The 72,089-nt window shown below is 34.7% G+C and overlaps 3 protein-coding genes across 3 annotated transcripts; 2 read left to right on the top strand and 1 right to left on the bottom strand.

Moving 5' to 3' along the window:
• The first annotated feature begins 13,504 nt into the window (after window positions 1–13,504).
• On the top strand, window positions 13,505–21,895 carry LOC123664005 (odorant receptor Or2-like). The gene is made up of 5 exons (XM_045598636.1): window positions 13,505–14,298; window positions 14,961–15,060; window positions 20,193–20,297; window positions 21,325–21,480; window positions 21,848–21,895. The coding sequence occupies exons 1-5, from the start codon at window positions 13,505–13,507 to the stop codon at window positions 21,893–21,895; spliced, it is 1,203 nt and encodes a 400-aa protein (XP_045454592.1).
• An 11,898-nt stretch (window positions 21,896–33,793) lies between these two features.
• Window positions 33,794–37,720, top strand: LOC123664084 (odorant receptor 46a-like). Its single transcript, XM_045598699.1, has 5 exons — window positions 33,794–34,596; window positions 34,684–34,783; window positions 35,712–35,816; window positions 36,315–36,470; window positions 37,453–37,720. The coding sequence occupies exons 1-5, from the start codon at window positions 33,794–33,796 to the stop codon at window positions 37,510–37,512; spliced, it is 1,224 nt and encodes a 407-aa protein (XP_045454655.1). The 3' UTR covers window positions 37,513–37,720.
• A 6,032-nt stretch (window positions 37,721–43,752) lies between these two features.
• On the bottom strand, window positions 43,753–51,418 carry LOC123664237. Its single transcript, XM_045598831.1, has 4 exons — window positions 50,625–51,418; window positions 50,452–50,551; window positions 46,723–46,827; window positions 43,753–43,761 (listed from the first exon to the last, which is right to left on the bottom strand). The coding sequence occupies exons 1-4, from the start codon at window positions 51,416–51,418 to the stop codon at window positions 43,753–43,755; spliced, it is 1,008 nt and encodes a 335-aa protein (XP_045454787.1).
• Between the last annotated feature and the right edge of the window lie 20,671 nt (window positions 51,419–72,089).

The raw sequence follows: 72,089 nt of genomic DNA, 5'->3' as shown, positions 1-72,089 counted from the left end.
TACTAATTATTACATTAAATGATAGGGGTAGGTGCAGTTAAATAATGTGATCCACATAAATTTAATTATAAACAAAATATTATCATAGTTTGATGCGATACGTCGATACAATATTATATATATTATACGATATTATAAGATCGTATTAAATATCGATATTTCGATATATCATAATTATCATGTTGGCCATCCCTAATGTATTAATTAAAAAGAAAACACTGAGCGTTTAAGTTGACTGTTTCAGCTTATATTATTATATTTGTATAAACTAAATGAATCCTTCACACAATAAATACAATAAAATCACAATAAACAGAAATACGACGTATGATTTGAACACTACAACTTTTAATCTTATTATTTATACTTACATAGTTTGATCCTAAAACGTGAAGAGTGGCGCTAGAGTGGTGTGTCTACGCGTTCTATTTTCACAGCCTCATAAATAATTATTGTGTTCTCTGAAAGGATAAATTCGTATTCCCAAAAGCGTTACAAACACGTCCCAAAATAGACAATTGTGACAAAATGGTATTTATCTTTCACATAATATAATTATGGTGTTTCCTAATTTTTTATTGGTAACCTAAAGTTTCTCTGACCAAAAGTTCGCGACACCAAACTTAGTTCTGTGTAAGTAATATTGTCGGTGACTTCGCCATTCCCTTAAGAAATGTTATTACTGTGTTTACTTTGTCACGGAATACCGAAGAAATGTTTTTTCATAAAACTGTAGATATTTGTTCATTTAGTCATATGAAAGTAATATGATAAATATATTTATCTACACTAATGTTGTAACATTCTACTTATGTTTCCAATACTTGACTTATAATTACTACTGTTATAGCGCAGACAACAAAACACTCAATTTAAGCAATTTCACATGATGGTATAATATCCACATCGTTATCGTAAAATCTTATTACAACATCGCGCGCATGCGCGCAGCTGCGCTGTCATTGGTTAGATTTTAATGGCGGCAAAATCACTGTGACATTAACTTACAATCTTTTGCCAGAAAAATCTAGAAAATTATATGAAAAAGAATATAATAACTTATTCCGACTCCGTCTACGAGCTCTACTGCTTGCCCCGCGACCGCTACAGCTGCTGGATCAATAATTAACATTAACTTTCAAAATTGTACCATCCAAAATTTGAACAATTATTATAAATAAACTATTGTCAGCTTTTACTCTTGTTGTTTGATTAATTGTATTAGTGAAGATAAAGTAGTGTATGCAACTGCATATAACACGGGTATTAAAACACTCGTTACTATTATGAAACTCGCTGCGCTCGTTTCATAAACTCACACTCGTGTTTTAATACCCTTCATTATATGACAGTTGCATAAATACTATTATTTATAATAATTGTTCAAATTTTGGATGGTACAATTTTGAAAGTTAATGTTAATTATTGATCCAGCAGCTGTAGCGGTCGCGGGGCAAGCAGTAGAGCTCGTAGACGGAGTCGGAATAAGTTATTATATTCTTTTTCATATAATTTTCTAGATTTTTCTGGCAAAAGATTGTAAGTTAATGTCACAGTGATTTTGCCGCCATTAAAATCTAACCAATGACAGCGCAGCTGCGCGCATGCGCGCGATTTTATAATAAGATTTTACGATATCGATGTGGATATTATACCATCATGTGAAATTGCTTAAATTGAGTGTTTTGTTGTCTGCGCTATAACAGTAGTAATTATAAGTCAAGTATTGGAAACATAAGTAGAATGTTACAACATTAGTGTAGATAAACTACTATTAGTTTACGGAAAATAGATTAGACGACGATATTAGTAACCGATGATCGCATATTTTATATATTAAAAGTATCAGAGCGCTAATCGTCCTTTTTGCATTATCGTAGAAAACGTAAAACGTAAAAAGTATTGTAACTCTTCACTAGAAATTTAACTGTCTAATTTCAACAAATGATTTTGATTTCAGTTAAATAAACGGGATTTTTTTTTGAGAAAAAATATGAAAATATGGTAGAAATTAATTTAATTAAAAACTTCTTAGAGACACATTTTTTAGGATTTATTATAAAACGATTTCGGGTTTTCTTTCAACAAAATCCGATATTATTCACATTTAAATTTCAACAGCAATTTGGAAATACACAAACTTTGTTTCTGATAAATTCCTTAAACTTCTCCTTTCGATATTAAAAAAGTTTTATGTACTCGAAAGATTTTTCTATCTCTTCAATACTACAATCTTCATCACAGATTCGAGTTGAAAACTTTACTCGTATCGATTACACTTTGAGATTTAGATATTATTTGCGAAATAAGTATCCTAAAAATTGAAATTCTGTTCAAAGTATACCACGCGATCAAAGTCGCAAGCAAAAGCTAGTATATTATAAATGCAAATGTGACGTTTACATCTTCCTGCTTAAACTATTACGTAGTGATGTAACAATAATATTACATTCTCTTGTATTATTACGATCTTGAAGGTATTAAGAAGAGATTTATTTATTTATTTTTTTATTAATATTAAGTCAATAAATTCAATGATTAAATATTTCAAAATTAAATAATATTATGCAAAATAATATTGGCTATATTTAGTCACGATAATTTTCTTATAAGTTAGTAAAAGAAGGGAGCGTGGGACGTAATTTCGTTTATAGATGTTAAAAGGAACTGTAAGAAGAAAAATCCGTTATCTCTTCCGTGCAGACAGACACCCTGTGCTTTATCGCCTTGTTACTTATACTCATAATGTCATGTATATGGGAACATGTACTGTATGCGATATAATTTGAGACCTAATATGTTTTACACGTTAAGAAAGCTAAATTTTCGACTTGATATAAATACCACATAAAAAAATAAGCAATTACTTATTTGACAGAGATCCCTAATAAAAGTTTTACCATCTAGAATCTAATCATGTGTATATTATTGAGATGACAGTTATTGAACATATAGCTTAAATAGGACAATAAGCCGTTGAGTTTCGTTTTATACTAAAATAATGTTTAATAAACACCTTACCGACCTAAATGTAAATTTGTACAACTACTAAGATGACATTCAATTTAAAACTTTTAACGTCATGGAATTTCAAGCTTATGCCTGATCTGGTTTGAACTATCTGTCAATATAGGATAATAGTATGTTACGTAAGAAAAGGTTCAACCTTTGAAGTAATTGCTACACATATAATTTATTACATAGTACTTAATTATTAAAATATATATACATATATTAAAATATTGTAAATATTTTTTTTTGTAATATAGTAGTCTGTTACTGTCTTAAAGTATGTTTAATATTTAATAGTAGTTGTGGTGTACAATAAAGTATTATATCAATATATAAAATAAAATAAATAATTATATTTTATTGTTTTTATATTTTATTATAAGGTAACACACATAAAAAAGTAAAATCGAATTGTGGGAATCCTCCTTACTGACCAAAATAACTAGGTAATGATGTGACTTTTGGTAATTTCTCTTCTAAAGCAGATCTTATTTCGATACGTTTTTGATATATAGACCTTTACTTTATTATGGTAGATATTGTATAATAATTATTGTTTTCGATATGAGACGAGACTCAAAGTCGTAACGGCGGTACTAAAAGAAGTTTTCTTAGATCGTTTCTCATAAAGTATAGTTCGACAAATTCGCTTACAACAAAAAGGAGAGACCAAACGCGTGAAAAATTGAAGAAGAATATCGAGATATTTGACTCCGCGTTGCCTGAAGCGAAATCTATAAACGTTTCTAATATTGTGAATATAAAGCGTATTTTTGATGATCAACTCGTTTAACATTTGAAATTATTTTTACTACCAAGATGGTTTTTTAACATCCATTGTCCAAATAAAGTATGAAACCAATATTTGTAACTATAATATGAGTAAATTAGTAATATCGGAAACCACACACTGTTTATTTATGAATAAATATAAAAACCATCAACTTTTTGATTTTATTTCAGGAAACTTAAGTTTTAGCCTAGTTATTACTTACATTTAACGATATATTTTTAAATTGTGTTAGTGTCATGAAAGATAACATATCACAATGTTACCTAAATATTTATAAAGGACTTTATTTCTTGATGGTAATATAAAGTGATATTTTAATACTATGAGAAGGAAAACAATAAAGTTATAGCATTTTTATTTTATTTAGAATTCCTTTCCAGCCATAAGCGCCCATTTAAATAGAAAAACAAGGTTCATTTTTCTTAATGACAAAATATTTTCCTCAGTCGTAAAAAAATAAACTGTAAAGTATTTTATAATTTTCCATCAAAAATATTTTAAGACGAATTTTTTGAAACAATTCAAGCTCTTTTTTATTTTATTATTTTTTACACTATTTTTCTATTTTTGAAGTGAAACTTCTTTAGAATTGCTGTGATTTGAAACTCAATGAAACGAAAAATGCTTCACGGTAAAGAAATAAACTCATCAATGTATACATTACTGCTCAAAGCGCGCGTAAGACTGAGTAAGCGACTCTTCAGACCTTCTCCAAAAGACCGTGATCATCGTCCATAGACGACATTTTGCACACACACACATTTTTTTTTGTTATAGAAAGAAAAATATTTTTAAATAATTTAGATTAACATTTGATCTTATGAAAAATTTTTCGCACATCAATTATTTTTCTGTGATATCACTTCGACATAATTCATCTATCTATCCACATTAAGAACTTGAAAATGAGAATAAATATTATTACTGTTAATATAGTTAATTGACACAGTAATAAAAAGTAAATAACTCCGCTTACTGTCCTTTTTTTTTCGAAATAGTTTTTCGTTTTGATGAAATACATAATTATAATGATATATAATCATATAATGAAATATTTATTTGTATTAGCGTAGCATCACTTCATAGAGAAGCAATCTTGTCCTCAATTTATTTCGAAATAATGATACGTCTCAAGCATTGAAACTATTTTCTCGATATAGGCTATTTTAAATATCTTGAATATTCTGGAATATTCTTACTGACCGTGGTTAAACTCAAATGAGGGATTTGTGGTATATATATGAATGTATAGTATGTACGTATGCAAGTACCAATTTTGACGAATTATACGATTGATACGATTACATTCCTTTTAGTTTTAAAAATAAGAAAATCAGAAGACAGAAACATCAGCCAGGGCCAGGAGTGGTTATTAGTTCAATAAAACTTACATTACTGCCTGATGTTAAGCGGCTAACGATAGTTATGGTAGTTGGAAGTATCAGAAACATTGTTAACCCTTTTTTTTACGTGCGGAAAATCCATCATGGAAACCCAACAGCGCGGGGGCGCCAGCGCCGCGGCCTCCTTCTGTGTCATCGCCTCTTCGCAGAACGAGACCGCCGCCTGCCACGATCTCTCACTGTTGAGCATGGCTTTTACGACGCTCGGCAGTGAGAGATCCCGTCCGAGGACCACCGAAAGCGCGCGCCGCTGCGAGTCCCACGCGGCGCACACCTACAGCATGTGAAGCGCCATATCGTCTTGTGCCCCACACTTGTGGCAGGTTGGGATCGCTTCCCGTCTCGCGATTTTGTTGCAGGTACTTACCGAAGCACCCGTGTCCGGAAAATACCTGCAACAAACGAAAGGTCAGCGGCCCGAACCGCCGCCTCACCCACTTCCGAAGGACCGGCCTGACCGCGTCCACCGTCTACTGCCCAGGGACCGGCGGGGCCAGGTCCTCCGTCCACCGCCGCAACAGGGTATCCTGCGCCAGCCTCTGCATGCGTGCGAGCTCTTCCCACGTAAAGCGCTTAGTCAACCCTACCTCCAATATCATCACAGCGAATCCCTAGAACATGTGACTAAATTATTTATTACACTATTAGAGGTTTATGTTGAATTCGTTAACACCAGCATCTAAAATGTCAATTTTTATTGGTTTTAAATAAACCATAAAAAAGATATAAAAAGAAAGATATAAATGTAATAAACATACTATACACTAGCTGACCCCGCAAACGTTGTTTTGCCATATATTTTATTAACCCCTTTAATCCCCCCCCCCCTTCCTTATAACTTAGAGGTATTAAAAACAGATGTTAACTGATTTTCAGATTTACCCCACACAAAATTCATAAAAATCGGTCTAGCCGTTTCGGAGGAGTATTGTAACTAACATTGTGACATGAGAATTTTATATATAAAATATAATATACATCGTACTAGATTTTGTAAAAGCCAAAGTTTGTAAAACCAAAACAGAGGAGAACTTTAATTTGTCACGGTTTCTGAGCTAGTAAAGTTTAGGTTATATTATAAGTTCGAAGAAGGGTGAACACTATTTTGACAAACTTGTCTTCCGTAGAACTTGTTTGTAATACTTTTTTCGGAGAAAATATATTTAGAAAAAAAAAAAAACAATATATTATTTGTTATTGTTTATTTGTTATGAGTTTGGAAAAATAGTTATATATAGTTTTAGTTTGAAGATCAGAAAAATAGGTATTTATATCACATTGTGTGTGTGTGAGTTTATTTAATTATAATATAAATTTATAAATGTTTAATGTGTTATTAATAATACTTTATAGATTGATGTTGTAGTTAGTTTTGTTAATAATGCGTCTTCTTTATCTGAAAATGTTTAACTACAAATGAATAACTAATAAGAAGTAATTGTTGTATTATCTCAAAATGGCAGTTCAAATGATACACTTAGAACATATTTAATACTCACAAATGCGCCAACTTCAATCTCAAAATATATTTATAACGGATTTCGAGTTCATGTTGAAGTTCATCAGTTCATTACAGCCTTTACAGTCCACTACTGGACATAGGCCTCCACAAGTTTACGCCAAAAATAACGTGAACTCATGTGTTTTGCCCATAGTCACCACGCTGGGCAGGCGGGTTGGTGACCGCAGGGCTGGCTTTGTCGCACCGAAGACGCTGCTGCCCGTCTTCGGCCTGTATATTTCAAAGCCAGCAGTTGGATGGTTATCCCGCCACCGGTCGGCTTTTTAAGTTCCAAGGTCGTAGCGGAACTGTGTTATCCCTTAGTCGCCTCTTACGACACCCACGGGAAGAGAGGGGGTGGCTATATTCTTTAGTACCGTAGCCACACAGTTGAAGTATTAACCAATATTATAATTTTTTTTATAATTAATTTTGTACTCATCAGTAAAGACTATCATCATATTTTTTTATGTATACCTTATACTTCTTGCGCATGCATATCTGCTATATCATGCCTACCGTGGAGCAGGGTGGTAAATTTAGGTAATGGAGCTCCTCGTTAAAGACAAAACAACCTTTTTTATCAATAGTAAGCACATAGAGTTGAATCAAAATTGACGGTATGGTGGATTGTTTTACTTTTTTGATGCTTGGTCTGTTTAATCATTTTGCTCCTTTAAAAACGAAAAAATTTACTAATTCCCCAACACCTTGGATCACAAATACGATTAAATCGATTATGCTGGATAGAGATTGTGCGTGCAAGCAAGCGAAAGAGTCAAATAGTGAACGTGATTGGTATACATATAAAATATATAGAAATTTAGTTACATCGATATCACGAAGCGAAAAAAATTACTATTTTAATCATAAAATAAATCAAAATAATCATAATTCTCGAAAAATGTGGAATGAGTTACGTAAAATACTTGGCTCATCGATACATAATTTGCTCCCAATACATCTTCGTGATCCAGATAAAATAAACAAAAATTTTGTTGAATCTATACCGTCACCTAAACATGGTCAATGCGATTGTACTGAAACGTTGCACAAAGGGGATAAAATAAAAACTGACGTGTCATTTAAATTTTCAGAAGTTTCTCCAGATGAAGTAATAAAAATTGTTAATTCAATAAGTTCGAATGCGTCAGGGGTGGATGGCATTAGCATAAAAATGATAAAACTTACATTGCCATACTCACTACATGCTATAACACATATTATGAATTCGTCTTTACGTAGAGCTGAATATCCACGTAAATGGAAAATAGCCTTAGTAAAACCATTGCCCAAAAAATCAAGTATTGAAACAATAAAAGACTTAAGACCCATAGGACTATTACCGGTTTTATTGAAAATATTAGAAAAAATAGTTCACGCCCAAATATCTAATTATTTTGAAAAAAATCAAATTATACCACTTCAACAGTCAGGTTTCCGTAAAATGCATAGCACCACAACTGCGCTTTTGCATATTGTAGGTGAACTTTTAGCATCTTCAAATGAAAATAATGCAAGTATATTAGTTCTGCTTGATTATAGTCGCGCCTTTGACTGTCTCAATCATGAAATCCTAATTAATAAATTAAAAATGTATGGTTGTGATGAAACTGTGAGTGTATGGTTTAAAAGCTATTTCTTGGGGAGGTTGCAGGTTGTAGAGTGCATGGATAATTGTGGTAAGTTGGTTAGGTCGAACCCGATTCCAGTGAATAGAGGTGTAGTGCAGGAATCTATTTTGGGTCCACTTCTATATTCTGTTTATACATCAGACTTGGTCAATTGTATTAAATATTCTTTCATACATATGTATGCAGATGATACGCAGATCCTAATGAAATTAAATGCAGGTTTTAATGTAGACTTGAGCAAAAACCTAAATGACTTAAATGAAGATTTGGCATCCATTAGTAAATGGTCTCATGAACATGACCTTATTTTGAACCCACAAAAATGTTCATTCACAGTTTTTGGTACAAAAAGACAGATCGATATAATCCATCGGATTAACCCCAGTATCATAGTGGATAACTGTGCTATTTCAGAAGTTCAAGTAGTAAAAAATCTTGGTGTTGAATTTGAAGGGTCTTTAAGATTTAGAGAGCATGTTTATAAAAAAATAGCCAATAGATACGCTTCGCTTAAAATGCTTTATAAGTTAAGACCATTTCTGAGTGCTGTTGTTAGAAAAAAACTTGTCCACGCGCTAATACTGTCCCACTTGGATTATTGTGATGTAGTTTATGGCCATGTCTTTTAAAACAAACTGGAGCGAAGATCCAAAAAGTACAAAATTCCTGTATGCGTTTTTGCCATAGTATTCCTCGTGGATCTAATATTACCCCTTTCCTAAGTAGTTTTAATGTACTCAATATGAAGCATAGACGTACTCTTAAATTGAACACTATCGTATTTGATCTGAGAAAGCACAAGAGGCCATCATACTTGGCACAGAAACTGAGGTGGCTAAAGCATCCGACACCGATAATTATCGGTCATCGCGTATCGCAAACCTTATTGTACCTCGTCCATGTTTAGTGGCGTTTAGAGGTAGTTTTCGCTTTGCAGCTTCCAAATATTGGAACGACATCCCACCTCCCATTAGATTTGCTGCAACTCGCTCGAAATTTCGTGACCTTACCAAGAGATGGCTCCTTGAGCAGCAAAAGTCAGAATCAAATTGGCAAAAAGTGAAGCTATCAATACATTGATATAGGCGACTATAGCATTTCATCAGACAGTTGATACGAAACGCTCACTGAGCTGGATTTGTAGTAACTATGACTTTATTATAAGCGTATAGTATGTCTCACGTGGCTCGCCATTTTACCTACTTGTACCTTCGGCAATGTACTTCATTTATTAGTCCTGGTTTTTATTTTTTTATTTTATTAAATACTATTTTCATTACTTTTTTCGTTACTTTATCTAGTTTTTAAATGTAAATCTAACGTCCTGTGCTGGCAGCATTTGTAAAGGTGCGGACTGAAAAACAGCAATAAGCTGAGTCTACGACCTTTTCACCAGCATTTTTTTATAAAATCTCTGTAAATTAGACTAAGAAATCTTTTGTTTTTTTTTATGCTTGGTGAATAAACGTCTTTATTATTATTATTATTATTATTATTATTATTATTATAAAACTCCAAATTTGTAAACTAGAATTTTTTAGACGTTACGGTATTAACGTCTTTGAAATCTAAGCTTTTGTTTTCTATTTTACGCTTTTATCCACTTTTAAACCAACTTCATTGACGATTCCATAGTAGCCGAAAGCATTTGAACGAAGTTGGAATGCTTGATGATACTTCATCAATGTCAAAACTTGCTGAATTATTTGAAAGAGGTGTTCGAGGTTTTGATGAGGATATTTTCTGTAACTGTAAGTGGTTATGGCAAATTTGTTCTTGTACTATATTTGTATATATTACTTATATACTCCATGTACCTACTGCATCTAATGTGCTCATCACGTGAATTCTTTCCGCAAACATGCAAACTGTGGAACGACCTTCCTCCTGAGTTTTTCCCTGAAAATTATAATTTGGGGGCTTTCAAACGTCGAGTGTACAGACATCTTTCCTAAGGGTCGGTAACGCACCCGCAACGCCTCTTATGCTGTAGATGTCCATGGCCGACCGTAACCATTTAATATCATATAGTTTCATTCGTTCGTTTGCCTCTATAGTGATAGGAGTATTATTATAAAAAACTTGTAATTTCCATAAATGTTTCATTATTTCTAATCATAATGGTGTTTTTTCGCAAAAGAAAAAAAAAACAACTTTAACTTTATCGATATACAAAGTTAGTAGACGAAAAAGTAGTGAATTAAATACGCGTTGTTAAGCATAACTAATAAAATTACGTTTCAGATATCGATCAAATTCGAATGGGACTACATGAGTCTACAATACAAGTATGAACTTTCTGTTAAATAAAGAATCGTCAATATCGGTAAACCCATACCATAATTTTAGCAATGAAAATAACCATGTTAATTTCAAGTCTCTAAAGATTTACAGAATTTACATATATTTTAATAAAATAAATCACAAAGTGTAATCGATACGAGTAAAAGTTTTCAACTCGAATCTGTGATGAAGATCGTAGTATTGAATAGAGAGAAAAATCTTTCGAGTACATAAAACTTTTTCAATATCGAAAGGAGAAGTTTAAGGGATTTATCAGAAAAAAAGTTTCTGTGTTTCCAAATTGCTATTAAAATTTAAATGTGAATAATATCGGACTTGGTTGAAAGAAAACCCGAAATCGTTTTATAATAAATCCTAAAAAATGTGTCCCTAAGAAGTTTTTAATTCAATTTCCTTCTACAATATTTTCATACTTTTTCTGAAAAAAAAAAAATTACGTCTCTTGTATTTAATTGAAATCAAATTCGTTTGTTGGAATTAGACGGTAAAATTTCTAGTGAAGAGTTATCACAATACTTATTACGTTTTCACGTTTTCTACGATAATGCAAAAAAAGGATTTTATTTCTGTACTGTTGTTTTTTTTTTACTACGTAAAAGTGTTTTTAATTATATGTATGCAAGAAGTAATAAATAAATAAAAATAAATAAATAAAAGGACGATTAGGATTAGGAAACACCGTAATTATATTATATGAAAGAACACACTTTCGTCACAATTGTCTACTTTGGATTTTTTTGTCTGGTTTGTAACGCTTTTGGAAATAAGAATTTATAATCCTTTCAGAGAACACAATAATTATTTATAGGCTATGAAAACAGAACGCCTAGACACACCACTCTGGCACCATTCTTCACGTTTTGGGATCAAACTATGTACGTATGTACGTATAAATAATAAGATTAAAAGTTGTAGTGTTTAAATCATAAGGCCTATTTCTGTTTAGTGTGAATTTATTGTATTTACTGTGGGAAGGATTCATATAGTTTATACAAATATAATAATATAGCTGTGCCCGCAGCTTCGCCCGCACACACTGATTTCAACGCGGGCGAAGCCGTGGGCACAGCTAGTTATATTATAATGATACTTTTTTTAGGGTGTCTGAAGGGCTGAGTTCGCTGTAGCTGTGTGTTACTTCCTATTAAAAAGGTATTAAAAATTAGTTTAAATAAATAAATATTCTATTTAAATACATTTTAAGAGTGTCTTTCTTAAAGACTAAAATCGCTGCAGAGATATACGTCCTATTAAAAGAGTATTGAGATTAATTGAAATAATTAATTATTTAAAATAATTAAGTAAATATTTTTACTTAAAACTATTGTCGTATTTGAATTTCATTAAACTTAGTTAATTATAAACAATAAAAATGTCATTCGAAAAGTGTGATGTTTCAAATTTCAAGCTTATCTCGAAATTAATTAACTCAAATTTCAAGCTTATCTCGAAATTAATTCCGCGGTACGATGATAATTCGATACTGTTTAATTTCTATATTAAAGAAGTTGAAAATATTTCGAATCTTTAAAGCAGAGTTCATCCAGCTATATTATGTTTGATTAAAAGTAGATTAAGTGGACTAGCCACAGACGCAATTGCGTATGAAGAATTTCTCACTTCATGGAAAGCCATTAATGCTGCCCTCATACAAAGTCGGCGGGAACCGTGTACGCTTCAGCCTGCAATATCCCACTACTGGGCTTAGGCTTCTTTCCCCATGTAGGAGAAGGATCAGAGCTTAATCGACCACGCTGCTCCAATGCGGGTTGGTGGATATATTCCCTACCATGAGTAAGGATCGCTATCAGGTGTACATGATAACCACCGGGACCGACGGCTTAACGTGCTTTTCGAGGCACAGCGAGGAGACCCAGAAGGACTGCACAAACACCCAGACCACGGCAAACTCCTATATGGCCAATACAAATGTTTGTCATGTGCGGGGATCGAACCCACAACCGGCACAATCCATGGCTCAATCCATCCGTTGCACCAACGCGGAGCCGCGTAACTAAATCCAATTAATGTAAGAATTAAGTCACACGTACAAAGACGTAATACACAGGCTGAAGATGGGCCGCTGAGTCTTCGGTGCGACAAAGCCAGCCCTGCGGTCACCAACCCGCCTGCCTAGCGTGGTGAGTATGGGCAAAACACACGAGTTCACGCCATTTTTAGCGCGAAGTTGTGGAGGCCTATGTCCAGCAGTGGACTGTATTAGGCTGAAATGATGTACAACAACGTATAATTTTCTGTAAGGGACAATTCACGTTGCTCATCATAAATGTATGATATTCATCGCAATGAATTTCCATGGCCAATACGTAAGGATATATATTTTTTTGTTTGATAGACATTGAGTGATAGTAGGTTTAACGTTACTAATGTAGTAATTTCATTTCCAGTAGAGACTGTTATTTCGTAACTAATAATATGTCACTTATATTTTAATAGATTTTTAAATTTTAGTTTCAAATATGTAATTTGAATTGTATTGTTGTGACAGCTGTCCGCCCAATGATTAAAATGTTTGATTACATGGTCCAGTTTTTATAACTAAACCTTTAATAAGAAAACAAAATTTCAGTACGTTTGTTTGTTTAAGTTGTTTGCATCTATGAATTTTGTCATATGATTTAATTATTTATCTGATTCCAATCTCTATTAAAAGACTAGTAACTGCTAAAATAAACGCTTATTTTTGGCAGTTAATTGTACTGTATGTTATAAAATATTACTATTAAACAATGTGCTTATCGAAAGTAAGGTGAAATGGAATATTATATTTTTATAGTCACTTAAAATATCGAAAAATGCCATTTTATCGTCGAACTTTGACATAACCACTTGAATCATGTTGTTTAAAATTTTTAAAAATTTAGAAGATCCGATTTATCCTTTACTCGGTCCAAACTTATGGGGTTTACGGAATTCGGGTTTGTGGCAACCAAATAAAGGATTTTCTAAAATTATCTATAACATACTTCATTTTTTCGTTGCCGTCTTTGTATTGACTCAATATATTGAACTTTGGCTTATAAGATCGAATCTTGACATGGCATTAAGAAATCTTTCTTATAGTATTATAATTACGATATGTGTCGTAAAAGCTGGAACTTTTATTTCATGGCAGAAGTATTGGAAGGAGGTGTTTGAAAATGTTACTCTGATAGAAAAAAAACAACAGGGAAAACATGACGATGAAACGAAAAAGATAATTGCTAAATATACTGAATATTCCAGAATCGTTACTTACCTTTATTGGTGCCTTGTCATTGCTACAATCTTTGCCATAGTATTAGCTCCATTGGTTATTTATTTATCGTCACATAAACTGAGAGAGGAAATCAGAAATGGTACAGCTGCGTACCCTGATATTTTGAGTTCTTGGGCACCATTTGACAAAACAAGAGGTTTTGGATATTGGGTCCTATTTGGAGTACACACATTTATATGTTCTTTTGGTGGTGGTATAGTCGCCAATTATGACACTAGCGCTGTTGTCTTGATGACATTTTTTGCTGGACAATTTGAGGTTCTAAAAAGTAACTGTGAAAAACTATTTGGAAACGGTCAAGAGTATATTAACTATGACGAGGTAATCAGAAGAATTCGTGATTGCCATGAACACCACGTACAACTTATAAAGTAAATATTTTTAAAGTTTTTAACAATTTATTTTTAAGCCTAGTTACCATGCTGTAACGCAAGAGTTCGGCTTACGAAGGAAGAATGCATAGAATACGGGAACAATGGAATCACGACTCATCAGTTTCATTGTTTTTCAATTAAATTATTATGACATACTTAACTGAGGTAGGGCAAATCAGGAAATTTCCTGCTCAAAATATGGAGCAGATCAACGGGGGTAGTATTTCGACCTTACAGAAGATCACAGCTTAATAAGACTGTTTTCAAGCAGTATTGTGTTCCTGTTGGTGAGTAAGGTGACCAGAGCTCCTGGGGGAAACTGGGGTGCCCAGAACCTGCTCATGGTCGGCAACGCGCTTTCGATGCTTCTGGTGTTGCAGACGTCTATAAGCTACGGTAATCGCTTACCATCAGGTGAGCCCTAAGCTTGTTTTGCCGATTTAATAAAATAAAAAAAATATAATTTTAAATCAGTCTTGTATCAACCATCTCATAGAATAGTTTTATTATTTAAATATTGTAATTTCATTTTATATTTTGAATAAATAACGATTGTAAATTTAAATAAAATTGTTTTTAAAAGGACTACCATTTGTCGCCATATCATAACTCTTTGTAAGCATTTTATTTTATAATTTAAAAAATCTGTTTTATTTTAGGTATTCGAAAATCTTAAATTCGCTTTTGTCACCAGTACTATTTTTATACATTATTAGTTCTTCGCTGATGATCTGCTCCAGTGCCATACAACTAACCAAGGTATTGTTTGTAGTACTTTAATATAATTATACATTTCTATTTTGCATAAAAATGAGGAGGTGTATATATATATATATATATATATATATATATATATATATATATACACCTCCTCATTTTTATGCAAAATAAAAAAAAAATAATAAAAAAAAAAAAAATATATATATATATGTATATTATATGTATATATATATATATATATATATATATATATATATATATATATATATATATATATATATATTCTACAACCATTACTCCTAAGACAACTTGTAATAGATGATTCTTTAGAATTATTTACTTGACAAATATCTAATTGCCATTCATATATATTTCGAATATATAATTCGAAATGTGACTTAATTTTTTTTTTCGTTATATAAATAATATACCGATAATAATGTAATTTATTTTTACAACTCTTGTCTCTATAAATTAAAAAATAAACTTGTATACAAGACTTTCTAAAAGTAGATTCTGCAGAGAAAAATCGCCAAGTAACTCTGAAGTTAATCATTTAAAACGACGGGTCCCAAGAACAAAATCTTATGGAAAAATAAGATGAAATCTGTTTTATTATTGATTCGTATTAAACATGCAAAAAGCTACATGGCAATATTTTTTATTTATTTATTGGTCTTTTAGTTTTCTAAATACTCAAGCGAACATCATCTTATCTACAATGTACTGCAGCGAACAAACATGTATTCACATATACGAGCTTGTTCTTTACACTCCGAAACCGTGCGTGCCGCGACCCATCGTCATTCACGTGTTTGTACTCGGCAAAGTCGGAAATTTTAGCAAGACATCGAGAATTCCTCGAGAACTCGGTTTAATATCGTAATATCAGGTTTCGTGATTAATAAGTGACTGTCACAATGTCTGGTGTATCTAGAAAGAGAGAATATTAAATTTAGCCCTTTTTTGGATAAAATTAGTGACGATCCAAACTACTTGTAGCAACGAGGACGAAGAAATCTCTAAACAAGGTAAGTAATAGATATTTTTTTTTTCATTAAGGTAATTAAAAAATAGTTACTGGTGTTACTTTATAACTCTAGAAAGTAATTTGCCAAAATTATGTAAAATGCGTATCTTTTGGTCGTTTGTTAATTTACAATGTTGTTCTACAGAAATCTATAACCCATTTAATCGTTCCTTAACAATCAACATATTTCATTTACCTATATTTTATAGACTCTAAAATACTTAATTGTAGTGTATTTAATTTTACCCCAGTAGTTTCACATAAGTTTTCGTTCGACAAAAATCAGTTTAAAGTCAGTCATCGCTTTAGCACATACGACCTTGTCGTATGAAATTGTACCCAAAAAATGTTGCTGTATCTAAATAAACGATTTTGTTTGTCGTATAAGTTTTAACATGCGAGCATGTTCTACTCAAAAGTATGTAATTTAACCTCTTTTTAAGAAAAAAATTATAACTAGAATATAAATCAATAGTTTTTAAATAGAATACCACACAAATTAAATACATTTTTATTTTCATTTTGACAGAATCTGCCGGTCAACGTAACACCAACATGTCTCTTTTGCCACCAACGGCTCAGAATATCGACGTCGATATGGCAAAAATTTGGCATGTTTTTGATGAAAAGGTTCACACAAACGTATTAGGCTATCAACATGAAGTTAATACCGATATTTTTCAGGCCAACTGCGAGCATCTTGATTCACCACCTCCTCATTTAGTACAAACCTCACATCCTGACGAAGTGCTTACACCATTAAATATAGAAGTAACCTCTAGTTTAATAACTCACCAGCTGTTTACATTAAAGAGTTTGAGAATTTGAAGATCCTAGAATTTCTGTGCCATATATAAATACACATATGGTTTTAGCTACTCCAATGCCTTCCCCCGTTAATATACACATAAAATGTAATGACCCTTTTTGTCCCGATCATACTAGTTGGGTTGATTCAATTCGATTGCTAAACATTAGTGCATCTAACTTAATACCAGAAATGATGCGAAAGCAAAGATCAAAGAAACGTTTGGTACATAAGCAAGACTGGTCTGACGTGAAAAGAAAAAGTTTGCTTGGAAAGAGCTATGTATCAAAGCGAGGTAAATTTGTTGGTGAAAAAATAATGGGAAAGCCCTGTAGTTGTAGGAATAAGTGTGTGGATAAAATAACAAAAGAACAAAGACTGGAATCCTTCAATAAAGAACCACGCGTCAATATCGCGAAATTGTAAATAAAAACTATAGAACAAGGAGCCAAAGAATTTCGTTTCTGGTCAGATAGTTTTGCTGGCCAAAATCGGAATATATTTGTCTTTTTTTCATATTTTTATGCAGCCAAAAAGTACAAGGCATCAATCACACATCGATTTCTTGAAAAGGGACATACGCAGAACAAGGGAGACAGTGTGCATGCCCTTATAGAGCGGTCCTCTTCTTCAAAAACTATTTACACTGTAGATGAATGGCGTTTACTTGTAAGATGGGTAAAAACAAAAGGAGAACCGTATGTAGTAAAAAATATGACACAAGAAAATTTTCATAATTTTAAGGTTCACATAAATGACAAATTGTGAAACAAGAATTTTAGATAACAGAAAATATTGTGGACTAAGATTAAGGAAGTTTTCGTTGATAAATCGGAACCGAATAAATTGTATTATAAGTGTGATTTAAACCAAAGAATATAGACACCCCTCTCTTCCCGTGGGTGTCGTAAGAGGCGACTAAGGGATAACAAGGTTCCAGTAGCACCTTGGAACTTAAGAAGCCGACCGATGGCGGGATACCCATCTAACCGCTGGCTTTTTGAAACATACAGGCCGTAGACAGGCAGCAGCGTCTTAGGTGCGACAAAGCCAGCCCTGCGGTCACCAACCTGCCTGTCCAGTGTGGTGACTATGGGCAACATACATGAGTTCACGTATTTTTGGCGCGAACTTGTGGAGCCCTATGTCCAGTAGTGGATTGCAATAGGCTGGAATGATAATGGAATGATGAAATCAAAGAAACTTATGAATGCTTCATTGTTTTCAGCGATACAAGAAACTCAGCTAATATTTTATCTGTATTAGAGTATGCTTATTCGTCACCTCTCAAGCTAACAAAAGCTAAATATAAAGATTTACTGAGCATGTGTGATTCTGGTGTCATAAATTCATTCAATGCAGTATTCTTTAAATCTTTACCATATTATAATTCTGATTGCAATGATGAAAGAAACGATATATATATATGACGATGAATCTTAACCATAATATTGATTTATGTAATAATGATAGAAAGTTTAAGACTTGTTGTTGCTGTGATTAAAAAACTAATATAAAATATAAAAACTAAGTAGAAAGTTTAGGACTTAATTAGTAATTGTAATTGAAACTGTGATTTTAAATAAGTATTCTCCTGAATGGACCAAGAAATAAGAGTAATTGTTTATTTTTTGTTAAAGTTTATTTTCTTTTATATTTTATCATGATTTATCTAGTAATAATGAGAGAATTTATAACACCTATTTGACGTTTGTTTTGTAACGAAGATCCCACTGTGCTACTTTTATATTATTAAAGCTTTGATTATTAAAAATAATTGTGTTTTCTTTAATATAAATGTGCACATACTATTATATTGTCGACTAAATTATCGGAGAAAAACATCATATGTTCACATGGGTTACTATTTTTTAATTCAATTTCCTAAAACAAAATCGTATATTTAGATAAGTGCTGGGTAGTTCCGAAGAACAAATACCTATAATATTATAAGAATTAATTTTAGCCTAAAATAAAAGTTAAAGTCTTTATAAACATGTAGAAATAAATAAACAAAGTTCCTCATTAGCTTTTGCAATGATTTTCCAAAGATCATCTTTATTTGCGTAAGTAGTAAATGATTGTATTTTAGCAGAACTTCTAAGCTACATACTGTGATTTGGTAATTTTGCAGATACGATTTTGTTCTTCGGGCCCGTCGAAAATATGTCTGAAGGGCGAACTTCAACTGGTTAATTTAAACACGTTGTTTTAGCTTAAAATATTTTAATTCATTAAGGTTTATGGCTAAGCGTAGATAGTGATGAGTCTCTTTTTTATTAAGACAAATAGACTTTAATAAGTAATTACATTGCTTAAATTTATTTTAGAGTTTTTATGAATGAATGTATTGTATGTGGGACACCAAATAGGTACGAATTTCCTTATTATAAGATGTTAATTTTAATTCTATTCGAGGTATAAAGAAAATATTAATCGGGTATATACATTTTATTATGATTTTTTATCGATAAAAAAAAAGTACTTTACAAAATTATCTTAACACGTTTATTTTATTTACAATGATTTATCAAAATATATAATAGTCATCGAATGATATAATATTAATAGCAAACTCATCATTACAGCCTATACAGTCCACTGCTGGACGTAGGCCTCCACAAGTTTACGCCAAAAATAACGTGAACTCATGTGTTTTGCCCATAGTAACCATGCTGGGCAGGCGGGTTGGTGACCGCAGTACTGGCTTTGTCGCACCGAAGACGCTGCTGCCCGTCTTCGGCCTGTGTATTTCAAAGCCAGCAGTTGGATGGCTATCCCGCCATCGGTTGGCTTCTTAAGTTCCAAGGTGGTTGTGGAACCTTGTTATCCCTTAGTCGCCTCTTACGACGCCCACGGGAAGAGATGGGGTGGCTAAATTCTTTAGTGCCGTAGCCACACAGCACTAATAGCAAACTGCAATAATAATAATAATACATAGATAACTGGAGACCCGCCCTGGTTTCGCATGGGTGCAATGCTGATACTAAATACTATTAACAACAAAAGATAACTCTAAATTCAAACCAAATTTGAATATTTGATTCGTTTAATTATAATTTGATATGGTATTAATCTTTTCTTAGACTAATGAGCCTTTGTTATTCCTATTTAGACAGTCGATTTCAAGAAGTAAACTCCATTCGTGCGTCTGAGCTTACACACACTAATTTAACGTTACGGACGTTTTTTGCCAGCTAATATACCCCTCCACAGCGCACCATAAGGAATTTCGTTCTAATAATATTCATCTCCAATTTATCACTAAATTAGGTTTAAGTTGACGTATGTCGATATTACGTACCTTTACGTATTGTTATCCTTTATTTTCAGGAAGGCACCATTGGTATGCAACAAGTATGGATAGCGGAATATCTACTAGCTCTAACGTTTCAGCTTTTCTTGTATTGCTGGCATAGCACTAATGTTTTATCAATGGTAAGATATGAATATTTTAATTACACTGTTATTAATTTAGTATTGTTATCAAATAATATTAATGCGATGTATTTGTAATACTTCTTATGACAAGTTTAAGACATTTCGATACCACCTTCATCTCCCTATAATTTCGTTTCAATTTTGAATATTGTACTATAATTTTTAACCGACTTCAAAAAAGGAGGAGGCTACTCAATTCGACCGTATATATAGGGAGAGAAATCGAGGGGAACCCTCGAAAATCGTACTAACGGCTAGTGCGTTTGTTATTTTTTTAACCGACTTCCAAAAAAGGAGGAGGTTCTCAATTCGACTGTATTTTTTTTTTTCTTTTTTTTTAATGTATGTTACATCAGAACTTTTGACCGGGTAGACCGATTTTGACAAATTTTGTTTTAATCGAAAGGTGGTGTCTGCCAATTGGTTCCATTTAAATTTATTTGAGATCTAACAACTACTTTTTGAGTTATATCTAATAATGCATTTTTACTTGACGCTTTTTTCGTCGACCTACGTTGTATTTATACCGCATAACTTTCTACTGGATGTACCGATTTTGATAATTCTTTTTTGTTGGAAAGGGGATATCCCTAGTTTGGTACCGTGATAAGGAAACCAGGATCTGATGATGGGATCCCAGAGCAATCGAGGGAAACTCTCGAAAATCCGTAATAACTTTTTACTAGGTGTACCGATTTTGATAATTTTTAATTTAGTCGAAAGCTGATGTTTATCATATGGTCACATATAAATTTTATCGAGATCTGATAACTACTTTTTGAGTAATCTTTGATAACGCGTAGTTGCTTGACTATGTTTTCGTCGATCTACGTTGTATTACTTGTCGATGTAATTGAAGTCGGTTTTTTTTTCGTTTGCGAGCAAACACAATTATGTTTGTTTGGCTTCAATGAGAAAAATTAAGTTACCAATCCAATCTTCGTTATTACTATCGATAAGCTCATTTAAGAAAGAAAAATATGAAGAAATCTCTTTCAAAGAAATTTTCAATATTCCTTTTCAGAGTTTGAAAGTCGACGAGGGTGTATACTCAAGCGCTTGGTGGTCTCAAGACGTTCGCGTACGACGATGCGTTGTATTACTCGCTGGGCAATTGAATAGAAGGGTTGTTTTTACAGCTGGCCCTTTTACAGAGCTTTCTGTTGCTACTTTTATTACGGTAAATTTTTATTATAATAACTATTGCAATAATTATAACAAAAATATTTAAAACTTTTTTTCTATATAATTCATATTCTAAGCTTAAAACAGAAATTTCTTTCTTTCAAGTTCTGTAGTTTCTATGAGGATTCGTGTAGTTTCGTAAAGTTAATGATGATACAGAAGCATTAATACTTGTTAACGAAGGTTTATTGTCATAGAATACATACGATAGAAACAGTATGTGATGATTAATCTGTGATGCAGCTTAAGTGGTTAAAAGCTTGCTGTTATTTTTAAGGAATAAATTTTTAGTTGTCAAGAATCTATCAACATTTAAAGGAATATAATAATGTTATAAAACGCTAAAACATATTTTGTTACAGATGTTGAAAGGATCATACAGTTACTACACGCTTCTTAGTAAAAAATAAGACTAATAACTTATACTAAATTATTACACATATGTTATATTAAAAGTATTCTTTGAATGTGATTCGAATCAAATTAATTTTGTTGCCGCTTGGTAAAAAAAAATTCTTAATAATTTCATAAAATTAAATGTATCAAAACCAATCCTACTATGCCGTCTATCTATGACGCTATGTATCTGCTTATGTTTTACTATACAATTATATAATTACAACTATTACTGGCTTTTTATTTCATATTTAAGAAATTAATTTATCGTTAAGTTCAATTTTCAACGTATCATCAAGTCTGAAAAAGGTAAAATGAACTGAAGTACTGCGCATAAATTCATAACGATCTTCGCAAACTTTTGTTAATTTTTTTTTCAGAATCTCTTGACATCCAGATGTCACATTTTGTTGTTGTTGTTGTTGTTGTTGTTGTACACGGGCTATTTTCCGCAACTCGACGTCTAGGTGCGCCTTTTTTGCGTGATCGGCTGGTGGGCACTATTCGTGCCAGCCAAGCTCCTTGAGGAAGCCTAGCAGACCCTTCACGTTGCCGACGACTTCCTGGAGCAACCTCGGTGTCCCAAGGTGTAGTGCCCTGTAGTTCGCCACACCACCGCATTCCAGCAGGATATGTGAGGCCGTTTCCTCTGCCTCCAGGCACGCTCTGCACAGGGGGCTGTCTGTAACACCTAGATTGTGTAAGTGCTTGTTAAGCAAGGCATGTCCCGTAAGCGCCCCGACCAGTAGTCGGAGCTGGGCTCTTCCATAACCGCGAAGTTTGCGGGACAATCCTGGGTTGATCGTCGGAAGAGCTTCCTTGGTCTGCCTGCAGGTAGTTAGGTTTGTCCAATATTCTTGGTGCATTACCTTGGTGTTGTGTCGCAGCTGGCTGCGCAGCCATCCGAATGGCAGAGGCAGAATGGGTTCGGGTCCGTGGACCCTCATCTCCGATCCATTCCTCGCCAGTCGGTCGGCCGCGTCATTGCCTCGCGATCCACTGTGTCCCTTTATCCATTGAAGGGTAATGGTGTTTGTTTCACTTACCTTCGTCAGAGCTCGATGGCACTCGTATATTAGCCCTGATGTCATAATGTCGCTCTGTAGGGCTTGCAGGACCGATCTGCTATCGGAGAGTATACGGATTGGAAAACCCTGTACCTCTCTAGACTTGATCGCTGTTGCTGCCATTATGATTCCCATACATTTCGCCTGGAAGACGGTGTTGTGGATTCCTAATGGCGATGAGATGTGGATATTCAGGTCTTCTGAGTAGACCCCAGAACCTGTACCTGTTGATGTTTTCGACCCGTCTGTGAAGATTCTTAACTCTCTAGGGTTGAGGCCTTCACTTGGGTCTTCGTGTAATTGTATTCTGTATTTTTTGTCGAATACGTACTGTTTGGGTATCCTGTCGGTAACCGCTTCGACGAGCGGTTCCCTGTTTGCCAGTTCGCCAAGTATTCCTGTATGTGCTACCTTTACGTTCCTCCAAAGGTTTAGCTTCCTGAGTCTTACCGCAGCCGCTCCCGCCTCCTGTTGGATAAACAGGTGCAGCGGCGGCAGGTTCAGTAGGGCTTCCAGGGCGGCTGTCGGAGTAGTCCTCATGCAGCCCGTAGTCGCCATGCAAGCTAGCCTTTGAAGTCGTTGTAATTTTGCTTCACCGGTGATTAGTCTGGTTCTCGGCCACCAAACCACAGCACCGTAGCTGATAATTGGCCTGATGACGGACTGGTACAGCCACAGAGTGACTTTTGGGGATAGACCCCATTTCTTACCTATCATTCTGCGGCACTGCCAGAAGGCTATTGTAGCCTTGTCAATTTTGCTGTTGAGATGCTTGCTCCAGTTCAGTTTGCTATCTAGAATAATTCCTAGATACTTTACCTCCGAGCTGAACTGTAGCTCCGTACCGAACAGTCTAGGGGGTTTGTAGCTCCCCAATTGCCGTTTGTTAGTGAACATTACCTGTTCCGTCTTTCCAGGATTGACGGTGAGTTCGTTATCTATGCACCATCTCTCCACAATTCGTAGCGCCTGCTGTGTGACATTGCACACGGTACTGCTGACTCTGCCGCTGATTAGAATAGCGATATCATCAGCGTACTCGATCGTGAAGTAGTTGTGCTGGTTCAGTCTGGTTATAAGGTCGTTTACCACTAGGTTCCACAGTAGTGGGGAAAGCACCCCTCCTTGTGGACATCCTCTGGCTACCAGTGCATGTTGTGCCTCAGTTGATGTAAGTTTGATGACTCTTTTTCTGAGCATGTTACCTATCCAGTCAACCATCATCGGGTGTACCCCGTGCTTAACTAGGGCCGACGAGATGCTGTTGAAGTTGGTCTTGTCAAAGGCTCCTTCTATGTCGATGAAGGTGCCAAGACACATAGCCTTGTTTTCAATGGCCTCTTCTATTTTACTGACCACTGCATGTAGAGCTGACTCTGTTGATTTACCTTGGCTGTACGCGTGTTGGTTTGGATGTAGGCGTACTATAGCTAGGGCATTTTCTCTCAGATCCCGTTCGCACAACCTTTCCAGAGTATTCAGCAGAAAAGATGTAAGACTTATAGGTCTGTGGGATTTGGGTTCAGAGTAGTCACTTTTTCCCGGTTTGGGGATGAAGATTACCTTTACCTCCCTCCACTGCCTTGGCACGTAGCTGTGAGCTAAACAGGCCGCCAAAACAGTGGTAAGCCTCTGGATCAGTCGGTTACTTCCCCACTTTAGAAGTGCCGGGAAGACCCCGTCCAACCCTGGGGATTTGAAGGAGTCAAAGCTGTTGATAGCCCACCTGACTTTTTTGATGGGCTTACTACCTTGAGTGCATACTCCCAATGCTCCTCTGTTGGGGCTACGTCCTCCTCGGGCCAGTCCACCGACTGCATGATGTGGCACCCTGGGAAATGTGTCTGAACCAGGATGCACTCTGCTTCTTCCGGCGTGCTCGTGAAGGTGTTGTAAGGCTTTCTTAGGGAGCCCTTCAGCTGGCTGGATTGGTTTACTAGGACCTTCCTTACCCTATTGGCCTGTTCGCAGGTTTCCACGCTGCTGCAGAATTTGCGCCACGAGTCGGTGCTTCTGTACCTTAGTCGTTTCTTGTATCTGGACTTGGCTTTCTTATACTTGTCCCAGTCCAGATCGGCGCATGTATTCATTGCTCTGTTTAAAAGTCGCCTTACCTTTTTCCTGAGTCTTTCCAGTTCAGGCCCCCACCAGATTACTTTATTCTCCGGTGGCAATGATAAGGGACATGCAGTTTGGTAGGAGTTTATAATGTTGCTAGTCAACGTATCTACCTGCTGTTCTATATGTCCTGTTCCAACAAGCCGGTCTGGGCATGCCTGCTCACTGAGCAGCTGCTCCAGTCTCTCAGCGTAGTGCACCCGGTCGGTTTTGCGTGGGTTACGCCTAGGGGTTGCTGGAACTGTATTTACCTGCACATCGAAGCGTATCCATCTGTGATCTGAGCACGATGCCTCATCGGATACGTGCCAGTTGGAGATGGTCCCGGAGGCTGCTTCTGTGGCAAGAGTTAGGTCGATGATTGTCCTACTACGTCTGTTCACGAAAGTGGGTTCAGAGCCCACATTCATGATCTGTAGGTTTGTGGTCATCAGATATTCAACTAAGAGCTTACCTCTTTCGTTTGTTGTTTTCATTCCCCATAGGATGTGATGTGCGTTGGAGTCAGTGCCTATAATTAGTTGCAGCCTGGCCTCTTCGCAGTATGTTATCAGCCGTGCCATGTCATGCGGCGGTGGCGCATCAGCCTCCGGCATGTAGGCTGATGCGATCACCATCTCCGGCAGGCTGTGGTCTTGCGTACTATGCAGCTTTATGGCGCACACATCTCTAGAACAGAATCTCGTTAATGTTTGCGCCTGTATATTGTTGGTGATGTAAATACAGGCCCTGCTGTTTTCCGAGCCTGTATGTGTAATTAGCTTACCTCCAGAGTTCCGGAGTCCGCATACAGTGCCATTCCTGACCCACGGCTCCTGGATCAGTGCAATGGCTGTTGTGTTAACCTCCAACCATTTTCGCATTTGAGCCGTTGCTGTAATGCTATGATGGAGGTTTGCTTGGAGGACTTTACAGGATGGGTGAGCTGGGTAAGCCATCGTCAGACAGCATTTCCCCTGCCTCCTCCATCACTGTCCCCCCTATGGCCAGGTTGTCCAGGCTTGCCAGACAAGCCCCCTCCTCCGACTCCAGAAGCAGCTCCTCCACGACCATTGCCTCCTCGGTCTGGGGTTTGGGGCTCGACCGCCTCACAGGGGGTGGCTCGGGGATAGCCGGGATTGCTCCCGACCCTTCATCCTTCGCCTGTTCTCCGCTGTTTGGATCCTCCATGAGGTCGTCATGCTCCGTTGGCAGGTGCTCGGTAAATTAACCTTTCGGACCCTGGAACTTCACGTACACCGACCCCAGCAAATAGCAGAGTCGGCGCTCACGTTCCACCAGGGTCTGCACCACGTCCTCAGGAGCGCTGAAGATCAGGAACGTGTTACCGTCCTGTCTGTCAACCTTATGGAGGATCCAGCTGTCTACCTTCGCCCACACATTCTGGAGCCGCAGCGCGCGTCCCACCTTCCAGATGTCCGGTTGTTCACCCGGAAGGAGGACGCCGCAGCGGACCAGCCTGACAAGGTCGCACTGCCGTTTGACCATTAATTTGGTGCCCGTGGGCAGGGCGAGCTCCGAAACTATACGTGTGAGGTACCCCACGGTTTCGCGGTTCTCACACCACAGTTTCAGAGCTCCGTCGGCGTATATCGGTTTACCCTGAAAAACAGGGTTCACCGGTTCATCATCGGTCGCTTCTACAAAATCCTTGAGAAGGCGCTCTTGTAGAAGGACCTGTACTTCATGTGCGGCCTGTGCAGTCAGGTGCTCTCCGGTCACAGTTGTCACCGCAACCAGTAAGTCCGACTGCACTGCCGCTGAGTAGGGGACATGGGTACCATCAGCCAGCCTCGGCTTTTTGGGACCACCCCTCGGCGACTGAGAGTCGTCGAGGCGAGCCCTTTTAGCCGGTACCTGGGATGCACATCCATTGCCCGCCTTACCCTTCGCCTGCGCCTTGCCGCGTTGGGCGCGACCGGTTGCCTGGTTACCCTGGCCACCTGCCGCCCCCTTCGCGAACTTGACGGACCCCTTGGTTTTGGGTTCTTCGGCTTGGGTTGTTATATCGCGCTTGGGGGCTCCCGCCTCCGATGCACGCCTCCTCTGACGTTGGCGTAGCCTCCTGTTCATGCGCCGGGGCTTAGGTTCACTCCCTGGTTGGGAGGACCCTGTACCACCTGCGCGTCCCGCCGACTTGCCGGGTTTCCCCTTGGCTTGTCGGCGGTCGACCAGGGTCCACGCCTCGTCAAAGCGCTTTAGGGCAGCCACCTCTCCTGCCGACCGGGTTCCGGGTTGCCCCAGTGCCCTGTCGGCGTCGAGGATAGCGCCTGTTGAAGGCGCCGTCGACGTGGACGGCCTCGGTTCCTCCGGTTTCCCGGTTTCCCCTCGGCCACCCACGGACCTGCGCTTTGTGTGTGGTGGCGCCACCTTGGCGGCACCACCCCCGCGTGTGTGTGTGTTTGCTGAGGTCAAGGTCGACTTCGCTGCCTTGCCTCCGCTAGTGAAAGAGGGCTGTCCCAACTTCGTGGTACCGCTCCCCTGTTGTGTTTGTTGGACCCGTAATGGGTGTTTGGTAGACGACCCCGCATTTGCGGTACCCGCCACCAGTGAGGTACCATCCGGTTTCCCTTCAGGTCCCTGTGAGGGTTTGGATCTATTGTTGTCCATGTTGAGTAAGAAAGAAATTTCATCCACTGTGCTCCCTACCCTCCATGGAGCCCGCAACGTTGGGGATGCCGTATCGACACCGGGGCTACGCAGTAGATATAGATGTGGTAGGTTGGATTCCAAACGCGACATCGGGAGCTACAGATGCCCGGCTGGTGACCGCGATCCCACGGCCCCCAGTGGTTCCAAACACCCTTGCCCCGTCAGCATGGCCGGTCTCCGTGTCCTCCCAGAGGACCCCACCCCATCTCGCCAGCGTAAAGCACCCGGCTCATCCGTGCAGTTACGCATGTCCATTTCCCCGCAATGGCTAGCTACGGGGCTACCGTTTAGCCTGAAATCCGGACCAAAGAGGGCGTGTTGTCTCCCGCGGTAACGAACCCAGACCCCGTTCGACTCAGCCCCCCAGGACTCCTTCATCCCTGCGTACGGCGATCAACTGCGCAGGACACACGCAGGTAGGCAATTGTAGTTGATCCACCGGGTCACCTACTATACCCGGCAGATGGCCTGTCATACTTGGCTACAGCAGTCCGGGGTAGATGGTAGTTGCGGCGCCCGTTATGACTGCTGCATTTCCAGGGTGTGCGACCTACTCCAGAGGAGCTGACGCCCCAGGAATGGGTTCGCCCCCAAGCCCGTACGTTGGCGAGCTAAGGGCGACGTGGACACGTATGACAGACTTGACAGGGGCAAGCCAGCTTATCGCCGCACCCTTAAGCCTACTCACTCCCTGCCCTACACCCCAAAATGTGATGTCACATTTTAGCGGTAAAGGTATAAGAACTTCAAAAAAGGAAGAAGTTCTCAATATATGTCTTACCCCTAAACTTTTTACCGAGTAAATCGGTAGATTTTGATAATTTTCTTAATTCAAAATCTGGTACTTGTCGTATGCTTCCATTTAAAATAGTTTTACAAAATAATTAATTTTAATAATTAATTTTAATAAAAAAAACCGACTTCAATTATATCGACAAGTGATACAACGTAGGTAGGCGAAAAAATAGTCAAGTAAATACGCATTATCAAAGATTACTCAAAAAGTTGTAATCAGATCTCAATGAAATTTAAACGTGACCACATGATAAACATCGGCTTTCGATTTAATTAACAATCATTAAAATCGGAACACGCAGTAAAAAGTTATGCGGATTTTTGAGAGTTTCCCTCGATTTCTCTGGGATCCCATCATCAGATCCTGGTTTCCTTATCATGGTACCGCACTTGGGATATCTCCTTTCCAACAAAAACAATTATCAAAATCGGTTCATAAACGACGGTGTTATCCCCGAACATACATAATATATATATATATATATATATATATATATATATATATATATATATATACGGTGGAATTGAGTAACCTCCTCCTTTTTTTGAAGTCGGTTAAAAATGGAAAATATTGAACAATTTTAGTACTTCAAACCTTGTTTCTTTATTCTTTGTTTTTTTCTTTCTATAATGGTAAATGTACTACGTAAATAATACGGAATTTGTGTGCCCTGCGGTCGCCAACCCGCCTACCCAGCGTGGTGACTATGGGCAAAACACATGAGTCGCGAACTCATATTTTTGGCGTAAACTTGTGGAGGCCCATGTCCAGTAGTGGACTGTAAAGGCTGTGATGATTGTGTGCACATAATCCGGATTTTATTTATTTTGTTGTTGTTTATTGGTTTACCGAAAACTGTTATATCAATGCAACATTATAATAATTACAAACAAAAGATAATAAACAAGTTGACAATTCCTTAAATATAAACTCCACGTGCAAGGCTAAAAAACGAAGTTCTTGTTATGCCCAGCTGTGAGATATTACAAGCTGAAGCGTAAATACGTAGTAATAATGAAAACAATTGCGCCGCTTTGGCGCAACGATTACATTCATGGATTGTACCTGTTGCGCTGGCGGTTGCGGGTTCGATCCCCGCACACGACAAACATTTGTATTGGCCATACAGGTGTTTGCCGTGGTCTGGGTGTTTGTGCAGTCCTTGTGAGTCTCCCCACCGTGCATCGGAGAGCACGTTAAGCCGTCGGTCCTGGTTGTTATCATGTACACCTGATAGCGATCATTACTCATAGTAGGGAATATATCTGCCAACCCGCATTGGAGCAGCGTGGTGGACTAAGCTCTGATCCTTTTCCTACATGGGGAAAGAGGCTTATGCCCAGTAGTGTGATATTACAGGCTGAAGCATAATAATAATAATAAATAATAAATAAATAAAAAATACGGTGCAAGTGCAAGGTGCAAGAATTGCTTGCACATTAAAAAAATAAACAGTTTTTGGTTGATGAACAAATGTAAATAGCTTCTAAGATCTAATAAATTAAATTTTAGTCTTCCGTTACTTTATTTGTGTAGCATGAATTACAATAGGGCGGGCTGAATCCTTTGAAAACCGTAATAAATAAAAAAAATCTTAATACAGGATGAAACCCGAACCCGAAAAATATTACAGAAATAAAAGGAAAAATAATTTAAGGTCGGAGAATGGAGGAATTTTAGGTTGAAAACGATTTTTTACGATTTCCGGCAAAACTACGAGTTCTATCGAAGAAAGTTAAAACGTAGAGTTGAAGGTAATAAAAAGATCTACAACTTTTTTTTTTATATCATTAGGTCGGCAAACATGCGTACAGCTCGCCTGATGGTAAGAGATTACCGTAGCAAATAGTTTTATTTACATTTTTTTCACATTATCACAAAATTTATGCGGAAAATTAAAAAAAAAATTACTTATTTTTTTTATTTGTATCTCTCATAAAAAATCACAAAATTTGGTGAAATAATTTAACCCCAGCGCTTCCCGACCTAAACTTGCCGATTATTTTACTTTTGTTATATTTTCTTACTTTTCTAATGGGTTTTATCTTGTTCTAAATTATTTTGGTCCCAAAAATTATCGACCCTGGCCTACACTTTGTCTTAATATAATGACATCTCCCCCAAATCTGGTAAGTAGCTTCATAATTGAGTTTTCTCAACAAGAGAACAAGTAATACAATGTAAGTAGAGGAAAAAATTAACAAACGCACTAGTTGTCACTACGATTTTCAAGGGTTTCCCTCAATTTCTCTAGGATTCCATCATCAGATCCTGTTTTCTTTATCATGGTATCACACTTCGGATATCTCCTTTCCAATCAAAAGAGAATTACCAAAATCGGTTCATAAACGACGAAGTTATCCCCGAACATACATAAATAAATATATATATATATATATATATATATATATATATATATATATATATATATATATATATATATATATATATATATATATACGGTCGAATTGAGTAACCTCCTCCTTTTTGGAAGTTGGTTAAAACTAGCCAGAGACGTCGCGTTCCTTATCATAATGGTTTAAAGTTAAATAAATTGCTAAATAGTTATTGTTAATAAGGATCTAATGACAGAATAGCAAAATGAAGTAACTACAGTTTACGAAAACACAAGTTACGAAAAAAAAAAATATATAAGAGAAGACCAAAAAAAAATGTACAGTACATACAGTACATCCATTATTTTTAGAGTAACTTGTAAAATTTTAAGATAGTAAGACTTAACGCTTATAAAAAAAGCGGCTTGCGTGTTATCAGTTTTTCATTGTCATGAATTTTTAAAACGATTCCGTATCCGAACCTTTTTAGAATTACTGAATGTTCCTCGAATGGAATGATAGATGTCTAAACTATCCAGTGCTTTGAATTTTATTGCCTCAATAAATTCCACGGATAATGAAGCAAGGTTGTAAAATAATAAATTGTACAATTTTATAGTATTAAATTTTATTTCAAGTAATTTTTGAAACGTATATCATTTCTGCATAATTGAATATGTATGTGTACAGATATTTTTACAGTTCATAATTCGAAATGCGAAAGGTAGTTTGCTGCGGCGTCCTGCGGTTAGCAGTACTGTCGTGCTAAGCGATAGCAGCACTATCGCGCTAAGCGACCAACGTGACAATACATCGAGGATAAATATATGTATATATGTACATATAATCGTATAAATGTAAAACTCTGAATAGTATCAAACTTAAACTAAAACTATTGTTGTGCTATGATAAAATAATTATTTTTTATTTAGTTACCGTGGAGTTTTGATTGAAAATTCCTTTTTAAATATTATTCAGAATAAAAGCAAAACACAGTGATTATTTTATTCACAAAAATAATGCGTTTATTGCCTATATAGATGTAGGTGCTTTTAGTACTCGAGTATATCTGTGCCTTATTTTTGTTGCTTTCGATATTATAAAAAAATATTTGTATAATATTTGTCAAATAAGATTTTATATTATGTATTATTTTCAAAAGGGTAACTGCGTAGTTTTTTGCCGATTCTTCTCTGCTGAATCTACATTCCGAATCGATGGTAGCCTTACTTTAAAAACGAATTAATCACTTTAAAATATAATGTTTGTAAAACGACGATTCGTAAGTGATCTTTGAAAATCATAAAAGAATATTTTATTAACTTTGTTGTTTTGTCTTGATTCAGAATATCAATATTTTTGTAAAGATTAATTTTAAAAGAAAAAGCAAACTATTTTATTATCAAGAAAAAAGTACCTTGTTTTCTCCTTTGTAATGAGACGCTCATTGCTGGAATAGAATTTAAAATGAAAGAAAAATATTAAGCCTGTGTCATTATATAGTTTTGTAAATTGCACATTTTCTTTCCCATGGTACGCAATTAGCACTTTTATATTACCATCAATGTGCAAAGTTATTTGTAAGTATGTATGTATGACTCCCATTTTTAAAAGCACTAAAACAAGAGAAAAGGATTTTGTTAATCCTAAAATACATGATTACTCGTTTTACCCTGAAAAAATATATGTGATTCTTATTGCGGTGTAGATGATTCATAGAAAAACAATTTAAAAAATGAAAAAAAAAGAATTGTATGGTTTTATGGAACCACGAAGCAAGTGAAACTTTAGTGATTAAATTTTTTTACATTAATACACAGATTAGAAACGAGCGAACCCACCCGCCTCATCCCTCTAGTGCGCTCACGGGTCCACTCTGATAAAACCAGAGTAGTGACTGGAGTGCATCCTCAACTCCGGGTATACCTCAGCTGACCTCACAGGTCAACCGGATCGCACCGAGCAACCGAACAAGCTCCAAGGAGCCAAGCCCGTCCCAGCCGGTATGCTGCGCTCTCGCGCTACAGGGTGAGTGAGCAGACCCACCCGCCCCGTTCTTTTGCTGGTCTCGGTCCGCGGGGGTCCGTCCGCAAGACCCTTACCACTGGCAGGCGAGTGGCGTTCCCCTACCTGCCACTTGGGGACGCGCCCAATAGGAGATCCAGCAACTCCCTTGGGAATATGTGGTACCAACATTATACACTAAATCTTGCTTTTAGTTTATAAGTGGGAACAATTATCAAAAAACGAATGGGTAATAAATATATTAGGAGAATGTTCTAAAAATAAAACAGCACTACAAAACCAATTCCTTTAAATTTTCTAGATATGGCACACCATGCAATACATAATTATTTTTAACCAATGCACGTGTTCCTTATCTGATACACCTAAAGAACTTGATATAAAGAAGTGAAATTAGTTATATATATATATATATATATATATATATATATATATATATATATATATATATATATATATATATACATTAACATTCCTAACATAAAATATATCCTATTCCTTTTTTTATGAGTAACTTGTGGATGGAATAAAGTTTAAAATGAAATAAAATATTAAAACGGTACATCGTTGAAGATATATTATTATGTTTCTTTATTAATTGGTATGGAATCAACACTTTTAATTTAATAGCGATGAATAGCTTCATACAAAATTGTCAATGTGTACCTGACATAGTGCGTTGTAATTTTCATTTTTTTTATTAATTGAAAATAACTGGGAAACGTAATTTTTATAAACGTAGAATAACTTAAGCACATAGCTGAAAACTAAAATTCCCAACGAAATAAAGTTAAATAATAAAAAGAAAAATGTGGTTCTCTTTTGCATAATGATTTTCTTTCTTTTATATACAAACGCATAATCGTATTTCAGTATATATATTTAAACGAATACTTATAAAATTGACGTCCAGAGAACATGTTAGTACAGAAAATTATTTCCATTTTGGAACGTTTTGAGAATCCAAACTATCCTGTATTTGGTCCCAATATTAGAGCTCTTTATTGGCTTGGTATGTGGCAAGATGAAAACAAACATCGAAACTCATTCTTTAATTTTGTATACCTTTTTACCGTACTTTTTGTTGTAAGCGAATTCGTAGAACTGTACTTTGAGAGAAACGATCCGATGAAAGTTCTTTTAAATAGCTCGGTCGCGATTTCAACTGTCGTCACAGTAAGTAAGGTTATAGTTTTTTTATTTAATCTTAAACGCTGGAAAGTTCTAGTAGAAAATATATCTAGAGAAGAAATTTCAGCTCTAGAAAATAACGACCCAAAAGTCGTTGAATTAATGAAAGGGTACAAAAAATACGCACGGATCATTACTTACTCCTATTCATCAGTCGTTTTAATGACAAACTTTGCAGTAGTCTCGTTACCGTTTATTAAATATCTTACTGTTCCTTCTTATCGTGAAATGATAAAAGATGGAACTGAGCCATATCCGCAAATTTTTAATTCTTGGTTCCCTTTTGATAAAACAAAAATGCCGGGATACGTACTAGTTGTTCTTGTTCACGTCGGAATATCCACCTTAGCAGCCGGTGTCACGGCATTTTATGATTCAACAGCAACTGTTGTCATGGTATTTTCGAAAGGCCAACTGCAAATACTGCGATATAAATGTGAGCAAATTTTCGGTGAAAGTGAAAACATCTCAAGGAATGAAGTTATGAACAACATAAAAGAGTGTCATCGCTTACACAACTTTATTGTAGAGTATGTATAGCCACAGTTTAATGTGTAGTTGTTAAAATATGTTGTAAAGTATAAAAGTATATATTTATTAAATTTTGAATATTTTAGACAACACAATACATTCAACACAATCACTGCACCAGCGACGTTTGCTTATGTTCTGCTCTGCTCTATAATGATTTGCTTCAGCATTGTGCGACTGAGCATGGTAAGTAATTATGTAATTTAAATTTACGATTCCTGAAATGAATTGCTGTTTGGTGATGGCAGTAAAGAATATAGCCACCCCCTCTCTTCCCTTGGGTCTCGTAAGAGGCGACTAAGGGATAACATAGTTCCGTTGCCACCTGGTTCCACATTGAAGCCGACCGATGTCGGAATAACCATCTAACTGCTGGCTACCAAATACACAAATGTAACAATTCAAGCTCTGTGGTCACCAACACGCCTGCCCAGCGCGGTGACTTTTGGTGGCCTATGTCCAGCAGTGGACAGCAACAGGCTGAAGTGAATTCCTGAAAGGAATATTATAAAAAAGAAATATGGGAAAGTTCCAGTTCTTGAAACGAAAAACACCGTTAATAGATTTTTATACCGCTACGTTGGCAAGTAAATATAGGGACTACCTGATGGAACACAGTTACTGCAGCCTTTGAGCTGCAGCATCAGGAGCATTAGGCCCGCATTTGCTTCATGTATTATTCTTAAATTTGATACTATTACTGCTTTTATTTCGACGCCGCGTTGGCGCAACGATTACAGCCATGGATTGTACCTGTTGCGCTGGCGGTTGCAGGTTCGATCCCCGCACACGACAAACATTTGTATTGGCCAGGTGTGCCATTTACAGGTGTTTGCCGTGGTCTGGGTGTTTGTGCAGTCCTTCTGCGTCTCCCCACCGTGCCTCGGAGAGCACGTTAAGCCGTCGGTCCCGGTTGTTATCATGCACACCTGATAGCGATCGTTACTCATAGGGAATAAATATATCCGCCAACCCGCATTGGAGCAGCGTGTTGGAATAAGGTCTGATCCTACTCCTACATGGGGAAAGAGGCCTATGCCCAGTAGTGGGAATTACAGGCTGAATCGTACTGCTTTTATTTTGTATTTTATATTCAAAGTCTTTTTTTTTTCAGAAAGAAGTAGCGTTTTCGCAAAAAATTATGGTACTTGAATTTACTTTCTTCCTAACCTTCGAACTTTTTTTATTCTGTTGGCATAGCAACGAAATGGCTTACGAGGTAATAATTTAGTTGAAATACCCCTAAACTTTTGTTTTAAGATATTACAATTTTTTATCACATTAAAATCGTTAATGCATAACATTTATTTTATGAAAGTGAAGTCTATATAATAATCAAAATTAAAATTAAAGTTAAATTATAAATTTTAACCGACACCAAAAAAAGAAGAGGTTCTCAAGTCGACTGTTTTTTATGGAAGTTAGCTCAGAAATTTTTTCAGGGTGGGGACTGATTTTGATTTTTTTTAATCGAAATGTTAGTTAAATTCGAAAAGTTACTCTAATAATGTTTATTTACTTGACTATTTTATGACCTACTATTTAATGTAAGTAAAATCGTTTTTTTTTTTCGTTTGTCAGCAAACACAATCATAGTTATTTTGAAAATGCAACTTTTAAAAGTAAAAGCCACTCGGTTTTCATTCAAGATGACTAAAGGCATAGTTTGTTTAAAAATTTGTTCGATTTATAGAATATTTTTTTAATGTTGATCTAGAGTGACAATGTTGACCAGGGAGTATACTCCAGTAATTGGTGGAGAGGTGATGTTCATCTCCGAAAGCAAGTCTTGTTGCTGGCTGGAAAGTTATCACCTAGGCTTATACTGGATGCGGGTCCGTTTACGACATTCTCTACGTCTACTTTTATTAACGTAGGTATTTTTAAAACTCTTGTAGTTTTAAGAACATAATGCTTGTTTACGCGAATTTTGCTCATTAAAATGAAACGCCTTTTTTCGGATTTTATCGCGGTTTATTAAGTTTCTTTAAATTCCCGACGTTTCGGATACTTTTCAGCAACCATAGTCACGGGAGGACTGGAATTTAAAAAACTTAATAAGCCGCGAGAAAATCCAAAAGAGTTGTTTCATTTTAATGAAATGCTTCTTATTAAAAAAATATAATTTAAAATATCCCAACTAGTTTTTCCTTGTACGTAAAGATTTCGCGAGTCAGGTGTTTTTATAGTACAGTGGACGAAATATTTTTAAGAGTGTATGCTACCTCAAATTGCTTTTTTTCCACTCGGCAGGATGTCCATATCTTCCAAACTACTGAATATTTAAGTTTGAAATTTCTGTATAGTAAAGTTCAGGACATAAACTATCTTTCATATGTTTTGAAAACACGATTCCATAAAATTTTCTCCATACAAAAAAATCGCAAAGTTACCTCTATTTTTGTATTAAAACCTTAATATCTCAGTAAATATAAATGTTTTGGACTTGAGGTTAAGCATGGTAATTGAAATAAGTATGAAGAACATTTTATATGTTGCGTTTTTTAAAAAATAACTATTGATAATGTTTTTGGGGAGAAAATACATATAATTCGCGCGATGAACGACCAAGCGCTCTCAATTCTCATGTGTATTTAGTACGGGTGAAATCTGAATTCGAGCTGAGGTAGTGTAGCCTTTTAACATATTAAGCACTTGAAAATTTTTAAGCTTAGTCCAGACAAGTTTTAAATATTGGGTCATCGCGGATAAAGTTTAATTTCAAATGTCTTTCAAATAAATTCAAGATTACGTTACTTAGTAAGCATATGAAAATTATTATTGAAATATTACGCTCTAAATTGTTGTTAATACTTTTTTTGTATGTTGTCTTAATACTTAAACTTCTGTTTCAGATTATAAAAGCATCATACAGTTTTTATACACTATTCACACAGAATATTCATGATGATTAAAATTAAATTTTCTTTTTATCGGAATTCTTCGTATTGTACTAAATATTCTATACACGATTACTTCGTTATACGCACTTTATACACTTATTCTGCTTTCGAGTCAAACGCAGTTGAACTACGAAACGACTATATTAATTTTATTAACAATATTTGATTGTATTTAGTTTTCTAGTGTACGACTTTACAGTGAATAAATATACTAAGACACTAAGACGCATTATGTTTTTTTTTTTAATTATAACCTCCAATAAAGTTTAAAGCTTGTCGTCTTTGGAACTCATTACCACTGTCTTTTAAGAATGCTCAAACATTAGAGACGTTTAAAAACTCACAAAAGATTATTTATCGTCTTGATTTTTTTTCTTTTATTTAGGAACAAACAGTACAATGTAAAAAAATACATGTATGATAATAATTTTAAACCTATAATTCGCTGAATTAATATACAAAAATAAAATAAAAAATAAATATGAAACTTGTATAGCTAGCTTGTTACATTTTTAAAAGACGAAAATATTATATAAATACCCTAGAGTTACTGATTGAGTCAGAAAGATCATTAATATATAAGGTAAATAACAGCGAACCTAAATGTCATGTATGTCAAGTAATTTTTATATCAGTACTTTTTGCTATAATGTTTTGTCTTTCATTTAAAATTTATCAAGTTTTTTATAGATATGTATGTATTTGTGTATGTATATATATTAGACTGGGCCAAAAAAAAACTTTTAATTTTTTTTTCTAATGATACTGTAAAAATATCATTCATGATGATAAAAAAAAACGCAGTTTTTTACTCAAATTTTTAAAGTAAATTAAATTTCCTACAAAAAAGCTTTCTTAGTAAATTAATGTAAAACAAGCCGTTTCCTTGAAATTGTGCCTTAAACATTGATTGATTTTTCAATTTTGTGTTTCTAGTAAAAAAAATAGGTATGTAGTCGGATAGACCACATTCTGTAAGCATTTTTATTTAATTCCTTGCGATATTAACCTGCATTTTTCTTTCTTTTTCTATAAATGTTGAAATACAGACGATAGGATATGTACCGTAGTGTTAACAGTAAGCCTCTTTGTTTTATCATGCGCCATATGTACTTGACTTTATTCCGATGTGGTAAAGAAAAGTATCGTGAGAAAAGCTTCACGTGTCGGGAGAAGTTTTGAGTTAAATATATAGAACGTGTTCGCAACCCACCTATGTACTGTGAACGTCTACATTCACATCATCACATACATATACAAATGGTATATATTTCTTTTTGAGCGCACACCATCAGATGGTGGATAATTAATTGTGTTTGATCTCAAACAAAAAAAAAAACTTCAATCTAAAATAAAATGAAAGCTGATATGATACACATTATTAGGAATAAATTGAAAATTACTCATCAGATTTCGTTTAAATTGAAATAGAAAACGCATGACAAGTACTAGATTTTGAATTTAAAAAAAAAAACATAAAAATCTGCCGATTTACCCGGTAGAAAGTTTAGGGGTAAGACATATAAAAATAAAGTTGAATTGAGAACCTCTTCCTTTTTTGAAGTTAGTGTAAAACCTCTAACTCGACACCTTATATCTTTATCGCTAAAATGTGACATCTGGTGTCACAATATTCTAAGAAAAAAAAAACTGAAACAAACGTTGGCGAATATCGTTATGAATTTATGCGCAGTACTTCAGTAAGTACTTCAGTACATCTTAACTTTTTTCAGACTCATATTTTTGATAATACGTCGAAACTTGTACTTAATGTTACATTAATTTCTTAAATATGAAATAAAAAACCAGTAATAGTTTTATTTATATCATTTTATAGTAAAACAAAAACAGATATAAAGCCTCGTAAACAAACGGCATAGTAGGTTTTGATAAATTTAATTTTGTGAAGTAATTGATAAAAAAATTTTTTTTATCAAGCAGAAACAAAATTAAATTGATTCGAATAACATTCAAAGACTACTTCTAATATGACATCAGTGTGTGTAGTAATTTAGTATAAGTTATTAATCTTATTTGTTATTAAGAAGCGTGTAGTAACTGTATGACCCTTTTAGAATCTGTAACAAAATATAATTTATCGTTTTAAAACATTATTTTCCTTTAAATCTTGATGGATTCTTGATATCATTCATCATCATCATTACAGCCTATACAGTCCACTGCTGGACATAGGCCTCCACAAGTTTACGCCAAAAATAACGTGAGCTCATGTGTTTTGCCCATAGTCACCAAGCTGGGCTGGTGACCGCAGTACTGGCTTTGTCGCACCGAAGACGCTGCTGCCCGTCTTGGGTCTGTGTATTTCAAAGCTAGCAGTTAGATGGTTATTCCACCACCGGTCGGCTTTTTAAGTTCCAAGGTGGTAGCGGAACTGTGTTATCCCTTTTTCTGGATTTTTGATAACTAGAAATTAATTCCTTATGAATAAAAGCAAGCTTTTAACCCTTAAGCTGCATTACGAGTACAGATTAACGGATACTGTTTCTATTACAATTAACTTCTGTGAACAAGTATTTATATTAATTTGGATTTATTTTTGTGTTACCCACACATTGGGAAATACTAAACAATTTTTTTAATATCGTATCAAAAATCAACCGTACCAGCAGGGATCGAACCTGCATCTCCGACTTACCGTGTCGGTGGTTTAGCCAACTACTAGATCGTTCAATAAGTCCCGAGACTAACCTGGAAATGGCGCATATATTAAAAACTCTTTTGATTTTTGTTATAATAATACATCAAATGAAACAAATGGTTTCATCTATTAGCGATGTTGTAGAGTAACTGAATATTGATTGTAATCTGTTGAATTGATTGAATGATTTGTTTTTGTAACTCTTTTCTTTAATTGTATAAAGTAGTTCGCTGTTCGCCATCATTGTGTAAACTTGTCGTCATTATTAAATTATAATTATTAGGTTATGGGCCCAGTCACATTTTTTATTTAGCAAGAATAGTTTTAGTTAGTTGGCTGAGTAATAGTGTACAGTGGAAGATTACGAAGTTATAATTAAGTTAGTGAACTTTTGACTTTGTATCCGTGCTACACGCGGTGTGGTTGATTGACAGAAATGGCTTCTAGTACGAACTCATTTATTGCAAATGTACCGAAGTTGAAAGGTCGGGAAAATTATAGTGAGTGGGCGTTCGCGGCCGAGAATCTGTTAGTACTCGAAGGAAAGACAAATTTTCTTAAAACTGAAGGAGTTGGAGCTAACATGGCGGACGACGCCATGACGAAAGCCAAGTTGATTTTAACCATAGATCCGTCGTTATATGTACACATTAAGAGCGCTTTGACTACTAAAGAACTATGGCAGAAATTACAACAAATGTTTGATGACTGTGGTTTTTCGAGAAGAATCATGTTATTGAGGAATTTAATATCAATACGTCTCGAAACTTCAGATTCAATGACAAGTTACATTACACAAATTATTGAAACGGGGCAGAAATTATCAAGAACTGGGTTTTTAGTAAACGATGAGTGGATTGGCTGTTTAATGCTGGCAGGTTTACCCGAAAAATACTTTCCAATGCTAATGGCCATCGAACATTCCGGAATCGCCATTACGGCGGATGTTGTAAAATCAAAATTATTAGACATGTCCGGAAGTGAAGATTTGACGGAAACTACTGCATTGTATACTAGAGGGCGCCAGCATGTCAATCAAAAATCGAAGTCGTTCAATAAAACCAATCAAGATGGCGAAATGTCAGATGTCAAAAATAGCAAAAAGAAATTTATCAAATGTTATCGTTGTAAACAGATCGGGCACTATAAAAATAAGTGTACACAAGTTCAAGATATGAAAATAAAGAATTCTAATGCATTTTCTGCAGTATTTTTAAGCGGAAACTTCAGACAGTATGATTGGTATTTGGATTCCGGTGCAAGTATGCATATAACCTCAAACGTAAACAATATTCGGAAAACATCTAAGAATACGAGTATAAAGGAAATCACAGTGGCTAATAAAGCAGTGATGGCTGTGCTATGCTCAGGCGATGTTGATATTATTACCGTCACGTCGAAATGCAAATATTCTATCACAGTAAAAGATGTGTTATGTGTGCCTAATATTGCTACGAACTTATTATCAGTGAGTAAATTGATTCAAAATGGAAACAGAGTGAATTTTCAGAAAAATTGTTGCTATATCTATAACAGTAGAAATCAACTGGTTGGAGAAGCCAGATTAGTTGATGGTGTTTATAAACTTAATGTTGAGAATAGACACGACTGTTTGTTCACGACATCTGATAGTGTAAACAGTGAACTGTGGCATCGCAGATTGGGCCACTTAAATAGCAGTGACCTTAATAAAATGAAGGAAGGTGCAGTTGTAGACGTAGACTTCAAGGACAAAGCTGTTGTTGACAAAAGTACATGTGTTGTATGCTGTCAAGGGAAGCAGTCACGATTACCGTTTAACCATGCGGGCATGAGGAGTAGTGAAGTACTTAATACCATTCATACAGATGTGTGCGGACCCATGGAGGTGACAACAATTGGTGGCTGCAGGTATTTCTTGATCTTTGTCGATGACTACACACGTATGACCTTTGTTTATTTTTTGAAAGCTAAGAACCAAGTGTTCAAATATTTTAAAGAATTTAAAGCTTTAGTTGAAAACCAACAGAATAAGAAAATTAAAATATTTCGAACTGATAATGGTCTGGAATTCTGTAATGCATTGTTTGACAGTTATTTGGCTGAGGCTGGTATAATTCATCAAAAAACTAATACATACACTCCAGAACAAAATGCTATTAGTGAGCGTATGAACCGAACTCTCGTGGAAAGGGCTCGTTGCATGTTGTATGATGCTGGACTACCCAAAAGGTTTTGGGCTGAGGCTGTAAATACAGCTGTATATCTCAGAAACAGGTCACCAGCATCGGGATTACAGAACATGACACCGTTTGAGCTCTGGTCTAATAGAAAACCAGATCTTAGTCACATCAGAATTTTTGGGAGTCAGGTTATGGTGCATATCCCAAAGGAAAAACGACTTAAGTGGGACACCAAGTCGAAACCACATATTCTCGTCGGTTATGCTGAAAATGTTAAGGGGTATAGGATTTATGATCCAGATAAAAAGTGTGTGTCTGTGAGCAGGGATGTCATCATCCAAGAAAATTTAAAGAGTAACATAGATGATAGGATATCAGTTTCAGTGGGGGAAATCTCAAAAACACAACAAATTAAAAGTGAAATAGATGAGTCTGATATAGTCACTAGTGTAGAACTTGAAAATGATACTAACCACACAGATATTACTGACCAGACTAATAAATCTATACTGCAGGATGTAGATGAGACTCCGCCCCCAGAAGAACCCAAGAGGATCAAACGACCACCACAGCGTTATGGTTACTCAAACTTGTGCATGCAGTCAAATGCTGAGAATCAAAGTGATCCAATTAATATCCATCAAGCTCTACGAGGTCCTGACAAAGATAAGTGGACTGCTGCGATGGAAGAGGAACTTCAAACATTTGAAGAGAATAATGCCTGGGTAGTGGTGAGTGAGGTGCCTAAAGGAAAGACTTTAGTTCAGTGTAAATGGGTTTATAAAAGAAAGTTTGATAGTGACAATGGTGTTCGATATCGTGCTCGTCTTGTGGCAAAGGGCTTCACCCAGAAACCGGGAATAGACTATGACGAGACATTCTCACCTGTAGTGCATCACTGTACCTTAAGATTATTATTTGCACTTTCTGTACAATTAGATTTATATGTTACTCACTTAGATGTTAAAACTGCTTTTTTAAATGGGATTTTAAATGAAGATATTTATATGGCTCATCAACAACTTGATTTAAATAATAATAGTAGAAAAATTGTTAAATTAAATAAGGCTATTTATGGTTTGAAGCAGGCGTCAAGATCATGGTATGAAAAAGTTGATCAGTGTCTGGTTGAATTGGGTTTTAAGAGAAGTGATGTAGAACCATGTGTATTTACAAAATTTCATAATAATGTTAAAGTTATTATTGCTTTGTATGTGGACGATTTCTTTGTATTTTCAAATTGTAAAGCAGAGACAAATAACTTAATTTCAATATTGAGTTCAAAATTTCAGATTAAAGATCTTGGACAGGTAAAGCATTGTTTGGGGATGAGAGTAAATTTTGATAAAGAGAATAATGTTTGTACATTAGATCAGGAACAATATATTGATCAATTGTTAATTAAATTTAATATGTTAAATTGTAAAGAGGCTAGTACACCTATGGAGTTAAAATTAAATATTGATAAAAATTGTAATGTTAATGATAATAATATACCATATAAGCAATTAGTAGGTAGCCTCATGTATTTGTCTGTGTTAACAAGGCCTGACATAGCCTTCAGTGTTAGTTTTTTAAGTCAATTTAATTCTTGTTATACTAGTACTCACTGGAATTATGCTAAACGGATTCTCAGATATTTAAAGAGAACTAAAAATTATTGTATAAGGTATATAAAAGGAAGTTTTGAGTTGTTGGGATTTGCTGATGCTGACTGGGCTAATAATAGTATTGACCGAAAATCATATACAGGGTATTGCTTTGTGATGTCAGGGGGTGTCATATCATGGGAAAGTAGAAAACAAAGGACTGTGGCTCTTTCCAGTATGGAAGCTGAGTACATGTCAATGGCAGAGGCATGCAAAGAATTAATGTATTTGAGAGTATTGTTGTCTGAAGTCACTAATCAAGATGTATGTCCTATTACTTTATACAATGATAGCCAGAGTGCTCAAAAATTTGTTGTTAATCATGTTTTGAATAGGAAAAGTAAACATATAGATATCCGTTATCATTTCCTAAGTGATGCTGTTAGTAGTAATATACTACTAACAGCAAACATGTAACAACTATTGAATATGTGTGTACTAATGATATGCCAGCTGATGTTCTCACAAAGGCACTCGGTGTGACAAAGCATTACCAATGCATTGAAGCTTTAGGAATTGTTAATTTGTAAAGAGTTGTCAATTTGTAAAGAGTTTTTAATTTGTAAAGTAAGTTTCATGTGATGTAGTGGGGGTGTTATAATAATACATCAAATGAAACAAATGGTGCCATCTATTAGCGATGTTGTAGAGTAACTGAATATTGATTGTAATCTGTTGAATTGATTGAATGATTTGCTTTTGTAACTCTTTTCTTTAATTGTATAAAGTAGTTCGCTGTTCGCCACCATTGTGTAAACTTGTCGTCATTATTAAATTATAATTATTAATTTTTAAAAAGTACTGGCTATCAATACAAGAATATGTGTCAAATTTTTAAAAATGGAACAATAAAATTATTGATTTTGAAACATTTAAGTGACGCTACGGTTGTAATTTCGATACAATGGAAAAAAACGAGTTTCGCGTGTTGATAAAACATTGTTTTTTAATGGGAAAAAATACCGTTGAAGCACAGCAATGGCTTATAAAATGTTATGCAGGATCAGCTCCCTCTAAAGCAACCATTTGTCGGTGGTATGCCGACTTCAAACGCGGTCGCATGAACACCAATGATGGGGAACGCTCAGGTCGTCCAAATGAAGCAGTGACTCAACAAAATATTAACCAAGTCCTCAAAATCGTATTGGAAGATCGGAAGGTAAAAGTGCGAAAGATAGCCGAGATAGTGAAGATTTCAGCTGGTAGTGTTTTCACTATTTTACATAAAAATTTGGCCATGAAAAAGCTTTTTTCTAAGTGGGTGCCGCGTTTGCTTACAACTAATCAAAAGGAACAACGCATCAATGATTTAGAACGATGTTTGGCGCTGATGAATCATAATAAAAAAGATTTTTTACGTCGGTATGTAACAATGGATGAAACCTGGATATACCATTTCACTCCGGAATCCAATCGGCAGGCAGCGCAGTGGAGAGCGGCTGGTGAAAGCCGCCCGAAGCGTCCAAAGACTCAGAAATTGGCCGGTAAGGTTATGGCGTCTATATTTTGGGATGCGCATGGAATACTTTTCATCGACTACCTTGAAAAGGGGCAAAATATAAATAGTGACTATTACATGTGCTTATTGGAGCGATTGAAGTACGAAATTGCGGATAAACGGCCTCACATGAACAAAAAGAAAGTGGTGTTTCACCAGGACAACGCGCCTTGTCACAAGTCCGTGAGAACGATGGCCAAAATTAACGAATTGGGCTTCGAATTGCTTCCTCATCCCCCTTATTCGCCAGACTTGGCCCCTAGCGATTACTGGCTGTTTGCAGACCTCAAAAAAATGCTTCAGGGTAAGAAATTTGACTCAAATAGTGAAGTTATCGCAGCAACGGGGGCTTATTTTGAAGCCAAAGACAAATCGTTCTACACACATGGGATAGAAAAGTTAGAAAAGCGTTGGAGGGACTGTATCGCTCTTGGAGGACACTATGTTGATGAATAAAAATTAATTTTATAAAAAAAGACCTTTTTTTAGTACTTAGTCTCGGGACTTATTGAACCACGTGTTAAGCTATGGAACGATGTACTCGCTAGATCGAAATTTTTGATATGATGATTTTATATTCAGTCTAAGCGACCGTGGCGATATGGTCCATATTTGTGTTTATTCAAATATTACTTTCCTGTCTGGTTGTTAGTCCTTATGGGTTATCCGACCTTGCCTGGGCGAGCACGTTAAGCCGATGGTCCCGGTTGTTATTATGTACACCTGACCGCGATCGTTACTCATAGTAGGGAATATATCCGCCAACATGCATTGGAGCAGCGCGGTGGATTAAGCTCTGCCCTTCTTCTACATGAGGAAAGAGGCCTATGTCCAGCAGTGGGACATTGAAGGCTGAAGCGGAGCGTAGATACAACACGAAAATTATGTGTCAGATCTCAATTAAATTTAAATAGGACCTCATGACATGTAATTCAGTTCGATTAAAAAAATCATCTAAATCGGTCTATCCGTAAAAAGTTCTGAGGTAATATACATAAAAAAACACAATCGAATTGAGAACCTCCTCCTTTTTTGGAAGACGGTTAAAAAGAGTTTGGGTTTATATAATTTGTTGTTAAGAACTACTGCGCAATTATAGTCCAATATTCAAAAGTGAAACGAAATTATAGTGTGATAAAGTGGAATCGACATGTCTATAACTTTTCATAAGAAGTATATAAAATACATTGCATTAATATTATTTAATGACAACACTAAATTAATAACAGTGTAATTAAAATATTCATATCTTACCATTGACAAAACATTAGTGCTATGCCAGCAATACAAGAAAAGCTGAGATATTAGAGCTATTAGATATTCCGCTATCCATACTTGTTGCATACCAATGGTGCCTTCCTGAAAATAAAGGACAACAATACGTAACGGTACGAAATATTGACATAAATTTGGTTAGCTTGAACCTAAATTAGTGATCAATTTGAAATGAACATTATCATTTATGATAACAACATTATTTTCAAGACACATTGATGGTCACATTCCAAATTTAAAAAAAAAAACACCATACATCATTTTTATCATTTTTTCTTCTCGACTCGATTTCGACTTCCAAAAAAGGAGGAGGTTCTCAATTCGACTGTATTTTTTTTTATGTATGTTACATCAGAACTTTTGACTGGGTGGAGCGATTTCGACAAATTTCCTTTTAATCGAAAGGTGGTGTGTGCCAATTGGTCCCATTTAAATTTATATAAGATCTAACAACCACTTTTCGAGCTATATCTAATAATGCGTTTTTACTTGACGCTTTTTTCGTCGACCTACGTTGTATTATACCACATAACTTTCTACTGGATGTACCGATTTTGATAATTCTTTTTTTGTTGGGAAGGGGATATCCCAAGTTTGGAACCGTGATAAGGAAACCAGGATCTGGAACTTCTTGAAAATCCGCAATAACTTTTTACTGGGTGTACCGATTTTAATAATTTTTAATTTAATCGAAAGCTGATGTTTGTCATGTGGTCACATAAATTTTATTGAGATCTGATAACTAATTTTTGAGTAATCTTTGATAGCGCGCAGTTACTTGACTATTTTTTCGTCGATCTACGTTGTACTACTCGTCGATGTAATTGAAGTCGGTTTTTATTCGTTTGCGAGCAAACACAATTATTATCATTCATCATTTTTTTTTAATTTAAAATACATCATTTAAATAGTACTCTAAAATAAATTTAAGTAATGTAATTTACTTATTAAAGTCTATTTGTCTTAATAAAAAAGAGACTCATCACTATCTAAGCTTAGCCATAAACCTTGATGAATTAAAATATTTTAAACTAAAATAACGTGTTCAAATTAAACAGTTGAAGTTCGCCCTTCAGACATATTTTAAATGTATACAAATTTATTTTTTAATTTATAGCGACAAGATTTGTAATAATACATTACATTATTATTATATTATTTATATAACGAAAAAAAAAAATAAGTGATATTTGTCAAGTAAATAATTTTAAAGAATCATCTATTACAAGTTGTCTTAGAAGTAATAGTAGTAATAGTACTATTAATATAATTTACATATTTATTATTTTATTGGTTTACCAGCAGTTATTACACTAAAACATTCATTACAACGGAGCATACATTATGCTTAATCTAAGTGCACAACTCATGTAGGTAAACACCACATGCATATAATTAATCGCAATTCGGTAGACAAACATAAAATCAGTTACCCAAAACAGTGGCTAAGCAAATCACAACAACTCAGACTAGCCCGTTGGCGCAGTTTGTAGTGGCCCTGCTTTCTGTGCCGCGGGTTGGGGGTTCGATTCCCACCTGAGTCTGGGTGTAATATTTTTATGTATATAATTATATATGTATTATTTCTATGTATATTTATAAAAAAAATAGTTATATCATTTGGCTGTTACCTGTAACACAAGCATTAAGTTGCTTACCATAGGAACAGACGATATTTATTATTTATTTAAATGCTACAAAACTTACATCACGAACATCTATCTAAAAAGTACAGCGACTAGCAGATGGTATATCGAAAGCAAGATTACGGACTTAGCTTCTAGTCTGCTGTAGTGATTGTATATGTTACTTAGCCGTGAAACCAGCGAGTTAGTGCCCAAAACTGATCTTTGAAAAGGAGGATACAGAGGCATAATTGGTTTTCTAAGATATTTGCGATATTGAAATAAAATTTTGACCGTAGTTCAGAATATTGATTATATTGTTATGTAATAATTTAAACAAAAATAATAAATCGGTAAATTCCCGCGCTTCTCTAATGAATCCATTTTGAAATGTTTCAGGCGTCTCAAATAGCTAGGTTGTTTTTTAGCAACACCGGTAGAGTAGGCTAGATGATATATCAATCGCTTTTGGATTCGCTCGATTCTTAGGCTATGTGTTGCATAATGATTATTTTATAATGATTTTTATAATGTTTTATATTTATTATTTTTTTTTTATATCACTAGGTCGGCAAACAAGCGTACGGCTCACCTGATGGTAAGAGATTTCCGCAGATTATAGACGCCTGCAACACCAGAAGCATCGCAAGCGCATTGCCGACCCAATACTCAATCCCTCCAGGAGCTCTGGTCACCTTACTCACCAACAGGAACACAATACTGCTTGAAAACAGTATTATTTAGCTGTGATCTTCTGTAAGGTCGAGGTACTACCCCAGTCGGGTTGCTCCATATTTTGAGCAGGAAATTCCTACTATGTATACCTACCTCAGTTAAATATAGTTATTATTCTTGCCTCAACAACAGGTTTAAAAATGGGAACCAGTTTCTCAAGTTTCCAGTGATCAGAAAAGATATTAGATCTTAGGGATTGATTAAATATTTAATTCATAGTTAATGCTAACTCATCAGCACATTATTTTATAAAACTTGGCGGGATATTGTCCGATCTTGGTCCCTTTGATATATCAAGACTTTAAAGAGATTTAACTACAGCTTGTCAGTCGATGACTATACTGGAATATGAATCAAAGTGATTCGATAAAAACTCAGAGGACAAGGAAGATGAACCTTGGGATTGACTAGTTGTATTATATATAGAAGAAAAGTAGCTATCAAAAGCGTTACAAATGTCATGTCCATTACTTGCCTCATCGTAAAATAATAATGCAGGATGAGTACTTTTGCCATTTTGCTTTGATTTAATAAAATACCAAAAAAAATTTGAATATTAATTAACCTCCTCATTTTTATCCAAAACTAGCTTTTGCCCGCGGCTTTACTCGTACAGGAAACCTACCTAAGGAAGTACCTACTTCGATATAACTGCCATTTTTGCAATCAACGTCCCAAACAAGATAAATAATGACACCCATGCCGACTATTAGGTTTATTTACCCCATTTCATCCTCTAAGGGGTTGATTTTCGGAAAATCACGAAAGACATATTTGCTTACTTATTTTTGGGAGTACTCCTACGAAGTTTCAAATCGAAATGTCTATTAACATAGTTTCGCCATACAAATTTTGAACCACCATTTTACGAACTATAACTGAGGTAGGCCACAGCAGGAATTTCCTGCTCAAAATATGGAGCAGCCCGACTGGGGTAGTACCTCGACCTTACAGAAGATTACAGCAAAATAATACTGTTTTCAAGCAGTATTGTGTTCCTGTTGGTGAGTAAGGTGACCAGAGCTCCTGGGAGGATTGGGGATTGGGTCGGCAACGCGCTTGCGATGCTTCTGGTGTTGCAGGTGTCTATAAGCTACGGTAATCGCTTACCATCAGGTGAGCCGTACGCTTGTTTGCCGACCTAGTGACATAAAAAAACCCCTTTTACGGGTTGAATTTCAAAGTATCATTCCTTATTCCTTGTATACATTATAAAGGGAAACTCTGTGCAAAATCTCAGCTTTTTAGGTCCAACGGTTTGGGCTGGGCGTTGATGGGTAAGTCAGGACTTGTTTTTTATGTATAAAGATAGAAATATACGAATATATGAAAGTACTACAAACAATACCTTTGTTAGTTGCACGGCACTGCAGCAGATCATCAGCGAACAAATAATAATGTAGAGAAATAGTACTGGCGACAAAAGCGAATTCAAGATTTTGGAATACCTAAAATGAAACAGATTTTTTAATTTATAAATTATAATGTTTTCAAAGACCTAAAATCTTTAAAAATATTCACTTTATAAGTTGTACGTGCTGTTCATGGCAATCATGAATTCTTCTGATTGCATCGTCATAGCTAATAAACTCTTGACCGTTTCCAAACAGTTTTTCACAGGTATTTTTTAGAACCTCAAATTGTCCAGCAAAAAATGTCATCAAGACAACAGCGTTAGTGTCATAATTGGCGACTATACCACTACCGAAAAAACAAATAAATGTATGCACTCCAACTAGAACCCAATATCCAAAACCTCTTGTTTTGTCAAATGGTGCCCAAGAACTAATAATATCAGGGTACGCAGCCGTACCATTTCTGATTTCCTCTCTTAGCTTATGTGATGATAAATAAATAACCAATGGAGCTAATACCACGGAAAAGATTGTAGCAATGACAAGGCACCAATAAAGGTAAGTAACGATTCTGGAATATTCTGTATATTTTGCAATTATCTTTTTCGTTTCATCGTCATGTTTTCTCTGTTGTTTTTTTTCTATCAGAGTAACGTTTTCAAAGACCTTCTTCCAATACTTCTGCCATGAGATAAAAGTTCCAGCTTTTACGACACATATCGTACTTAACATAGTAAAGGAAAGATTTCTTAATGCCATGTCAAGGTTCGATCTTATAAGCCAAAGTTCAATATATTGAGTCAATACAAAGACGGCAACGAAAAGATGATGTATGTCATAGATAATTCTAGGAAATCCTTTATTCGGTTGCCACAAACCCGAAGCCTGTAAACCCCATAAAGTTGGACCAAGTAAAGGGTGAATCGGATCTTCTAAATTTTTAAGAATTTTAAATAACATGATTCAAGTGGTTATGTCAAAGTTCGACGACAAAATAGCAGCTTAAACATTTTTTCAATAACTATAAATAACTATTAATTTCACCGACTATAAAAATATAAATAGTTCAGTCAATGTTACCTTACTTTTCATAAGTAAATTGTTTAATAGAAATATTTTATAACATGTACCAAACAAATACTGTGCGTCTATTTTAGAACTTGCTTGTCTTTTAATTGAGATTGGAATCAGATAAATGATTAAATCATATGACAATTTTCATCTACACAAACAACTTAAACAAACAAAAGTACTGAAATTTTGTTTTCTTAATATTATTTTCCTATTAAAGGCTTAGTTATAAAAACCGGACTATGTAATCAAACATTTTAATCATTGGGCGGACAGCTGTCACAACAATACAATTCAAATTACATATTTCAATCTGAAATTTAAAAATCTATCAAAATATAAGTGACATGTTATTAGTTACGAAATAACAGTATCCACTGGAAATGAAAATACTACATTAGCAACGGTAAACCTACTATTACTGAATCTTTACTAAGTAATATCAATATCCTTACGTATTGTCCATGTCAATTCATTGCGATAAATATTCGAGGAATACATTTATGATAAGCACCTTGAATTGTCCCCTGCAGAAAATTATAATATTCATTCTGCATACATGACATTTCTTTATTTGATAATGTTAAAATACATAGCTACATTATATAAAGACTCCAACAATTTGTAGCGACATCTATTGCGCAACATACTAACTACGTAATTAGAGAAAACTAACGTATGCTACATCGCGCTATCAGAGTTTTCAAAGTGATTGAGTATATATACAAGAACCCGACAACAACCATCGGGGCAGTAGCCCACCAGGCACAGCATCCGTCTGGTTGGGGATTCTCCCTTTGCGATGGGAAACGAAAACATCACAACCTATTCCTCGTACCTCCAAAAATTTAGTAATACGTAGTAGATAAGGTTTGAAACAAATCACCGAAGCTTAATTATAAGAAAAACAAGTTACACTTTTATATAGATGTAACACGGTCGTCTGTTCCTAAGATAAGCAACTTTAATCCTTGTGTTATAGGTAACAGCCGACTGATATAGCTTCATTATATAATTATACAGCTACACTTTTTTTCAACTGATGTTATAACTTATTATATAGATGAGATTTATTTAATACTAATTCGGTAACTGATTATTTTGTCTGTGACGGCCAAAAGTAAAAAAAGTGTACGAAACACTACTTAAAACACACACAAAAGACAAGGAAGACTAGACAAATTTAACAAGGTATTGACGAATCCCATTCATCAACTGGGTTAAATGTTATGTGTTAAGACAAAATCCTTCGTTAAACCTGTTGAAGCTATTTCACCTACTCCCCGGGGAAAGGCGTAGAAAATTTATTATAGAATAAAATGTACTTCCAACCATAACGGCTACATTAATCTCAAACAGACTGTCAAATCGGTATGCGGATATTCCTTTGAAGTATTTTATTCACTGTGATATTATGTTACAAACGTAATCCTATGCTTTTCTAATTTTATTCATTTTAAGTTGTTAAAAACTCTTATTATTTATTTTCATACTATTCCTGTAATAAAATTTAAGACGACGCTTTGGCACAACGGTCACAGCACTTGTTTGAGACTGCTGCGCTGGCGGTTGCGGGTTCGATACCCCGCACGTGACAAACATTTGTATTGGCCATGCAGATGTTTGCCAAGGTCTGGTTGTTTGTACAGACCTTGTAGGTCTTCCTATCGTGCCTCGGAGAGCACGTTAAGCCGTCGGTCCCGGTTGTTATCATGTACACCTGATAGCGATCGTTACTCATAGTAGGGAATATATCCGTCAACCCGCATTGGAAAAGCGTGGTGGATTAAGCACTGATCCTTCCCCTACATGGGGAAAGAGGTTTATGATATGGATATTACAGGCTGAAAGGTGAAGCAATTTATATAGACGTGTGCAGACAGTTAATTGTCTCGAAACTTAAAAAACTAATTACATACTTAGCTTAACGACAATTTTTATTATTAAAATAAGATAGTTAAAACATAATATATACAATAAGTATACTTATATTTAATACGACATAATTGTGTTTGCTAGCAAACGAAAAAAACCGACTTCAATTACATCGACAAGTAATACAAGGTAAGTAAACGAAAAAAATTACTAAACGCACTAGTCGTCACTACGATATTATTACATAATTATTTGTTGAACTATTCGAATAAAAAATATAGCGCCACCTAGTGTCAAGTAGCGACATTAACAAAACACGCCCTCTATGTAATAGTAATCAAATCGTTCAGGGCAGAGTTTGAAACCTAAACTCTAATATTTAATTTCGAAGATAAATCAAAGATGTCTCGTTAATGTTTTTTATATTTTAAATATTTTAAAAAGAAAAAATCCTATAGTCTATAAGAAATAACAAATATGAATAGTAAATTTTCAAATATCTTTGTCTCTGTCATCAGATCAGTTACTGTCCTCCATAATATTTTGTCATCACCGATCTCATACAAAATGCCTTCTAGATTAAAAACATACAATGCGTACCTCTTAGAAAAATATTACGTCACTAATGAAAGGCATGTTGCAACAAAATGTTTTCTATATTTTGTGTATCGAGAATTTGAATCAATTGTAAAATATTCACGTCTAAGTAATTAATACCTGACCTAATGAAGAAAGAAGATTAAATAGTAGTTATTGAACATTTTTATTTACACGTTAAATGTACCTATATTTAGTACAGTTTATCGTTTCTTTTTCTCAATGATTTCTAGTGATTTTTGAAACCTATGTTCTCGGTTGTACTTTGAACCGGTTAAATTTGTTATTAAGTTTAATGTTTGTCAAGTAAAAATTACTTTAGAATTACTTTCTCTTCATACATAACAATAGTCTATTAAGAAGAAAAAAACAGATCAGATACTTCTTATATGTGCGCTGCGATGTTTTGACGGTAGAATGACAAAGACATATGCAGAACAAAAACAAACATAGTTATGTACAAATATGAACATACAAAGGTTATCTGGAAGAAATCGCTATTTAGCGATAAGGTCGCCTTTGTACATCTTGCATTGTATCTTTCTTTATATCTGTCTGTATTTCGGTGTACATTATGTATTTTTAATGATATGTGAAAAATAAATTACATCTGCCTCAGGCAAAAATGGTACTCACGTTCTTCCGCATTAAACTGGCTACAATCACCACACGTCACACACTGCCGTTACACAGCAGAATCCATCTTGCTCAAAATTTGGAACAGCCCGACTGAATAAGCACTTAATGAAAGAAAGAAAGAAAATTTGTTTATCTTCAATTTTACAATTTGTAAACGTTTTGTGTGATCAACAATAAATACATGAACATAAAAATAATAAAAATAAACATAAAAATAGAATAGTGAACACAAAGACAAAAATAAAAAAGGAAAGGCCGACTAGGTTACTGCCTCAAAATTGTTTTTGATAACAAAAAATTTGTTACCAAAAACGCTCTTCCTCTGAAAAGCCTAACCTTACAGAAGTTACACAGCATGTTAATCCTGCGTTCAAAAAAAAATGGAAACAAAATGCCGTTATTACCGATTTTCATGACCATATTATAAATAATTTCCAATTAAGGTCTGTATAGTTCTGTACTAAACCAGCGTATAACATTTTATACGGCACGGAACCTGGCTTTGGATTTAGTCCACATGGCGCGAATCCAAACTATTTTATCGTTAAATTCCAGTTGTCTGTGGCTTACGAGCTATAGCAGGGGTCTTAGTGCGATGTTACTGTATGTGAAAGGACTAGTATATCCAAAGTCTCTTATATCACGGTAAAACATTTTAAGTGAGCATAAATAATTCAGTACACTTTAATATTGACTAAGCATTGACAAACTTTGTTTCGTCTTGAGAAATTTTAAACATGTGAACTTTTAATAATTGTTGCGCTGAAATTTTGCAATTATCTACGCAATTTTTGATTCTGTTAGAACCCTAAAAAAAACCCTAAGAATAAGAAATTTTAATACAAAAAATATAAATCGCCTTATCACACTTTTCCTAACGCTTTCGTCACGCATTCACCAGACCACCCCAAGACAAGCATGCGTAAAGAAGTTTTACTTAAATAAGGGAAAAGTTGTCGAAGATTATATTCACCATGTTTTTCCTGTTGTACGTCATTTCATTACATTATGGTTGCCTGTAATGTATCACCGGTGACAAGACATTTAATGCCTCAATTCTATTTTATATATGTTAGCCAAATTGTTACCATTATTTTTTATAAATTACCATAGATATGGACAGGATTACTTATTATTTACAATGCAAGTCTTAAAAATATTTTATTAAGATTCGGTTTGGTTGACATTGGTTTGGTGGTAAGAGTGTTGGTAGTATTTCCACTCTTTTTTAGCTTTTTTAAACGTGGTTCTAAGATAACATTTCCGCTGATTAACTGTCACGCAATTTGGCGGATTAGGAAATTGTATAGAATTGTATGTAATTGTATTGTATTATCCATTCTACGTGGCATTGACGAAATCAATCTGTGCTCATTTGGCACTATTGAAAACCATTTTAAGAAAAAGAAGAAGAAGAAATTGTATAATATTTGGTCCAATAAAAAAATTATTATTATTTATTTATTAGAAATCACTATGGTCCTGCCTACTATAGTAGACATTTAGAGACTCATTTCAAAGAGAAAATTCAAATTTCTATAATTATCCTATTAGCTACGAGAAAGGAATTTGTTAAATTCCTAAGTAAATAAAGAATAATTCTTAACTACCTTTAATTGTAAGCTTCAGGCTTTACTGCACCTGCGCAAGGGTCTTTCCACTTGCGTAGGAGGAAGGTTGGAACTTGTTATCATGCCCCAAGTTTATTAGCTTTAACCTTTCTTTTATATCATTATTATGAGATACCAGAAACAAAATACAAACAAAAATTTACGTTTTATGTAAAACTTGTTTCTTTTTATATAATTAGATAGGCTTGCGTTTGACCACTATTTGACCTGATGTTAAGTAAGAATGTGGTCTAGGATGGAGCACGCATACCTAGAAGTAGCCTATTCACTCGCGACTTAAAGATCCCCAGATTGTAGCTATCCGGAAATACAGATGCTGGTAGAGAGTTCCACTCTTTCGCTGTACGCATCAAGAATGTACTAGCGAATCGCTTAGTGCGTATAGTATTGTTGGTTATTAATAGTAATGTTTACGATAATATTTATAATTATTAATTAATAGTAATAATAACGATTTTATTAGATTTTACACGTTAAGTACTTTTTACTAATATTATAAAGCTGAATAGTTTGTATATTTGTTGTAAAGCTGTATCAGAAAAATAGTAGTTCGAATTGAACAATTCCTTTTGTATTGGATAGTCCGCTTGGGGGGCGTTCATAAAATACGTGAAATGTTTAAGGGGGGAGGGGGTCGAGTCAAATCTCACCTAATCTTACGTTAGAGAGAGGGCGGTAAATATCACGCAATTTTTTTCTGATAGAAAAGTATTATTTAAGTATTCTATTGTTAAATTTTTATTACACTTATAATTAAACTCTCAGCAAGATTGATTACTAGTCTTAACTAGTCGTAAATAAAAGCACGTAGCAATTTTTTTTTTCTTATTACAATAACAATCCAACGCGTTTACGTAAAGAGCCACATTTTGAAAAATCTCACGTGAGATTGGGGGATGGGGGAGGGGGTTAAATAAAATCTTACGACATCTCACCATACAGAATATTTAAAAAACACCTCACGTAATTTATGGACACCCCCTTACTAATGAAGATTATATATAGGCCATGTTAAATTTCAGTACAATTTTTCCTCAAAATAACGCGATTAAAATCGCGGCAAAAGCTAGACTTATTTTCACAATTAAAAAAATAAGATTTAAGTACATAATAAATTGTTAAATTAGGCACAACAAAAACGTGAATACATTTAAACATTAAATACAAAAACTTTCAGCTCCGAGGGCTCAGACTAAAATAGCTATATACTATTCAACTTCTCGCCTCTCACTCTGCATGAGACTGTATTGTGATCTTAGACGTGAATTAAGATTCATCTTGTTACAATACTTGTCTATGCAAAAACTATACAACAGTTTACAAGTGTTCTTTGCCTGTCTCTTGCGTTCCCAAATGTTTACAGCAGCTTGCAACGTGAGCTTATAGCGAGAGCTTTAATTTAGTTCTTACACACTGTTGAGGAGCTTAGTTCTGCTTTAATCAAATGTTAATTTATTTATTTTTCTTTGAATAAATGGAAAAGTTAAAGTTTAGGTCAATCTAGATAAAACATCAGCTAGGGAACCATTTACGAACGAGGAATCACCAATCCTCCAGATGAATAGTTCAAGATAGAAATCTTAAAACATAACCATAAAAATATCAAATAATGTTGAGCGGGCTTATCGTCAGAGCGAAATGCCTTCGTACATCTTTTTTTATTTGTTATAATTCCGGAATTTTATTAGCAGTGTAAATTAAAAAGTATTATTATTAAGTTGAGCATGGACTATAAAAATATATTCTGTAATATAATATTTAATTTAAAGCTACATTCATCTTTTCGAATTTGATCGTGTAGACAGTACATATTGAAGATAAAAACTACCTTAACTACCACGTTCAAGTTTTATTAAAAATTTCATCCTTTTAAATAGAAGCGCAGCAAGTTTACCGGTAGTTTTAAATTTCTACTCGTACCCGTGAAATGAACCGCGCCGAATCCGACAATGCACCTTGAAACTTTTTCGAAACGTTCCCAAAAAGGTTCCGACCCATTTATCCACTGTATTCGGCAGCAAAAAAATAATGGACACTTTACACGTCGTGATTTTTGCTTGTGAACGTTAAATATACTTTAATTAAGAAATTTAATGGAAATGGTAAATAAATTTATTAAAAATATTGTGTGGTTTTTGAAGTAAAACTGTTTTACGCATGCTTAACTTAGGGTGTAAGCTGGTGAATGCATGATGAGAGCGTTACTAAAAGTGTGATTGGGTGCGGCGAACAGTATTAAGGGTGAGATATAAGTCAGTGAAGATATAAAGAGAGTGTTACGATTCTTATATTACTAAAAGGACAAAGAAGTTTTATTTCAACCATGTAGTCTAAAGCACACTCGTTTTGTTTTTTCATTAAAAATAATATACGTTTGATACTAAATGCAAGAATTAGAGTGGCATTAGTGTTTAATACTGTAATAAAATGTAACAAGTATTGTTATTTTATATAATTCATAATATTGAAAATGTTCAACGTAATATTGTTACTCGACAATAGATGTCGTTGTAGGCATTTAAATCGCGCTATCGTTTGGTTCTACAGTTTTGATATATGCATTTCTATATATTGGGGCTTCCCAGAGGGCTCCCATTCTTCCTTCGCGGCCGGCTTGCCTAAGTGCCCGGCCCCTCTCACCGGTGACGCTGTAAAGGCCGCTAGGGCCAACAGCACTCTTCAATTCGAAAAAAAAAAAAAAAAAAAAAAAAAATTAGATTCGGGCCCCGAGCCCTCCCAGAGGGCTCCCCTTCTTCCTGCGCGGCCGGTGTCTTTAGTACCCGGCCCCTCTCACGGGTGACGCTGTAAAGGCCGCTAGGGCCAACAGCACTCAACACTTCGAAAAAAAAAAAAATTAGACTCGGGGGTGGTTGGTAGGCGACCGGTGTCCATAGTTCCCGGCCCGTCTCACCGGTGACGTTGTAAAGGCCGATGCCGGGCCAACAGCACTCTACAATTCGAAAACAAATAGCGTCTTATTTATATTTTTAAAATTTCAAATAAAAAAACTTCAAGTTATACGTCTCCATATAATACAGTTTCGCCTTTATATTTACAAATAAAAGACCTCACCTAACAGCGGCGTATTTATTTTGTAAAATATAAATCCCGTAGAATAGGTGTAGTTTTCTTGGCGGGTTCTACAACTAGAACCGTAAAGTTTTTACAATGTATACTACAAATACTTTACTAATAATAGTCCGTTGTGTAAATTTTTGCGGCTTTCTTTTAAAGATACGTCAGATGGCGTAATCATTTTTAGAAAAAATAATTTGAAACTATGTTTATTTAACCTATCATCATATAAAATTATGCGTTGTAACTGGAACACCCGTTCTTATAAGAAATATATATATATATATATATATATATAATAGTTAAATAATAGTTAAATATATTCGTATAAAACCTACATACCTGGTATAGCATATTTGTACTATTGCTACTCTATGACAGTATTACAAGCCGATTCAGTACTCGTATGAAAGAGTATCAGATTAAAGGTAGAATTTATTGCTTTCCGATGCCAATATTCAGTAAAAGTGGTTACACAATGGAAACCGTGATTGAGATAAGCCACTCGAAACATTTATGAGCGTTGGCTTACAAAAATAAATTGTTTTAAATTACAAAGAGAGTGAGGTCACGAAGGGAGCAATGTTTTTAGGTCTAAACGTCTAAATAAAGATACTTTACCTCATTTTTTATAAAGTAATAAAACTTTTTGTCTCCTTGAAATATACTAACAAAAGGATTGTGATTTAATTGAAGAAAAGTGAAAATAAGAGTATTTTGATTGCATTAGTCTTAGCGGAGTATTTATGAACTTTTGATATTGGCTCTCTTTACAATCTAATAGATCATCACTTCAGCTTACCGCATTCCACTGCTGGATATAGGCCTTCCCAAGTTCGCCGTTATTCCGCCATCAGTCGGCCTTATATAAGCTGCGACATACTTAAATAAAATATAATATTATGAATTAACTGAAGTATTTGAAACTATTTTTCTAAGTATTTAATAATAAAATTATCATTTATTGAACTAACAGAAAATAATATGTACGATTTTTTTTATTTTTGTGTTACCCACACATTAGGAATTCTAAATCGTACATAATGGTGTCGTCTCCTGTCAAAGATTTTCATTGTAATATGAAACTTTGAATAGTTACGGGTTTCTGTAAAGAACTCACTATAGACGGCGTCACGGTTCGCTTAAACCGAAAATAAAATCATCGTATCAAAAATTTCGATCTAGCGGGTACATCGTTCCATTGCTTAATTGGCTAGAGCGCCGACACGGTCAGTCGGAGACGCAGGTTCGATCCCCGCTGGAACGATCAATTTTTGATATGATATTCAAAAATGTTTAACAGACAATAATTATAATATACACAAATAAATCATTGTTGTATCGTACGAGTATCGAACAATAAATGGAAGTTTACTTCAACATATATATCTCAAAATGCTTATTTTAAACGGATTAATTTGAATACCTCATTTGTCTTGTTAGATTAAGGCTTAAATAAATTTGAATAGAATATCGTCTGCATCTAAGCTGATCTTAAATTAGTTCTGACATTTATATTCATAGGAAGATAATTTCTAAGACATTATATCTTATCCACATAATACTGCACATACATTATACCTTGCAATTGGCGCATGAACATCTCTGGGGATTGCTGCCTGGACATGCAGGTTTCGTCCTTTCAATGCGTTAGAGACTGAGGATGAGAACTGATTAGAAAAATCTCGTATTTAATGGTAGGTCGAGCACTTATCAAAACATTTTATATAATGCGCAGCAGGATATGTCTCGATTTTAACTTTAACTACATATATACCTAATATAAGTAATTGATTTTAGAAAGTCCTAGAAGGTACCGAAAGAATAGCGAAGCGTTATTAATGCTAGGTTAGTTATTGCAATCCCGCAGTTTTCTTAATCCCGCGGCATCAAAACGCGTGATTCGTCAATCCCGCGCAAGATCCCATGGGATTCCGCACTCATAAAATAATAGTATAAAATCTAATTGAAACTTAAAAGAAAACGAGAGAATAAGAGAAGGTTAGGTACGGTTCTCTGATTGCGTCGGACACAAAGCGCGCAATTTCATTATTTAATTTTTTCAAATTTTCAATCGGCTTATGTTGTGTCGGTTGAACCTTTTTCTCTAACTCTTCTTTTTGTATAAAATCTATGTCAGACCTGTGTCAGTTGCAGATGTTTTGACTATGGGTTAAACGGCTATTTCGAAAACTTCGTTATCATATTTCTAGTTGTTCACACTACAGTGACTTACTATAATTTTTTTATTTTATTTCATAACGTATTACCCGAAATATAAAAAAAATGCGATATTTGAGGATCTGCGTATGTGTGGTGCGCGATCCCGCAGGTCAATAAGTGGTGTGGGGTTGCAATTCCTATTGTAGGTGTTACATTCATTCTATTAGTTTAAATATGTATACATAAAAAAAGCTAATAACAAACAATAGTAATTTAAAAACAGTTAAAAAATTAATACAAAATAATTTAAAATAATCTCAATCAAACGGTCATAAAGAAGAAAAGGAAAATAATTTGATTACAAAATTAAATTAATATTAACAAATAAAATTAATCACTGTTATTTTAAAACTAAGAAATAAAACCTAAAGTATAAATAATAAATGTGTCAATAATTTATGTAAGCGGTAAAACCAAGGAACTAGCACATTTACAGATGAAAATAGATGGTAAATGGTAAATATCTTATAGGACATCGGGAGAACATTTAAAAAAAATCTTAAGTAATACGCAGCGACGTGGCGAAACAGACTTACGGTCGTAAGTTCTTCTTGCATGTAGTTGAAAAAATCCATTCTTCAACCTTGGGATGCTAAAATTTATAAGAATAACTTATAGGTACTACAAAAAATTTAGTACAAGCGAAAATTTATAAAATATTCCTCAACGATTATTCGGGTAGTACTCTGAATATTTGAACTTCCTAGTTATGAGCGTTCGCTAAATAAAAACTAGGCTTAAAGGATGCTATAAACAAACTCTGTATTCGCGGCATTTATGCAAATAAACGTATGAATAAAATTAACCCACAGCAGTGCACTGCGGAATAAAATATGATATGTACCGTTTGTTCAAGTTTTTATTCTGATAGCCCTTGTATAACGTGGAACGTAGAACAATGGTTAAAAGCAGTTAAATATAGAAAATAAAGGAAGAAATATGGAACAAATTCTGACTTCAGAACTTTATTTCAGAATCGATGTCCGATCTACCCGGAGTTCGTAGTCTAACTTTAAAACTGTAATTAAATATAATATGGAAAGAGAACATCCATGCTCACTACTGATTTAGTTTGAAATAAATTGATGGTTATAATCGTGCAACATTATTATTTAAAATTTTAGTTATTTTTTATTAGACCTAGCTCCTCTAGCTGCCAGCTAAGAGCTAGCTAGCCCATTGGCGCGGTTTGTAGTGGTCCTGCTTTCTGCTCCACGGGTTGCTGGTTCGATTCTCGCCTGAGTCTGGGTGTAATATTTGTATTTATATATTTATATATGTATTATTTCTATGTATGTTTATATAAAAAAAGTTATAACAGTCGGCTGTTGCATGTAACACAAGCATTAAGTTGCTTACCATAGGAACAGACGACCGTGTGTGTATGTGTTTAGAACGTTTACCAATATTGTGTATAGTTAAATATCGTTGTATGTTAAATTAGTCAAGCGCTCGACAGATGGCGTGCGGATCAAAATAGATCGCGCTAAAACTTTATTTACGTGGTATATAGTATGTAAGATTAGTAATTTAAATAAACGAACGATCGAGCTATCGGAAGTCGGTGTCGGTGGTCGATACGTAGATCAGAATACTGTCGTGGTTTTATTTATTCAACCCTTCAAGTAGTTCACAACTAGTCCAAAGTCGACCCCCAGCCGCCGTAGCACGCCAAGTGTTATACAGTATGTTATAAGATAAAAAAAAATTATTAACCCTTTTTTTGGTAGTGTTGTTTAGTGTGAGTAAGAGCTTAAAAAAGTATTTTCGCTTTCTTTTCTACTGTGTAACATTCATTATATTTGTTTCTTTTTCGCAATTGAAAATGATCTGACATTTTCGCGCCTCACACTCCTTATTTAGTTCTCTGCCCAAAGGTTGCCTGGAAGAAATCAGTGTATTAGCGATAAGGCCGCCTGTTGCAACTGAAGCAAATTTCATTTTTATATGTCATTTGTAATACCGCGCATTCGTGTACCTACATTTTAATACTAAACAACGCGGAATTAAAAAAATATCCGTGATTGTCTTTTATTATTAGATATTCGAAAAATAATAACTAATAATGATATTATATGTTTTTTTTTAGAAATAAAATGAAGTAGAATCCGACAAACAAATATAAAATCAAGTAGACAATGAGTATAAACGACTACCGCCGACGGTCTAAAATCTTTATAAGACGTAATATCTTCAAGAAAGTACAAAAAAGTTAAATTCTAAAAGAGTTGCAAAGACAATAACGAATTACTAGTCAAGAAAGAAATAATTAATTTTCTCCAACGTACTTTTCTTTGAGCTGAAGAAACTGAAGGAGTAGTTTGTACTTGAAAAATATAAATCACTTTTTAATTTTTTTAAATTAAGAACTCGTACAATTCTGAGTCAAGGTTTTAGCGATGAGTGATAGTGAAATTTTTATTATTAAACTAGCTGTGCCGGCGACTTCGTCCGCGTTTTGGGTATTTACATATTCAACGTGATTTAAATTGGCATAACATTTTTATTTATGAACCGATTTACATGAAATTAACACTAAACGTTAAGTGAAACTTACCACTATATATTATTGAATACCACATCTAAATCAGATAAGCCATTTCTGAGTTTAGCGTATACAAACGTACAGATAAACAGAAAAACTGATAAAAATTCTAACAATCATTGTTTTGGGTGCTATTTGTGTTGATGAAGGTCTCAATCATATTTTTTCTCATATATCTTCCAAGTACAGAGAGCGATCCGTTACATTTTTAACCGACTTCAAAAAAGGAGGAGGTTACTCAATTCGACCGTATATATATATTTTTTTATGTATGTTCGAGAATAACTCCGTCGTTTATGAACCGATTTTGATAATTCTTTTTTGTTGGAATGGAGATATCCCTAGTTTGGTACCATGATTAGAAAACCAGGATCTGATGATGGAATCCCAGAGAAATCGAGGGAAACTCTCGAAAATCCGCATACCTTTTTTCCGGGTGTACCGATTTTAATCATTTTTAATTTAATCGAAAGCCGATGTTTACCATGTGGTCACATTTAAATTTCATCGTGACCTATTACAACTTTTGGAGAAATCTATGATAATTCGTATTTACTTGACTATTTTTCGTCTACCTACGTTGTATTTTTGTCAATGTAATTGAAGTCGGTTTTTCTTCGTCTGTCTGCAAACACAATTAGTTATTATTGGTATGTATTAATTAATTAATGGTAATTTATGTTTGAATCTTAAATTTCGTTAGTCCTTTTCATATTTTTTGTTTTAAGCCATTCCACTTTTTTAAGTTCCTCATATAAAGTGTTATGATTAATATTTATTTTCACACAGAAAAATATTATTCCTTGATGGATCAAAAAATAAAAATAAAAAATAAATATGTCGTTAAAAATCATACACGACGACTAGGGCTTGTTAAGAGTCACGTGTCTCAGTTGTTTTACATATAATAAAATGGTAGGAAAGTCTAAACTGTACATTGAATATTTTTTTAAAGAATACTTGGGGTGTGATCTACAATCGATACCGAAGACAAAAATATAGTTTTTAGAATTTTTGTCTGTTTGTCTGTATGTATGTCCGGGATAAACTCAAAATACTGCATGGATTTACTTCAAATTTGGCACGAATATTATTAAGAAGTCGGGTCAACATATAGGCTACAAATTATCACGCTATCACCTACGGGGAACGAGCAGTGAACCTTTATTTTCTCAACGCATTCTGTAACAACGTATAATCTAACGACGCATATTTGAATGTTGTTGTTATTATGTTAATAACCATGCTATATAAGCTAGCTTCACACTATAAATAAAGATATTCTCTACTATATTTAGTAAAAGCATTGCACCCGTGCGAAGCCGGGGCGGGTCGCTAGTAATTGTTATATTTTAAATATGGTGTATACTTAATTTTTTTTTTAAATTTGATCCACGGTCTCAAAATGCCCGTGCCTTTGTTTATCGTGCATGCATTATAATACCGCAGGCGATTTTTCTACTTATTATACTACAGATCAACAGTCCTGTGACTGCCTAGTAAAACTAGGACGTAGTCCGACGCTGACGGGTTTTTTTTCCTTACTATATACTGATTATGCAGAAGTATACACATAATTGCTTTCTAATTTCTAACATTATTATTTTTCTTATCTATGTCTATATTTACACTTATTTGCTAGTTATCATATAAGTACACTTATTTCCTAGTTACCATATATATACACTTATGTTATACTTACAATGATTACTTAATTGATGTTAAAAAATATAAAAATTCTATACCGGAAAATAATCGCTCTGGTGTCGTGGTACGAGTAGTCGCCTAACGCCTGATGGATATTTGTATTTGTACAAATACCGGTTTGGATGTCTGACCTTGTAGGTATTCCGACCGTGCCTCGGAAAACACTTTAAGCCGTCGGTCCCGGTTTTTATCATGTACACCTGATAGCGGTCGTGGTACGGAAATCTTAGAATGCTAATCCTTGACCTATTTTTCATCATCATCATTGCAGCCTATACAGTCCACTGCTGGACATAGGCCTCCACAAGTTTACGCCAAAAATAACGTGAACTCATGTGTTTTGCCCATAGTCACCACGCTGGGCAGGTGGGTTGGTGACCGCAGTACTGGCTTTGTCGCACCGAAGACGCCGCTGCCCGTCTTCGGCCTGTGTATTTCAAAGCCAGCAGTTAGATGGTTATCCCACCACCGGTCGGCTTTTTAAGTTCCAAGGTGGTAGTGAAACTGTGATATCCCTTAGTCGCCTCTTACGACACCCACGGGAAGAGAGGGGGTGGCTAAATTCTTTAGTACCGTAGCCACACAGTACACCTATTTTTAATTCATTTATATTATTGATTTCCATAAAACTCTTAAGGTCACTGATAACCTGCCATTGAAGTCATTTCACACAACTTTTCATTTAACCCGCCATCGGTGACGTATATGTCTGAGAGACCGGGCGTTTTAAAAAAATCGAATAACTTTTTCCCGCGTAATCGATTTTCGTCGTGATCTCGAGTAGCTGCCGCATTGCACGCGGCCCGTCACCAGTTCCCCACGCGACATCTAAGCGGACGCACGTTCTGAAGTTTTGGCGCCATCCCGGTCCGTGAGACCGGTGTCACCGATTATGTAAGTAAAACAGTCATAGTTGAATTTTTAATTGTTCATATTTTATCAGGGCCATATACATTTTTTACTTACAATTTTAGTTTTGTTATTACTTGATTGTATTTCCCTATGATTAGTTAGTTTATTGGCATAATTTTATCGATATTTCACGAAAATACCATATTTCAAATTATAAAATTTATTTTAGCATGTCATTCGAAAATGAACAACGTCGGCTCGAGTCTCTTCTACAAGAAGTACTCGATGAGGACAGGCCATCAGCGCCATCAGACATCCCCATCAGACAAGTGCAAAAAATATTTGTGTCTTGAACATGTAGTGCCTTTCTGCAGAAGCTGTTTGACTGAAGAATAGTCATTTTTTAGATTAATTTTTTGTTATTTTTTTTGTTGGTATCATGCCACTTTTTGTTTATTTTATGTAAGTTCCTAGTGTCTTAAAAGAGATAAGACTGAACTTATATAAAAAACACATTGATATTTGTGTTTTCTATGGTCTAACAAAAGTTATTTTTAAAAAGTTAACAAATTTTCTTGTTTTAAGTGTCATTGTTTTAAAATAAATAAAAATATAATAATCGTACTGTGATTAACAAAATATCTTTGTTTTATTATCAAAGAACATATATACATAAATATAAAATAGATAGTAAAAAAAATATTTATATAAATCTTCCATTGTAAATCCCGGTGCATGAGACCGGTGTCACCAATGATGTAAGTAAAATTGACGTCACCGGTGGCGGGTTAATTTATTATTCAGATTAAAAGCGATTTAATTAATTTTAAATCCTGTTAAATTAATTACTCCCGTGTCCAAACAAGAAAAAGCTTAAAAGTATTAAAATTTTTAAACTCAATTTTAACAAATTCGTATAAAAGTTGTAATTGCATTTGAAGTTATTTTAAATATATTTTTCGATGCTTACTTTGTCGAATGCCTAATTATTACCAATGATATCCAGGAAATAGTGATTCTGACAAGAAAATTACATAATTTTGAAAGTAAATTTTTATTTTAAGTGACTTGGTTTTATTTATTTTTTATTGGGAAACAAGCAGCACAAAACGATACAATTAATTCACAAGACAATAAGACTGACTAAGCCAGTAAAGTTTTCACCAAAAAATACATTACACAATACAATAAAATATAATTGTACATATGACATATATATAACATTAAAAAAAAAAAACAAATATATATTATATAAATCGAACATTACTACAAACTCACATTGCAAATAATGTTGATGCTTATTGATAAACTCATTAACAAGGGTCTTAACACTGGGTATATCATATATACAATTTTTTCGAAAAGCTTTGGTATAGAGGGCAATTTAGAGATTCCACGATAATTTATAATATTCCTCCTATCAAGACCCTTAATCAAAGATTTCTTCCACTCTATAGGAAGGTATATAGCCAATATTCAAGGACTTTTAAAAAAAATAGTTAAGGGTATGCTTAAAGTTTTACTACCTTGTTTTAAGAACATAGGATGCATAGAATCTGGCTCACTCCCCTTGCGTACATCTAATTAAGCAAAGTATGATTGTACTTTGTTCTCTGATATGTCGAAAGACGCAATGATTGTATTTGAATTATAATCCATAGTATTAAGTGAAAATGATATATTCGGTTCAAATACAGATTTATTTTTATTTTATTTTATTTGGGAAACAAACAATTATTACAACACTATTCAATAAAAACAATATAAAAATAACACAAATCAATCAAGTTTCCACAATAAAATTATAACAAACACTTGACAATCCATGATAAAAACAGAAAAAAAAAACTAAACATAAAGTAAACACAGTAATTAACAGTTAAAACAATTGTTCACAAAATAACAATTTATGTAAAATATTCTTATAATTACTAATTTTCATGTTGAATATGTCTAAACTCTCACTATGCTTATTATAATTCCTACAGGCACGCAGCAAAAACACATTTTTGGCATAATCATTTCTACAACGGGGCACGAAGAACAAAGATTGATTTCTTGAGCTAAGACGGGGACATTCAAATAAAATTTTACTAAAAAGACTCTTAGAATCAACAAGACTATGGACAATTTTGTAAAGAAATAATTGGTCCCTCAAGTCTCTGCGCACCTTTAATGGGGTGATACTTGCCAGGACTTTATTGGTCGAATGGTCGGAATTGGCAATTCTAAATCGGAAATGTTTTAAAAATTTTAATTGAATTTTTTCGATTTTATTTATATATTTTTTATAAATCGGGTTCCAAACTGTAGATCCATATTCCAAAAGGGACCTTACGTAAGCATTAAAAAGAAGGATAAGGGTATTGCAATTTTTAAACTCTTTAGTAGATCTTAGGATAAATCCTAGCATCTTATAAGCTTTGGATGTGATATAATCAATATGATAAGCATAACTTAACTTTTGATCTAAGAAGACACCCAAATCTCTTATCTCAGAAACTCTGGCTAAAACGGTATTCTGTAATTTGTAGTCAAACTGTATAGCCCTCATCTTCCTCGTAAATGTCACGGCACTGCATTTTTTTATATTTAATTTTAAAAGGTTATAATTACAGTAACTCTCAAAGCTATCAAGATCATCCTGAAGTAAAACGCAGTCGTGAGTAGAGCCAATAATTTTAAAAATCTTCATATCATCTGCATAGAGCAATATACTGCAATTACTAATGTATTTTGTTACGTCATTGATAAAGACATTAAACAATAATGGTCCGAGATGAGAGCCCTGAGGTACTCCAGAGGTAACGGGCACAAATGACGAACAAAAACCCTTAACAGCAACAGCCTGACTACGGTCCCGTAAATAAGATTCAAGCCAACGAAGCAAATCACCGTGTATACCTATTGCACTAAGTTTTTTGACTAACAGGTTATGAGAGATCTTATCAAAGGCTTTTGAAAAGTCCGTATAAACGACATCAACCTGACCACCCCTATCCATTGTTGTTGTCAGTTGATGAGTCAACTCACAAAGGTTTGTTTCGGTCGATCTGCCATCTACAAATCCATGCTGCTGTTTAATAATCAAAGGCCTCACTACGGGATATAATTGATCATAAATAATTTTTTCAAATAATTTTGCAATAGTGTTTAGTTTGGATATAGGTCTATAATTCTGTATGTTGTGCCTATCTCCCGTCTTGTAAATTGGTACTACAAACGATTGTTTCCATATTTTAGGCACTCTTCCAGTACGAAGAGATAAGTTAAATAAAATAAATAGAGGGACATCCAAACTACTGTAGCAAGACTTAAGAAAAATGGGAGGAATACCATCAGGACCGCCCCCCTTGCATATATCCAAACTTTTCAAGTATTTTCTAACTAATTTAGTAGAAAGATCGACCGAACCTATAGAAGCAGCCTGAGAGTTACCATAGAGATCTACCAGCAACGATTCACTGTCACTATGTGATTGCGAATTAGATTCAAAGGCTGACTGAAAATAGGAATTAAAAAGCTGACAGATTTCGAAACCGTTAGAAGATTGAATTTCATTAAAAATCATTATATCTGGAATGTCGGTAGAAGCTTTCTTGGATTTAATAAAAGACCAAAAGGATTTGCTGTTAATTTTGATATTACTTTCAGCACTCTCAATGAATTTATCGTAACATTCCGAGATTGGAAAAAGCAACTGAACATGTCGGTAATTATTTGTTCATCTGAGCTAGATTGCAGATCCAAATACATGGTATCTGGTATACCAATGTGTTCTTTTTTAGATTTAATAAAAGACCTAAATTCTTTTGAATTAATTTTAATATTTTTTTCTACTCGCTCTAAATAACAATTGTAACAGGATTTTCTAATTTTTTTGTTTGTTCTCTAAATCTGAGAATCTTTCATAATTACTAAGCCTTCCATACGTTTTCCATTTTTTATGCCATATTAATTTCATATTTACAAGTCTAATCAACCGGCGCGAATACCAAATTTCAGATTAAATTTGGCTTAAAACTCAACGTGACCGTGCGGTCACCAACCTGCCTGCCCAGCGTGGTGACTATGGGCAACACACATCAGTTCACGCCATTTTTGGCGCGAGCTTGAGGAGGCCTGTGTCCATCAGTGGACTGTGATAGGCTGAAATGATGATGATGATGATGATGACCTGATTTAAAACACAGACACATAATAACCTTAATAATATATTGCACGACACTTTAAACCTTATTATAAAGGTACTAACTCTATTGTCATACTTACATACCTTTATATACCTATAGAAATATTTTTGCTAAGTTTGCGAATACAAAAGTTTATATTATACATAGTAAACGAAAATACTTAAAATATATTAATATTTTACTTTACAAAATTTCGTAGAATTAGTTCTGCGTAATAGTTCAACTAAATAATTTAGATAAACGTAGCCAAATTTTAACTTTTCGAAGTTAAGTAAAGTATTCTTAATATATACGCCGCAATTTAGTACATAAGGAACGAGGAAATTAAAGTTATAAAAGAACCTCATTAGAAGCAGCTTTTTAAATTTCTGAGGGTCTTTTTAGGTTCTTTTTTCTCAATATTCATTACGAATTTCAAAGGATTGGCGCAGTCGCAGCAGTAGTTAGTAGTAATTGGAAAGTGCAATAACTGGTAAGGTTCGATCTCTATTGATGATTAAAAAGACAAGCTTATTTTTATATTATTTTTCATTCTATTTAATGTACTTAACAGAAAGCTTGAAATGTTTCAGTATGACTAAGGATTCTGCATGCATAAAGAGAGGATCAAAGTTTATTGTTAATGCTCAGAAATAAAGTGGAACTATACATATCTCCTGGTGACATTTAATTTTGCGATAAGAACAAAATGAATTAAAAAAAGAACATCAAATATCTAACGTGTACTGGATTATAACACATTCAACATAATATCGAAAAATTCTGGGCGATATATCACTAGCCCAACAAGCCACACGAAATGTGAAAGTGCCAAAAAATCAGCTTTTAACTGTTTTTAGTTTTTTAAACTAGCAGATATCCTTTAACTGTTCCCTACAACTGAAACGAAATATAAGCAGGCACTATTGAAAGCCATTTTAAGAAGAAGAATAAGAAGAAATATAAGCATACTGATGTCAGCCAAAATTGTCCGACAAGGCCTGAATGAAAAATTAAAGAGTTTGTAGACAGTGAACAAGTCATACCGCTAACAACTATTATTTCACATGTTTCGTTAATTTATACAAACTTTGCTGCTAATATATTTTTTCTTTTTACATACACGGTCGTCTGTTCCTAAACCAGGCAACTTAATGCCTGTTAGGTAACAGCCGCAAGCCACAGCAGAAAGCAGAGCAGCAAATTGCGCTAACAGGCTAGTCAAAATTTTAAATGGAACGTTG

This window comes from Melitaea cinxia, chromosome 21, assembly GCF_905220565.1.
Source record: "Melitaea cinxia chromosome 21, ilMelCinx1.1, whole genome shotgun sequence".
In the NCBI taxonomy this organism is placed as follows: Eukaryota; Metazoa; Arthropoda; class Insecta; order Lepidoptera; family Nymphalidae; genus Melitaea; species Melitaea cinxia.
This window is presented reverse-complemented; position numbering and strand designations above follow the sequence as displayed.

What these genes read in the sequence shown, in the direction of transcription:
- LOC123664005 (XM_045598636.1), top strand. Translation starts at nt 13,505, where the DNA reads ATGTTGTTTAAAATTTTTAAAAATTTAGAAGATCCGATTTATCCTTTA. An exon ending in GTGCCATACAACTAACCAAG is followed by an intron (nt 15,061 to 20,192) that starts GTATTGTTTGTA and finishes CTTTATTTTCAG; the next exon opens with GAAGGCACCATTGGTATGCA. An exon ending in CTGTTGCTACTTTTATTACG is followed by an intron (nt 21,481 to 21,847) that starts GTAAATTTTTAT and finishes ATTTTGTTACAG; the next exon opens with ATGTTGAAAGGATCATACAG.
- LOC123664084 (XM_045598699.1), top strand. Translation starts at nt 33,794, where the DNA reads ATGTTAGTACAGAAAATTATTTCCATTTTGGAACGTTTTGAGAATCCA. An exon ending in GCATTGTGCGACTGAGCATG is followed by an intron (nt 34,784 to 35,711) that starts GTAAGTAATTAT and finishes TTTTTTTTTCAG; the next exon opens with AAAGAAGTAGCGTTTTCGCA. An exon ending in GCAACGAAATGGCTTACGAG is followed by an intron (nt 35,817 to 36,314) that starts GTAATAATTTAG and finishes ATGTTGATCTAG; the next exon opens with AGTGACAATGTTGACCAGGG.
- LOC123664237 (XM_045598831.1), bottom strand. Translation starts at nt 51,418, where the DNA reads ATGTTATTTAAAATTCTTAAAAATTTAGAAGATCCGATTCACCCTTTA. An exon ending in CAGCACGTACAACTTATAAA is followed by an intron (nt 50,552 to 50,624) that starts GTGAATATTTTT and finishes GTTTCATTTTAG; the next exon opens with GTATTCCAAAATCTTGAATT. An exon ending in GTGCCGTGCAACTAACAAAG is followed by an intron (nt 46,828 to 50,451) that starts GTATTGTTTGTA and finishes CTTTATTTTCAG; the next exon opens with GAAGGCACCATTGGTATGCA.